This window comes from Lepidochelys kempii, chromosome 27, assembly GCF_965140265.1.
Source record: "Lepidochelys kempii isolate rLepKem1 chromosome 27, rLepKem1.hap2, whole genome shotgun sequence".
NCBI classification, from domain to species: Eukaryota; Metazoa; Chordata; order Testudines; family Cheloniidae; genus Lepidochelys; species Lepidochelys kempii.
The window spans coordinates 11531870-11589512 of NC_133282.1; the positions used below are offsets into that span (position 1 = coordinate 11531870).

Sequence of the window (57643 nt, forward strand, 5' to 3'; positions counted from 1 at the left end):
CTGGACGTTCTGCTCTCACTGCGCAGGTTTCTGCTGAACTGAATGTGCAAATAAAGAATGCGATCAGCAGCCTGATCTCTTGTTATTTATCTTCAGATTCAATACAGTTCCCATTGGTCTTCCCCGACATTGTGAGCATGCCACCGCTTTTGTAGTTAACCACCCATGACTGCACTGTGGGGAGAGCTGGCAGCTTGGCCATCTCTACACGGGTTGCTCTCGAGTTTTTTACAACCACGAGGGCTAGAAAGGTAATTCAGAAAGAAGAAATGAAAGCTCCCAGCCTATACCTGCAGTGTAGGGTGGCTCCCATGGCAGATTCCAGGCTGCAAAAATCAGAGATGACAAAAGGCTCTGGTTCTAGATCCACCCGGGTAGAACACGCCGGCCAGGATGTTGGACAGTCCAGGCACATCCTGGAAGATCAGGCGTGCTGTGCATACATGGAGGTAAAACACATCTAGAATGCTTGGCAGCATGGCAAGTGGGTCCTACCTGCATGCGGCTGGGCCATTCAGCAGCATGACAGGTGAGCTCTACCAGGAGCTGCTATTTGGCAATACACTGGGTACGTTCTGCCTTGACATACCTAGAACCTGTGGCTGCACCGCCGGTACATCTAGGTAGAACAACCCTGTTGAGCCGGTGAAAGTTTCAAATGCATCCATGCAGAATGTGCCTGGAACCTGCCCCCAAAGCCCAGTGAAGTCAATGGGAGCGTTTCCTTCAACGTTAGCGGGCCAGGCATCAGGCCCTCGGTGGACTACTGAGCACAGCAGGTCCAAACACCTGGTGTGATGCCCAGCGCACTGGGCGCGTGCTATGCCCCTGGGCTATTCACGGATAACCGTGGTATGGACATGTTAGTAAATACAGGCACGCTTGCAGTGAGATCGGCAGGAGTTGAGCCCTTGCTTCAAATGCCTCACGTAATGTCCGCCAGGGAGATGCCTCACCAGAAGCACTTTTTAAAAAAATCAACAAAATTCGAGAAGGGTTCCCCGCCTCACGTCCGCCCAGGGCTTTCCCCAAAGGGAATCCCCAGAAATTGGTAAACAAGATATTGCAAGGACAGGAGCTGGGCCATCCACACGACCCACCAACAAAAAAAAAAAAAAAAAAGTGCATTAAACCTAATTTGCAAAAGTCAATGAAGTTAGTAGCGGGCGAGAGAGATGGAGGCAAGAGAGATGGGGGCTGGGCAAGGTGGCGGCCATGGCCATGGGCAGGGAGGGGAAGGCTAGGTTCTGCAAGATGGTCTCTCCAGATAGCGCTGTTTACGGGGCTGCAGTAAGGGTGAATCTCTAAGCGGCAGGGGAGCGCGCCGGGCTGGTGGGCCAGAGAGATTAGGAAGGTGAGCATGACTCAGGAGTTTGAAGCGCCTCCGGCTCGATCGCAGGTCTCTTTACCATCTCCCCGGGTGGCAGGCTACCACAGCTGAGCCAGGGGCTCCAGGAGGAGAACCCAGCTGGCAGGCTTGGGAGGCTTCTCGGGATCCCACCGGGCACTGGTAGGTCAGTTCGCTCATTCGCTCGCCCTTGGGATGGAGCTGCACGGGGAGTGTGGCTGAGTGGGTGGAGTCTGGGGGGGGAGGGGGCGGAGAGGGGTGTTGGTGTCTTCACCTGGGGGAGCTTAGGGGGGAGAAGGGCCATGAGGGCAGCTCACTGGTATCTCTGGAGGGAGTTGGACTGGCAGACACTCTAATGCAATGGGGTTCGAGATCGGCTAAGGAGATGATCTGCTCGGAGGTCGGAAAGCTGTGTGGCTCCTTCCCCCCCCGCCCCGGGAATGCTGCGGGGTTTGGAGGCTGCTCGGAAGTCTGGCGAGTGTTAGCCCCCAATCCTAGCCAGAGGCCAAGCAGAACCATTCCCCCCTCTCAGATCCCTCCCCATATTTCCTGTTGGATACGGGACTCCCTGCCATTTCCTGTGCTCAGCTGGTGTGTCGTTTGGGCAGCTGCCTTGCGGTGATGGTGCTGGCTGCGACTTGGGTGACCAGATGTCCCGATTTTATAGGGACTGTCCCGATAGTCGGAGCTTTTTTTTATATAGAGGACTATTACTCCCCACCCCGGTCCCAATTTTTCACACGTGCTGACTGCTCACCCTCGCTGTGACTTTATGGACATGGGCACTGTGCCCGGGTCACTGAGACCAGAGTCTGCCCCTTGGCGTGTAAAGAAATTGGGGGGCTGGTCACAGAGGTTGGCGTGAAAGGGGCTGTGAAGAGCTCAGGCCAGCAGAGGAGGGAGGGTAGCCACAGAAGTGGAGTTGGCTGTTCACGGAGGCCCCGAGGACCTTCCTGGGGCTGACGGAGGGTCCTGCTGGAGTTGCAGGGCCAGGAGTGGGGTTCTGCAGGAGAAAGGGGAAGCTGAGCACGCCCAGCGGCTTGCTGTTGCCTCCATCCAAACCCAACCGACTGCTGAGCTCCTGTGGCCTGGCCTTCCCCCGTAGGCCTGGGGATCGGAGCGGCTGGTTGTCTCTCCAGGGCTGGCTGACACAGCTCGTGGCCCTGCCTTTGAAGCCCAGAGCTGGGGGGAAGCTGTGAATCACCCCAGCTCGGCTTAGCTTGCATGGAGACCTGGTTCTCTGGCAGGCACCCCAGTCCCGTGCCAGGGCTTGGGGGTAGGGGGAACTGGTCACCTTGGTGAGTTTTCTCCATGGGGATGTTGATTGTTTAACGGCTGTTGCTTGTGAGGTGCCCAGAAGGGCACAGGCTGAGAGGCAGGAGCCATCTCAGGGCTCTATACTGTGGCACTGGGGGGTATAGATTCTATACTGTGGGTCACAGGGCTCTATACTATGACACTGGGGGTATAGATTCTATACTGTGGGTCACAGGGCTCTATACTGTGACACTGGGGGTATAGATTCTATACTGTGGGTCTCAGGGCTCTATACTGTGGCACTGGGGGGTATAGATTCTATACTGTGGGTCACAGGGCTCTATACTGTGACACTGGGGGTATAGATTCTATACCGTGGGTCACAGGGCTCTATACTGTGACACTGGGGGTATAGATTCTATACCGTGGGTCTCAGGGCTCTATACTGTGACACTGGGGGTATAGATTCTATACCGTGGGTCTCAGGGCTCTATACTGTGACACTGGGGGTATAGATTCTATACCGTGGGTCACAGGGCTCTATACTGTGACACTGGGGGTATAGATTCTATACTGTGGGTCACAGGGCTCTATACTGTGGCACTGGGGGTATAGATTCTATACCGTGGGTCTCAGGGCTCTATACTGTGGCACTGGGGGTATAGATTCTATACCGTGGGTCACAGGGCTCTATACTGTGGCACTGGGGGTATAGATTCTATACCGTGGGTCTCAGGGCCATATTTGGGGCAGGGGGGTACAAATTCTGTACTGCGGATCACTGCTATACACAGTGGCCTCAGTGTCATTTGCTGGGTCAAGGGATGTCAATCGTTCCAGCACCTGAGCCCTGCTGAGGGGGAGAGATAGCCCCTCCCCCATCTCCCCCCTTCCCTACCCCCCCAGCCCTTTCCCACTGTCGGTTCTTTTTGTGCCATTTCACCCCTGCCCCCCTCTGGGCTCTGGCTGGGCCCGGCTCATGCTGCAGTTTAACTGGCGTGTCTCCCAGGGGAGGCACGGAGCTGCCCCTCTTTTGGGGATTCCTGGAGCTGGGCTACTAAGAGGGACGTTCTCTACTGACCCCCCAGCTCAGAATCAAGGAGGGGAAGGGAGGGGGTGGGGGTTGGCTGCACAGAGGGGCTCAGCCCATGGACTATCAGCATGGTGCAGAACACAGCAGCCAGGTGCTGATGCAATATCCGCCCCCTCCTCCCTCCTCCTCTAAGTGCCGGGAACGCCCTTTACTCCAAAGCATTTTGCAAACAGAGCTCACTTTGCCCACTGCTGAAATGCAGCCAGCTCTGGGGAGGGGCGTGGAGCTGTTCTATTGTGCACAGCCAGGCCACGCGAGAGCTTCTGGGCAAAGACAGAAGGCTCTGTGGGAGTCTGGAGCGGCACAGCCAGAAGTGGGGCAGTGGGCTAAAACCGCCCGCTCTCGCGAAAAGAAAACGCGTCGTGACATCATCAACGATCACGCAAGGCCAGATGGGGCGTTGGCTCAGTGCTGGCCAAGTGCCGTGGGCTGTGTGACTCCCTGCAGCCCCTGGGGATTTCCAAGCTTAGCCACAAAGTGCGCCCCAAGAGGGATGCTGCCTTGCCCTGCCGGCCCTGCAGCGCTCATGAGCTGACGGGCTCTCCGGGTGCAGACCGTGTGTCCCCGTGTGAGCTCACGTCTCATGGCCACGCACTGTGACCCAGGTCCTGGCTGCACACACATGACAGATCCCCAGCAGCACACGGAGCTGCTGAGCTTATGGTTCTCCCGGTATCAGTCATGCCACCAGGCAGGCAATACAGGGCTGGACCCCGAATGCTTCGCTACCCCATTCCCCCTCTAGCCCATCACCCACCTACCAGGCTGGCCACGTCTTCAGTGAATTCCCCGGGATATTCATCCTACGTTTTCTCTGCGTGTGCCCCATCCCCTACGAGGCTGCAGCGAGCTTGCTAGTTCTCTGCAGTATCCTGTGACAGGGACCCTCCAGCTCTCCCCCCCGCCCCCCCTGCTCTCATGGGCAACTCCTTCCTGGGGGGAGGGATAGCTCAGTGGTTTGAGCATTGGCCTGCTAAGCCCAGGGTTGTGAGTTCAGTCCTTGAGGGGGGCCATTTAAGGATCTGGGGCAAAAACTGGGGATTGGTCCTGCTTTGAGCAGAGGGTTGGACTAGATGACCTCCTGAGGTCTCTTCCAACCCCGATAGTCTATGATTCGTGGCCAGGGCAGGGAAGCCCAGTTATCTGACCCAGAACCTCCTACTGGCCATATGCTCGGGGTTTCCCAGAGCCAGGCACTGCCATACAGGGAATCGATGGGCCCTTGCAGTGCCGGGGAGGGGCAGGGGGCTCTGAAAATTCATCCCGGAGACCTCTCTGAGGCAGGCAGGAGCAACTAACGATCCTAATGGGCTAACGCCAGGCTAGCTGGAGTCCAGACCCTTAGCGCCCCAGAGGCCGCTCACAGGGCTGCAGGACCGGGCCCAGCCAGCTCTGAAAATGGCCTAAGTACATCTGGCAAAGGATGCCCCAAGTCCGAGGTCAAAAGGCGAGGCAAGATTCTGCCTTCAGGCAAGTGTGAGACAGTGGGTTAGCATGTGATTGTGTCGCCTTCTAGTGGCTGACCCTGCTACTGCACTAGCCTGCCACTTCTGGAAAATCTGCTTTTTGCTCAGGCGTCAGAGGGCTGTCCTGTACGCCTGGTGCTGGATGGTCCCAGGTTTGATTCTCACTGATGAGCAGGGTGTCTGTACAATGCGTGCCTGGCTGCAGCTTGTTTGCTAAACCAGGTGCGGCTGTGTTGAAACGGGGCTCCCAAGAAACTGGCTTCAAAGACAGGTCAGGCGGCCAGTTTGCACGGAGTCAAAGCTGCGTTCGAACCTAAATTCACAAAATGCATTGATCAGCAAGGAAACAGACACACCCTATGTAGTGCATAGAAAGAGACCCTCACTGTTTGCTTTAGCCTTGGTGCTTGCTGGCTGGCTAAAACCTGCTGCAAACCAGTTTAGCTGGGATTATGATGTGCTGAGGACCCCAGGTTAGATCAGGATTTGGGATATGAACTCTCCCAGTTTGCTTGGTTTTTTTTGGGGGGGGGAGGCCTGTGGGTGGGCTGCATCTGGGGTTCCAGTATGATCTGTTAGAAAAATGAGCTGGAGTCCTGATATTTGCGGCTGAATCTGGGTCTGAACTGGCCCCAGGCTGTGGCTCTCCTCCCCCTTCTATTACGGGGGTTCTTGTGGGGAATGAAAGAGTTGGCTTTGAATCCAGACTCCCCTGCAGTTCAGGGTTTGTGGGTCCACAGGCTGGTCTGGGTGGGTCTCGAAGGCTTCCTCAACACACAGAAGTTGCACCAGTTGAATTTAAACACTTTTAAAAACTGGCACACTCCTGTATTGGTTTACGTGTGGCTTATTTTGGTTTAGCTTGAACCTGTTCCTGATCAGCTTAAATAAAATCAAATAAGCCTGGTTTAAACCAAAGCTGGAGTGTCCACACAGCCTTTGGGTTTCGAACTTGGTTTCCCACCCCATCTTAAGTTAAACCAGAGCCACTCTGCATCTAACCAAGCCCTCGTTTGACCCTGGTTCGGAGGTCAATGCAGACACGGCCTAAACCTGTTGCCTGGGTGCACTCAGTGAAGGTGGGTTACACGCTGGGGAGCTGTGGGTTGGTACGCCGCTCTCACCCCCACTGGGGACTCGCTGAGTGACCCTGAGCAACCCTCTACACCTCATTTCCCCTGTTACTACCTTAAACGTCAGCGTAGCAAACTCCCGGCATTTGGGAGCGGGGCTGTGTCGCAGGAGTGAATGACTCCTGCGTGTGGCTCTGTGCTGAGGGGGAGGGGGGCATAGGGACATGACACCCCCAAATGCGCTCATCGCAAACCTCAAAATAAACAGTTTCCAGAAGCCCAGAAAGCTCAGATGGAAACGCAAACACCATCTGCACGTGGGTGGCAGTCAGCAGGGATGGACAGCTGGCACCAGGGATTGATACGTTTCCTACGGCACTCACCGCCAGCCCTGACAAAGGATTCAGAGCTTTATTACATGAGTCCCTTGAGGCTCCAGCTGAGACCAGGGCCCGACGTGCCAGGCGCTGCACAGGCCGACTGAGAGACAGAGCTTAGGCTCAGATCCTCAAAAGTATTGAGGTGCCGAACTCCCTTAGACATCACTGGGAATTAGGCACCTCAATAGCTTTGAAGATCTGGGCCTGACAGTCTAACGAGGCCAAGCAGATAATGGGTTATCACTGTACAGATGGGGAATGGAGGCCCAGGGAGATGAAGGGCCGGATTTCCGCTGGGTCGGGGGACACAGCACTTTTGGAAAACCTGGCCCTTGGAGTTTGGCCCGGTGTCACACTGGAAGCCATGGTAGTGCTGGGAACTGACCCCCACTCTCCTGAGTCCCAGCTCAGTGCCTGATCCCTCCTCCCAAAGCCAGCCGTGCACCTGCAGAATAGGCATGGATCCACTTCTGTGCCTATGCTCTGGGATGCTGCAGAGAGGGCCAGGAGCTCCTGGGGTAAGCCAGGTCTAAGGAGGAGCAGGGGCTGCCATAAATGATGCCTGCAATCCGGTATTCTGCAGGGGGGGCGTGGGGATCCCGGCATGAGCTACCACGCCAGGCCTACCTCACGCTATCCCTGCCTTTCCTGACATACATTTCTTCCCTTTGCCTTTTCAGCGATTTGGGCCCATCGGGTGATGCTGCCTCCGGGCTGATTGCTGGGACAGAGCAAGAGACGTGGGGAGAGGAGCAATGAGCAAAAAACCCATGGAGGATCCAGGCCAGGTAGTGGAAACTCAGAGCCAGACTAAATCACTGCCCCACTCAGTCCATCCGGCCCCTGCTGCTCCCTGCTTTCCTCAGGGCAATCCCTGCAGAGCTTCGCTACCATCCCCCACAGGGAATCCCTTCACGGACACCTGGCTTCACACTGGGTTACCATCCCCCACGGGGAATCCCTGTGCGGACACCCTGCTTTACACTGGGTTACCATCCCCCACAGGGAATCCCTGCACAGACACCCTGCTTCACACTGGGCTACCATCCCCCATGGGGAATCCCTGCACGGACACCCTGCTTTACACTGGGTTACCATCCCCCACGGGGAAACCCTGCACGGACACCCTGCTTCACACTGCGTTACCATCCCTGACGGGGAATCCCTGCACGGACACCCTGCTTCACACTGGGTTACCATCCCCCACAGGGAATCCCTGCACAGACACCCTGCTTCACACTGGGTTACCATCCCACACGGGGAATCCCTGCACGGACACCCTGCTTCACACTGGGTTACCATCCCCCACGGGGAATCCCTGCACGGACACCCTGCTTTACACTGGGCTACCATCCCCCACGGGGAATCCCTGCACGGACACCCTGCTTTACACTGGGTTACCATCCCCCATGGGGAATCCCTGCACGGACACCCTGCTTTACACTGGGCTACCATCCCCCACGGGGAATCCCTGTGCGGACACCCTGCTTCACACTGGGCTACCATCCCCCACGGGGAATCCCTGTGCGGACACCCTGCTTCACACTGGGTTACCATCCCCCACGGGGAATCCCTGCGCGGACACCCTGCTTCACACTGGGCTACCATCCCCCATGGGGAATCCCTGCACGGACACCCTGCTTCACACTGGGCTACCATCCCCCACGGGGAATCCCTGCACGGACACCCTGCTTCACACTGGGTTACCATCCCCCACGGGGAATCCCTGCACGGACACCCTGCTTCACACTGGGTTACCATCCCCCACGGGGAATCCCTGCACGGACACCCTGCTTTACACTGGGCTACCATCCCCCACGGGGAGTCCCTGCACGGACACCCTGCTTCACACTGCGCTACCATCCCCCACGGGGAATCCCTGCACGGACACCCTGCTTTACACTGGGTTACCATCCCCCATGGGGAATCCCTGTGCGGACACCCTGCTTCACACTGGGTTACCATCCCCCACGGGGAATCCCTGCACAGACACCCTGCTTCACACTGCGCTACCATCCCACACGGGGAATCCCTGCACGGACACCCTGCTTTAGACTGGGTTACCATCCCCCATGGGGAATCCCTGCACGGACACCCTGCTTTACACTGGGCTACCATCCCCCACGGGGAATCCCTGCACGGACACCCTGCTTCACACTGGGTTACCATCCCCCACGGGGAATCCCTGCACGGACACCCTGCTTCACACTGGGTTACCATCCCCCATGGGGAATCCCTGCACGGACACCCTGCTTCACACTGGGTTACCATCCCCCACGGGGAATCCCTGCATGGACACCCTGCTTCACACTGGGTTACCATCCCCCACAGGGAATCCCTGCACGGACCCCCTGCTTCACACTGGGTTACCATCCCCCACGGGGAATCCCTGCACAGAGACCCTGCTTCACACTGCGCTACCATCCCCCACGGGGAATGCCTGCATGGACATCCTGCTTCACACTGGGCTACAGTCCCTATGGGGAATCACATCAGAGCATCCCTCTGTATCCCAGAGTAGAGATGGTACTGGGCCCCACACTGTGTCTCAGAGCTGGTGCCCTGGGATACAGCTGCCCAGGCTGTGCTGCCCAACACAGGCAGGGTTAATGACCATGAAGGGTGTTCTCCTTCCCCCCGTTAGGAGGATTATGAAGCTGAAATGAGGAGCAGGCTGGATGAAGAGGGCTACAGGGACCCCAAACTGAAACAATCAGAGATGTCACTCGATGAACAAGGCAGTGAGTAACCCGAACGCTCATAGTTCATTAAGGGTTAACAGGGGGGTTAGGGTTCCCTTGCAATGGGACATTCTCTTCACCATTGACACCTGTTTGTAGCAATGCAGCTTGAGGTCGTGATGTAAGGTAGGGTTGTCAGAGCACATGCTTCAGGGCACCCCCTGCCTGCCTGGGGGTGAGATCAGGAAGGAATTCCCAGCCCTCCCATGTCACCCCATTAGCTCGGTGCACTATGAAGGGTTCTGATGTCCTCATGGCCACTGCTAGACCCGGGGTGCCTGGCTATGCAGGGCTGGTGGTCCTCTCTCTCCTCCCTTTGCCTGCCCTCCAACCAGCCTCCCTGCCTTGCGGTTTGCTACCCCTGCAGTCTCAAGTGGTCCCCCCATTGCAGTTTGCTGCTCCCCCTGTCTGACATAGTCCCTGATATAGATATATTGCAGAAAAAAGTGTTGCATTCACAAGGAATGTTGCACAAATCCACAAAGAAGAATTTGGCCAGCTCTAGCTGTGCGATAGATTTATTAAAGTCCTGTGGATAATAACTCCCTTGTACGAATATCTAGGAACCATATAGATGGGTGTAAAGAGAGGGGGGTTAGAAATAGCCAAGGCAGAGCGGAATGGGTGGGCAGAGTGCAGGGGAAGCGATCATAGGGGCGTGATCAATGCAGTTGATCAGGAGATGGTTACTACATCTGGGTGTGTGTGTACAAACAGAGAGGGAGAGGAAGGCAGGATAGCCTACTCTAGTGGACAGAGCCTAGATTAGGGCTCAGGAGACTTTCCCAGGCCCGTCACAGACTTCCTGTGCACCCTTGGCAAGCAACTTAACCTACACTGTTCCCCAGCTGAAAAGTGGGGATAATATTCCCCAATTTCACAGGAGAACTGGGAAGGTGGAATCCATCAGGATGCTCAGATCCTGGGTTGAGGCGGGTCCTACGCATCCCTAGAGAAAGTTATATATTTGGACTAGTTGCATGACATGGGAAAGCTGTAATTCCCATATTCTGTTTGCAGCTCTGACGCTCTTCCCAGGGTCAGTGGCTTTTACTCTGCAGAGCTGCCAGGCTCCTTCCTTTCAGCCTATGAACTTGGTAGCTGAATTGCTCCTGGAGCAGCAACAAGCTCTGTGCTAGGCAGGTCCTGGGATGTACCCTCTGGGCAGAAGTGATGCTGCCAGCAACTCCAGCTGCTTGCTCTGCCTCTTCGCTGTGTCGCTATTCCTCCCTTTGCTGTCATCGAGTCCAGTCTCCCAGGATAAGTCGAGCCAGGCTGGCTTAGTCCTTGGATGGGAGATCTGCAGGAAGTGGCTTGATGAGTCAGTGGGCAGGGCTGGAGCCAACGAGCGTGAGGTCAGCGTGTATAGTGCTGCTGGAGGGGCCATCTTTTATATGAGACGTAAAACTGGACCCCTGCCCCTTTGTGGTTCCCTGGCACCTTCCTTAAGGCATATTCTGCACTGATGCCCGCACTAAATGCTAGCCTGGGTGATTACATTGACTCACCAACATTTCCTGCAGCTGCTTGCTGTTGGGTACGGGGTTTGTCATCACTTCTGGTCCTCAACCGTTGTGCAGAGCTCATCAGTGGCTGTGTTCCACCCCAGAGGCGGTTGCACTCTTGTGGCAGGGGGAAAGATGCCTAGGAATGTCAGAAGGTTTATAATTAATTAACATCTGTAAAGCAGATTGTGGTCCTTCAATGAAAGGAGAAGGGCACAGTGTTACAGACAAGTGGCCATACTAATGGCCCACTAGCCCAGTATCCTGGATCTGACTGGCCAGTGCCAGATGCTTCAGAAGGAATGAACAGAACAGGGCAATTTTGAGTGATCCATCCCCTGTCGTCCAGCCCCAGCTTCTGACAGTTGGAGGCTTAGGGACACTTGGAGCATGGGTTGGGTCCCTGACTGTCTTGGCTAAGAGCCATTGATGGGCCTAGCCACTGTGAATTTATCTAGTTCATTTTTGAAACCCGTTATACTTTTGGCTTTCACAACATCCCCTGGCGAGGAGTTCCACAGGTTGACTGTGCGTTGTGTGAAGTACTTGCTTAATGTTTGTTTTAATCCTGCTGCCTGTGAATGTCATCAGGTGACCCCTTGTTCTTGTGGTAGGTGAAGGGGTAAATAACACTTCCCTATTCACTATTTCCACACCAGTCACAATTTTATAGCCCTCTATCACATCCCCCTCCCTTCACAGGCACCGACTTTCTTCTCTCCGGCTGGGTGCTCCACCCCCTTCTGCCCCGCCCCCACTTTAACCCTTCCCCCAAAGCCCCACCTTTGCTCCACCTCTTCCTGCCCCTGCCCCGCCCCTGCCTCACCTCTTCCTGCCCCCACCCCAGCATCTCCCACCCGCCACCAAACAGCGGATCGGCGGGCAGCTGCTGGGTGCTGAGCACCCACTTTTTTTTTTTGGAGCACCCCCGGAGCTGGTGCCTATGCCCCCCCCTTAGTCCTCTCTTTTCTGATCTGAACAGTCCCACGTTTTTTACTCTCTGCCCTTTTTCCAATTCTAATTCTAATTCGAGAATGATTAAATCCCCAGCACAACGCTTCTTAGGGTTGTAATGAGGCTGCAATGAAAGAAACCGTGGGTGCATGCAGTCCTTTTGAACAGATGATACAATTCCATTGCTCCGTCCAGGCCATTTCCAAAGGATTAATGCCCTGAGCCTTCTTCAGGTCAGCCAGCTCGAATCATCTCTCAGCAGCCCCTTTGGCCGATAAATATCTGTTATGACGTGCTGGGTGCAGGCCTCGTTTACTCACTCGGACAGGATTTACGAGCTTCAGAGGGCACTCCCGTCTTGGGAGGACAGTAATTCAGCTAGCCACAAGAAGGAAGGCGATCTAGTGGGCCGGGGCTGCAGTCTGAGCTCTGCTGGCCCTGTGATAACGTGGGCAGTTCAGAGCCTGAATGATTGCCACCTCTCCCGCTACTCTCTCCTGGGTGCCAGACAACGCTGGGGGTGTCACGGAGGAAGCCTAGCTGCCACTAGGTTTTGCATCTTCACCGCCAAGCACTCCTCCTCCCCACATACACTCAAAGGCAGGGCCCAGCAAGCTTTGCCTAGACAGGGCTTTGTGGCTGAACCAGCCCCACCGGTTAAGTCTCCACAGTGCCATCTGTTGGGGGCTCGCTGCAGCAGCTCTGGGCCCCATTGTGCTAGGCACTGTACATACGTGGAGTAAGAGTCAGCATTTATTGTCTATCAACAAGAGAAAGGGTGGGAAGGGACACAGGCACAGCAAGAGGAAGTGAACAGCCCAGGGTCTTGCATAATGACAGGTTTCAGAGTAACAGCTGTGTTAGTCTGTATTCGCAAAAAGAAAAGGAGTACAGCTTCATCGGCATGCATCCGATGAAGTGAGCTGTAGCTCACGAAAGCTCATGCTCAAATAAATTGGTTAGTCTCTAAGGTGCCACAAGTACTCCTTTTCTTTTTGCCCAGGGTCAGGTATAATTAACCCTCAAAGCTCTTCTGACAGAGGCCAGTTGTCATTCTGCAGGCTGCGGCAGAGAGGTGAAGTGATTTGCCCAAGGGCACCAAGCAAGTCAGTGGCAGAGACAAGCTTAGACCAGAGAGGAGCTTTTGGTTGCAGCTCCGAGCTCAGATCACTAGACCACGTTCGCAGGTGCTTGCCACTGTCCCTGATGATAAAGTTGCCCATCTGGAAGCAGTCACTCAGCCATGGGCAAAGGGATCCAGAGAACAGGGCCAGGGCCTGACCGTTTATAAGTAGGATATCTGCCATCAGTGCAGACACACCAGGGCTCTCCAGAGCTAAAAGCATGAGCTGCTACAGCTGTAACCAACTCACGCCCTGTGCGGACGAGACAGAGCGGGACCTGCAACCCAACCTCACCAGTGGGTCACACAAGCAGGGCCACTGTCTGAATCCCAGACCGTGAAACAAAAGGGAGCCAGATATCAAAGCCGTTGGTAAAAGTCTGGGCTGGGCCTGGAACATTTTCAGATCCTGCACTGATGGGAGGTGTCTCCTCCGACTCCCTCCACAGCAGCTGGGGGTGCACCAAGACGGCCTCGAAAGCTCCCTTGCGTGTGTGGGTGTGTGAGCAAGATGCCTGAATGGGTGTAGAATTGTGTATGGGACCGGTGTGTGGGGCACAGGCATGGTGGGCACCAACCAGTGTGTCCCGGGGACGCCGGGGTGTGTTTTTCAGCCACTCCTGGCTGGGTCAGCAGCGGTCTATGCCCTGAGTAGGGAAGGAGAATGGAGACGGTGCCCCTGGGCAAGGCAGGGTGATGTCAGAGACATGACGGCAGTCCTAGCAGAGGATCATGCCATCTAGGAGAGGGTTTGCCGGCAGATCCAGGTACTGATTAAGACTAGAGATGGCCTGGATTTGATCGACCCAGACCTGTGGGGAAGCCACTGATCTTGAGCCACATCCAGACTTTGCGACAGACCCGCTATCACCAACTCTAATGGAGCGAAAACCTCCCACTTGCTCTGCGGAAGTTCGGATCTGGAGCCGAACTCTGCGCTCTGGATTAAATAAAGCTCACACGGGCTGGTATCTTCCCAGAGCGGCAGAGGCTCATGGGCCTGAAAATGGTGCGGAACCCGTATGGGAGGAAAGAGGGAGATTAGCTAATGCAGTCGCTTATTCTGCATTTGTTAGGTCTTGAAAGGGCCATGCACAGTACCAACAGAATGCCCGCCCTGGCACCGTCCCCTTCCATTGCCACTCTGCACCTGGCTGCTGGCATCCTAGTGCCAGCCCCATCCCTCGCCGTTTTGCACCAGGGTGGCACTGTTCTAACACCATCCCCATCCATCGCCACTCGGTACCTTCGTGACCTCCTCGCCCATCCCCACTCTGCACCCTGGCCTGCAGGAGTTTGTGTCTCCTTTAGCACCCAGTTTTCCAAGTGCAACAGCTCGATCTCCCCTCCCAGCCCCTGAGCTGATCTCGCAAAGCATGAAAACGTCCCGAGGGACCTTTCGGTGGCTCCTGGAACCGCCTGGTGTGAGTTTGTCCCTGCCAGGCAATGACCCACGGAGGTATTGCTGCCAGTTTCCCTCTAATTGCCTGGTTATTGATGATAAATAAAGGGTTTGTTTTGACTAAAGACAGAAGCCACTTGTGGCTGACCTGTTACTGTCACCAGCCAGCGAGAGGCAGCTTCCAGGTTGATCGGTGTGTTAGATTTTGCAAGTGTGCGCCTCTTTAGGAGTGTATCTGTGTGTCCTCTGTGTGTTAGGAGCCGTGTGTTTCGGGTGGCGAACTACGTGTCTCCCTTTGTAGGAAGGATGTGAGAATGCCTGTACGCGTCCGTGGGAGCTGTGTGGGTGCGTGTCTCCGCGTTGAGAATATTTGTGCGGCTGCCAGCTGTGTGTCTCTGTTGGAGTTGTGTGATTGTGCGTGTGCCCATGTGGATGCCCATCCCAGTCTCTCGGTCTCAGTGAGGCGTGTGTGGGTGTGAGCTGTGTGTAAGGTGTGGGGATGTAAGCTGTGTGTGAGCTGTGTGTCTTGGCATGTGTGTCCCTGTGTGGGAGGTGTGTGTGGTTGTGAACTGTGTGTCCCTGTGTGGGTGTGAACTGTGTGTGGGCGTGAGCTGTGTTTGTCTCTCTGTGTGACGTGTGCGTGAGTGTGAACTGCACGTCTCTGTGTGGGTGTGAGGTGTGTGTCTGGTTGTGAACTGTGTATCTCTGTGTGGGTATGAGTTGGGTGTGGCTGTGAGCTGTGTGGGTGTGAGCTGTGTGAAGGTGTGAGCTGTGTGTGTGAGCTGTGTGTCTCTGTGTGGATGTGAGCTGTGTGAGGTGTGTGCGTGTGTGAGCTGTGTGTCTCTGTGGGTGTGAGCTGTGTGAGAGCTGTGTGAGCTGTGTGTGGGTGTGAGCTGTGTGAGGTGTGTGCGTGTGTGAGCTGTGTGTCTCTGTGGGTGTGAGCTGTGTGAAGGTGTGAGCTGTGTGTGTGAGCTGTGTGTCTCTGTGTGGATGTGAGCTGTGTGAGGTGTGTGTGGGTGTGAGCTGTGTGAGGTGTGTGTGGGTGTGAGCTGTGTGAGGTGTGTGAACTGTGTGAGCTGTGTGTCTCTGTGGGTGTGAGCTGTGTGAGGGTGTGAGCTGTGTGTCTCTGTGGGTGTGAGCTGTGTGAGGGTGTGAGCTGTGTGTCTCTGTGGGTGTGAGCTGTGTGAGGGTGTGAGCTGTGTGTCTCTGTGTGGATGTGAGCTGTGTGAGGTGTGTGTTGGTGTGAGCCGTGTGTCTCTGTGTGGATGTGACCTGTGTGTGTGGGTGTGAGCTGTGTGAGGTGTGTGTTGGTGTGAGCCGTGTGTCTCTGTGTGGATGTGACCTGTGTGTGTGGGTGTGAGCTGTGTGAGGTGTGTGTTGGTGTGAGCCGTGTGTCTCTGTGTGGATGTGACCTGTGTGTGTGGGTGTGAGCTGTGTGAGCTGTGTGCGTGTGTGAGCCGTGTGTCTCTGTGTGGATGTGACCTGTGTGTGTGGGTGTGAGCTGTGTGAGGTGTGTGTGAGCTGTGTGTCTCTCTCTGTGTGGATGTGACCTGTGTGTGTGAGCTGTGTGAGGTGTGTGTTGGTGTGAGCCGTGTGTGACTGCAGTGTATTTATAGGGAGCCTGCTAGCCCTGCCGAGCAATTGCATTATTGCCCAAGGGGGTCCTGAAGAGAGGGTGGGGGTGGCTGGTCAGGGCTCTGTCTCCCTAACCCCTTCCTTCCACCCACACAGCTGGTACAGTGGGCAGCCCCAGGCTGGAGTCTGTGACGTGCCAGCCACTGGCTGTGGCTCGTGGCATCCCGACGGGCAGCCAGCGGTGCCAGTGGAATCCCAGCCAGCCCCACTGGGCGAGTGCCGTGAATCCCCTCGCACGGGGGAGAGAGGGCTCCTCGCACGGAGGGTTTGTCCTGGGGGTTCATGTCGCACCCCCTGCTCTGGACTCGCCGCAGGAGGGGAGCAGGGTGGACTTGCAGCTGTCAGCAGCTTCCCTCTCGGTTCCCAGCCTGTACAGTCACCCCGCCGTGCGAGAACCTCTACCAACTCGGGGGCAGGGATATAAATGGGAGCCAGGGGGGAAGTGAGGGCAGGGTGTACAGCCATCTAGCAGGCCTCAGCAGCTCTCCTGCGGGGCTGACCTAGTGCGTGCGACCTGTGGGATCCGGGCCGAGACTCGAACTCAGGGCTTCCCACGGGGCGGGGGCCGACGGCAGCTTGGCTGAGGCGTGACCAGGATAGCCCGGGTGTCATTCCACAGAGCCCCCTATTGTCTGCTGGGGGAAGGGCTCCAAAGCCGGCCAGAGCAGGACCAGGGAGGGTAAACGGGAGATGTACGTCGACCTCGGTCCCGGCCCCACAGGTCCCTCGGGCACGAAGAGCTCCCATTGAGGGTTAAACTGCTCCAGGCCTGGGGGCCGGTCCCCTGCCCCAGGAGGGCGCCACGGGCCCCGTGTTTACTGTCAGCACAGCCCGAGTGCTTTTCAATTTACTCTGAACACAAGAGTCACTTGGGACAGGAATTCAGGGGTGGGGCCAGAGGGAGTCCCTGGGGCCAGAGGTTTATAGAACGGAAGCGCTGGGAACCTGTCCCTTCTCTCCGCCTGGATGGTGGCCGGGGGGGCGCTGAGATCTCAGGTAGGTGGGATCTACCGGACTCGCTGCCAGGCCTCCTCTCACCCGTACACACCTGGGGCGGCGACTCAGGGGGACGCGGGAACTGGCCCGGCACATCTCAGGGACGGGGAGAAGGTGTGGAAGGAGCGCCCAGGGTGCCCATGGGGTCTGGTCTAAGGGAGGGAACCAAGCCAGGGGAGATGTAGTTTGAGGAGATCTGTGCGGCTCTGGCATTGTCTCCCCCAAAAAGAACGGAGGGAGAGTCCCCTGGCTTGGAGCTCACCGGGGCGCTGGAGAACGCGCTGTGGTCCTGCTGGGGCACCTCCAACCTTCCCTCTCCCCAGCTGCGATGTTGGATCTCCCCAGCCGCAAGCTAGGGGCATCCCCCTCGGGGTGCAGGCGTGGGCTGGGGGAGCGCGTGTCCTGGGCGCTCCTCGGACGCGCCTCCGCACCAAAGCCCTCTCCCCTCAGCCCGCTCCCCAGCGCCCAGTCGCTGCTGGGACCGGGAGAGCACAGGGCGGCGTTCACACCTGCTCTGGTTCTGTCTGCCCGGCACGAGTGGGAAACCGGAGGCACCAGAGACAGGAGAACAGGCCCCCTGTGGTGGGGCGGGGGGACCAACGTGGGGTGACACCACCTCCCGCCTGACCCTCTGCTAGAAGAGCCCCAGAAAGCCCAGGTGTCTAAACACCCCTCCTCATGGAATGGGGGGCCCGTCGGCAAAGCCAGGAGCAGGCATGTGCCCTGTATGTATGGCTGGGACCTGGGTCTGGGCAGCCCCTGGGCTCTATCTGTATGTTGAATAGAGTCCCTCTGGTGGGTTGTCTCTGCCCTTCCCCCCCAAGCCCGCCCTGCCCCACACTGGGAGGGTGCTATCTCCACCCCTCCCCAGCATCTGGGCTGTGTCTCTGGGGCTGGGAGCAGGAGCTGTGGGAAGGTGGCTGTGGCTGGGATGGAGCCCTCCCCATGGCTCCAGTGCCAGACTAGCCCCCCCACGGGGGTCAAGGGGCTGGCTGGGTGAGTGGCTCCGGGGCCTGGCTAACAGTGAGGTTGTTCCATACTCAGGTTCCTCCTCATTGGATCAGACCCAGGAGGCATCAGGGAGCGCGGGGTTCGCCCACCCATCCACCTCCAGCCGGGGTACACATGAGGTGAGTGGCCTGCCATGCTGGGACCCTGTGCAGCGCTGCTCCTTCGGGGTGCAAGGCCATGGCCCAGTCTGGCCCCATGGGGAGAGGTTAGACCCTGCTCTGATCTGAACCCAATGGGAAGGATGCTCCGGGAGCCAGGGAGAAGGAGGGAGAGGAGAGGGTTAGATTGGTGTGGGAAGAGAGAGAGAGACCTTCCCAGAGAACCATCAGAGCAGGAGGAAGACTCTCCCTGGGGAACCGTCAGAGCAGGAGGGAGACTCTCCCTGGGGGAACAGGCGGAGCAGGAGGGAGACTCTCCCAAGGGAACAGGTGGAGCACGGGGAGACCCTTCCCAGGAACAGTCAGAGCAGGAGGGAGACCCTCCCAAGGGAATAGGCGGAGCAGGGAGGAGACCCTCCCCAGGAACAGTCAGAGCAGGGGGGAGACCCTCCCCGGGGAACAGGCGGAGCAGGAGGGAGACTCTCCCAAGGGAACTGGTGGAGCCGGGAGGAGACCCTCCCCAGGGAGCAGGGGAGAGACCCTCCGCAGGGAATTGTCCCAGCAGGAGGGAGACCCTCCCCGGGGAGCAGACGGAGCAGGAAGGCGTCCAAGGCAGTAAGTCTTGTTTGCTTTATAAACACACGGGGTGCAGTTCGGGGACAGCTGCTTTCCCAGCCATCACTCAGCCGCTTAATGACAGTTCAAAGCTCTTTTTTCCTGGGCAGCTGGGACAGTTCATTTCCAGTTACTGAGGCAATTTCAGACTGGTCTGAACTGCCCCTGTGTGCACGAAGCTGGAGGCAGCCGGTCTGGGGAGGGGACAGGCAGCACCCAGTTCCCCCAGTTTGACTGACTGCCCACGCTGGTTTTGCTCGGCAGGTGCTGGCGATGGGGGCTCATGCCCTGCCTGGAACGGGCACCGCTTTGCTTATGCGACGGCCAGCAGGGTAGAGCTCTTCCAGCACTTGGCGGGCAGGGGAGGGCAGGTGAACCGGGTTGGCGATGGGGAGATTTCACCCCTTTCTCTCCCCTTTTTCTCCTTCCATTTCTGGGCCTGTTCTGCCGAACCAAGAGGTTCTGATCAGACTTGGGAGGCTCATCACGGGGGTTTAGTACACTGAGCCACCCCTTCCAGAAGTGCGGACACCAGGCCAGGCCAGGCCAGGCCGTCCAGCAGCTGCATAAAAAAATCCCCTTTATATTCAGCATAGCCCAGCTTGAAATCACATCTAACCCCCTCCCCAGGGGGGAAAAAAGGGGAAAGAAACAGGAAGGGCCTTAGGGAGAGTAAGACGTAGAACAACGAAGATTCGGTGACGCCAGCCGGCTGCTGGGAGGCAGGGAGCATGCTGGGAATAGACCGGTAATACCACTCTGCGGCGACTCGCCTCTTGCTTTCCGAGGCGTCCGGTGGGGGACCACGTCCTCTGGGTCCCACCCGACAGCAGAGGGGTCGGAGCGCCTCCGAGTGGCTGCAGGAGTTCGCAGCCTGATTCTGTGCTGGTGCCGCTCCTCTGAAGTCAAAAGGGCGCCGCTCATTTAGCCAAGCTGAGGATCAGGTCCAGAGAATTTGCATCAGGCCTGGGGAGAAGGGGAAGATGGGGCAGAAAGGAGAGATGATACCACTGGGGTGGGGGAACACCCCCGCCCTGCTGCTGAGCCTTCCTCCTGCTTCAGTCATGTCTGTTCCTGTTGCTCTTGCCGAAATAAGCAGCAGATCTTTCTCCCCACCATGTGTCCAGGGCGGTGTTTCCCCACCTAGCTCCATCTCTGCCTTCCAACGAAGCTGGAAGGCAACACATTTTAAATTGATACAAGGCCATACTTGTTTACCCAAAGCCTAACTCTCCTGTGGAACTCACTGCCACCTGATGTCACTGAGGCCAAGAACTCCCCAGCAGTTCCAAAGGGATCAGCCATTTCTGTGGATAACATGAGCACGCACCCTTATGTTACACATGGACAGAGGGTGCTAACACTCCTGCTTCAGGCCAGAGCCAGCCGCTAAGGCCAGATTTTCCACAGAGCTCAGGGCCGGACTTCCCTAAGAGCTCCATTCCCGTATAGGCACCTAAATAAGAGCCAAAGTTTACAAAGTTCTCACCACCCAGCATGCACCTGTGCTCAGATGATTTGAAAATCTGGCCCAAACCACCTGGGGATTGGGAAGAACCCTGGGCAGGTTATCCCATGACAGTCAACTAGGGAGTTTCCTGCACCTTTGCCTGAAGCCACTAACATTGGCCACTGGCTCCTAGACAGATCCACCCTGGCTATCCCGCCGGATCTGTCAAAGCCACCAAAGCCTACGTAACATAATCATTAGCCAAACTTGTCTTGTCTCCCCATGGGCTCTTCATGGGTCCATCTCATTCAGAATTTCCACCCCAGCCTTATTGCATTGCTAGTTCCCGCCCTCCGGAGCCATCAATTAAATCACCCACTGTCACTTGCCTAAACCCAGCTGAGGGAAAGCTGGACCCTGGGTTATTTTTAATACCTGGTGAGTTGCTCTCTCCAAGTTTTGATCTTCTGAGGGCTCAAATCAGCCAGGGATTGAATTCTAAGGAGGGCTCTGTGCCTTCCACCTTTCTGGCTTGATACTGGGAGCAAAGGGGGCATAGGTAAGTCCAGGCTGGCACGTCCCGCAGCCTCCCGTGGCAAGTGAATCCATACACTGGAATAATGCGATGAGCCCAGAAGGCATCGGGTTCCTGGGGCTGATTTGCTGTGGACTCCGAGGCGAGGGGTGCCCTGGAGTTTAGGGAAGTTGATCACCTCCCAAGGCCTAGGTGGGCTCAGCTTGGGGTGGATGTGTAGCCCTGGGCACTTCCCAGCACTGCGGGGGGTGGGGGCAGGATTAGGGTCTTTGGAAACTTGTCCCCTCGTTTAGAGGACGTTTTACTGTCTGGTCCATTTCCATGCGGTGCTAACCCCTACACCCCTACAGCTAGACCTCGCTGCAGCTTAGAGGTTCATGGGGCCTCAAGTTCCTAGGGCAGGGGGAAGGGAGTTGGATCATTGCATCCCCTTGATGCACCTGCCTGAAGGCACCCAACTCCCCTTGGCCATCCATGGGAATTGGGCATCTGACTCTCCTTTGGAACAATCCCCTTTGTTCTGCTCCTGTTGCGGAGCGGGGCAGGGGTGGAGTGGCAGCCCGTGTGTGGGACCCCAAATCTGGCCTCTCATTTTGGCAGCTTTAGTGGGTGGAGATTGGGTTGTGGGCGGAGCCTGGAGGAAGTTTGCAATCCTCCCTCTCAGAGCTATTGTTTCAGGCTCTCTGCATACTCAGGCAGGCATCAATCACCACACCCACATGCATCACCACTGGATTATTGGGGATGCTGTGGCCACCTCTTTGGCTGCCCACCCCAGGAGAGAATCCCAGCCTGCTCTCCAAGGGCTCTGTCCCATCCGCTCTTCCCTTCCCAGGCATATGTGGAGTTACAAGAACTGGTCATGGATAGAAACAACGAGCTGCGCTGGATGGAGGCCGGCCACTGGATCAAGCTGGAGGAGGACTTTGAGGAGGCAGGGCACTGGGGGAGGCCGCACCTCTCATACCTGACATTCCGCAGCCTGCTGGAGGTGCGCAGGGCCTTCACGAAAGGTGAGGAGGGGGCAGCGGTGATCAGAAACAATGCTACAGAGGGTCAGGGGGGAAGGGGAGAAATGGACAGTGAGCCAGTCAGAGAAAGATAATAAAGAGCCAGGAACAAGGGAAGAAGAGAGTGAATGGAGCAGGGGTGACCTAGGAAGAGTGAGCCAGATCTTGGCCCTTCAGTTTAATATTATGGGTAGCATCCGGATGATATTTGTCAGTGGCGTAAGTGAGGAGCGTGACACCTATTGCACTGGAGAGGCACATGCTTACACCAGCAGCCAGTTTGGCCCTATTGATAGGAAATGCTGCACCCAATTGGCCATTGAGCCCAATATCCTGCCTCCACCAGGGGCTAGCGCCAACTGCTTCCAAGGGAAGTGCAAAGGCTCCAGTCACGGAATCTGGAATAAGCTGGGAAATTCCTTCCTGACCCTCGTTGGCCAGTAATTGGCTTGTGCCCTGAAGCAGGCGGGTGGACGGGGAGAATAGATACAACGGTTTGGTAGGTCGGAGAGGGGTGGGAACTGGAAGAGAAAGACAGACTATGGAGTGAAAGAAGAGAACAGAGCCAAGACCCAGAGGGCTTGATGCTGTCGCTCCCGGCACCTCTGCCCTCGCCTACTCCCAGGCAAAGCGCTGCTGGAGGCACCCCGGCCTCGCACCTCCTTTGCTCCCAGGGCAGAATCGGAGCCAGAGGGAACAGAGAGCTCGTGAGACGCGGAACAAAGCGGGAAGGGAAGGAGGAGTTCAGGGTGGATGGACAGAGAAGGGGGATCCCATGCCCTGGGTGAGCCAATGACTAATGGCTTGAGCAGGGAGGGAGGACTTCAGCCCTAGTGACCTCCGCCCGTCTCCCCCAGGCACTGTCCTTCTGGACCTGCCTGAGAAGTTCCTGGCAGGCATCACCAATCAGCTGATCGACCAAATGATCTATGAAGGGCAGCTCAAACCACAGGACAGAGAGACGATCCTGAGAACCCTGCTGCTACAGCACAGGTACCGGTCCTCTGCCACCCGCCCAGAGGGCAGCGAGGGGATGTGCTGTGGCCTTGACTTCTTTCTGGGGGAGCTGGGAAAGGGGGAGTCCGAGGAGAGGAGGGGCGCTAGGGGAATCCCAGCATCCTGGCTATTCCGATTGGGAGTGTTTCATCCTGCAGGCCCCTTTGCACAAGTGCCAGTCCCATTTACGCAGGTGCAAATGACGATGCAATGTGCAAGATTGTGGGAAGGTGGCGGGGGGAGGGAGGGAGTAGAGGAATTGGGAGAGCTTTGCCTGCTCACACCCCCCCCCCAGATACAACAGTCTTCTGCTTCCTTTGCTAAACCGCGCAGCATTACTGGGTGCAGTTAATCAGCCACCATGTCCCATCCCAGAGGTGGCCGCATTGCAGTAGCTGGTGAAGTGATTCCAAATCCCAAGAGGTGTTTGTAATATTGGAGGTTCCTTTGCAATGAAATGCTCAATCAATATTAATTTATTAATTAGGGATAATTAACAATTATTTGGTCAATGGGATGTGGGGTGTGGGGGGGGGCGGGTAGAACAAACCCGTCCATCTGCTTGGGCAGTGTCTCCCGCAGAGTGATATGGTCTGGGTTTTTTCCTCCCCCTTTCTGCAGCCACCCAGATGAGTCTGAATCCATGGGGACCCTTTTCCCAGGCCAACTGGAACGAGAGGGCACCAAGGACGAGGTCACCTCCCAGCCGCTCATGCAGGAATATCACCAGATCGAGATGCAGACGCTCACGAGCACAGAACAGGCAAGGAGATGGTGGGAACAGGCCCCCAGCTTGAGAACCTCAGGACAGCCATTTATGGGGGGGTGGGGAGCAGCAGGTGGCAGAGGGACCCACCAAGAGCTCGCATCTGCGGGGCCTCCTGCATCATGCCAGGTGGCAGCCGGTGGAGTCCCACCAGGCGGGACCTGGGTCTGTCGAGTGAATGAGCAGCAAGGGACACCAAGAAACTGAGGCTGAAATCCAAGCACAGTAGAAGCCCAGCATGTGCACACAGAGGCTGCAGCTTCTGGAGTGAGGGCATCTCAAGGGGGGTTGCTCTCAGCGCTGGGGCTGGTCCAGCTGGGGATGTGAGCCGTGGGCATGGCCACAGGTGGGCTTAGCAGCGCAATGGAGAGAAACGCGGCTGATGACACACCTGTGCCCTGGCCGGGGGGGGGGGGGAGGAGGGGAGGGTGGCCCCCCGCACGATGAGAATCTCTGAATTTGCGTCTCTGCAGGAAGGGCCCCGGGGGCATGCCCCCAGGAAGCAGCTCCTCGAGAAGATCCCGGAGGATGCCGAGGCCACGCTGGTCCTCGTAGGTGAGCGTGACCCTCTCCTGCGTCCCCTGGGGCTCCTGAGCCATGCCACATGCCTCCACCACGGGGAAGGGGCTGGGCAGGAGGCCAGATCCAGGTGGCTGCTCTGGAACCAGCTTTGCTTGGAGCTGGGCACCAGGATCCAGCTGAGCAAGACCAGTTGTGGGAGGGGAGATGCCACTTGGCGCACGGCAGAGGCTGGCCTGGGTGGGAGGGGAGGCCCCACGTTCTGGCTTTTGTTGTCTCGTGCACTTGGGCAGCTTTCTCTGTGCCCAGCTGAAACACTGTTTTGCTTGCGTGTCTGGCTTGATGTAACCTCGCTCACTTTGCTCCGTCTCTCTCTCCCTCTCTTTCCCCTCCTGCTCTCTTTCATCCTCTCCGTTTTGTTCCCTTTCCCTGCCCCCACCCTCCAGCCCTTTGCCGGTGCTTGGAACCCATCCCCCTCCGCCTGCCCTCTGTGCCGAGCCCCGCCAGTGACCCCCCTGCCATCCCGTCCTCTCTCTAGGCCGTGCCGCTTTCCTGGATCACCCCACCTTGGCCTTCGTGCGCCTGAGGGAAGCGGTGGAGCTGGACTTGGTCCTGCAGGTGTCCGTCCCCGTGAGGTTCCTCTTCATGGTGCTGGGACCCGACTCCCCGCACATCAGTTACCATGAGATCGGACGGGCCGTCTCCACCATGATGGCAGAAAGGGTACGGCGGCCTCCCGAAGACTGGGGATCTGTGCCCATGACACCCCCAGGCAGCGGCTCCTTCCCCGCCTACATACAGAATAGGATATCAGGGCCCTACATCCCACTCCCTGACAGCCACCTCTGGCCCTGTCTCAAACATGCATGTTAAAGGCCTCTGACCTTCCCGCTAAGGATAATACCTCCATCGTAGCCAGGGGGAGGCATTGCAGAGCTGGAGGGAAAAGACTTTGCCTCCTGCCCTTTCGGGGTTGGAGTGAGGAGCCCACGTTCTAAGGGCCTGATCCCAAGCTCATGGAAGTCAACGGGGGTCTTTCCATCTGCTCCAATAGACTCTGGGACAGCGCCACCGGGCAGTGCTGGGTGCCGTGACCCAGTTTGCTCACCGCGAGGCACTCCCTCGTGGCCGGCCGTGGGGTAGCAGCTCTCTCACTGGGCTAGCGCCCCCGGACGATGGGCACGCTGGCATTGTGGTCATCTCTCTGTCTGTAACTCAGCCCTCCGGCTGGGTCACTAGCTTCAGACTTGCCCTTCCGGGGGCGGGCCCAGCCAGCAAAACGAAAAGCCTCAGAAATGTCTTTAAACACAACCAAAAACCTTTCCCCCCTCTCTGGGCCTCTTCTCCAGCCTGTCCCCTGGTGTAGACAGTGCTCTGTCGTGGGCGGGCTCCTCCTGCGGACTCAGCTGCTGCCCCTCGCAGGGGCGGGTTAACCGACTGGAAAAGCTCTCCCGTTGGTGTAGCAGAGTTTTCCCTGAAGTGTTAGCTGCACCGGCCCAGCGTTTTCAGTGTAGACCTGCCCTGAGCTGCTGGAACAGGATATAGAGCAACAGGGAGCCCAGCTGGCCGGATGGTTTAGAAGGGCCTTAGCTCACTAGTGCCCCACTGTGATGGAGCGGTCCCAGGGGTCCCAGGGGTAAGCCATGGCAGTGCCCGTGCGGGGAGTCTTGCTGCCCTCCTGAGCCTCCCTCTCCCCTGGCAGGGGTTCCGTAGGGACGCCTACCTGGCGGAGGAGCGCCAGGACCTGATAAAGGGTGTGGAGGAGTTTCTGGATTGCAGCATTGTCCTCCCGCCCTGCGAGATCCAGAACGAGCAGCTCCTCAGGAGCCTGGTGCCCATGCAGAAGGAGCTGCTGCGGAAGAGGTACCTGCCAGACGAGAAGAAGCCGGAAATGAAGATCTTAAAGGGTATGTAGGGCCCAGTCTGGGGGCAGCATGTAGGTTCTGGAGAAGCTTCTTGTCCTAGCCCTAGAGGCCCCCAGCTTGGTAGACGGCCGGTAGATGGCTGGTGGACAGCCTTGAAAATCAAAGCAGCGGGACCCCTGAGTAGGACAATGGAGGTTCTTCTACCTCCTGCAGACCAAAGCCACCACCCCTGGTCCCTGCCCACAATGGTCCCTGCCCACCATGGGAAGGATCCTTTGGGAGGGCGATGCATGAATGGGGCAGCGCTGGGGGCGGGTAGAGGTTTATTGGGGAGCAGTGTGGAAGAAACCCAGGGCAGAGGGAGCATGGATGTTGAATTCCAATGCCCCCCGGGGCGGGGGTCAGGGTCAGGTTTGGTGGCTCATTGCGCGGGTTGGGGGAGAGCCTGACACTGAGTACATTGCGGGGAGCCCCACTCTCCACCGAGGGGAGGACAGCACCTGGAGGTCAGGGTTTGCAGGCTGGTGCTGCGTGGACATGGAGCTGAGCCCCGATTGCTCTGGAGACGGTGGCCCCTTGGGGCCAGGTGTGGGGAGAAAGCCCAGGAGAGAGTGAAGACAGAGGCTGAATTTCCCCCTCACTCCTGGCATTACCTCCCCAGCCTGGCCACGGGTGCCTTTGTCTCCCTGCAGATCTAGGCCGGGCAGACAAGGCCCTCGAGGAGGAGGATGACCCCCTGCGGCGGACTGGCCGGCCCTTTGGGGGCCTGGTGCGGGACATCAAGCGCCGCTACCCCAAATACCTCAGCGACATCAAGGACGCCCTCAGTGCCCAGTGCCTGGCTGCCGTCATCTTCATTTATTTCGCAGCCCTCTCCCCGGCCATCACCTTCGGGGGCCTGCTGGGTAAGTGGGACCCAGCTGCTGGCCCCCAGGGAACCAGGGTGACTCCCTGGGGCCCCTGCCCCTTAAGGCAGCCCCAGACCCGCTCTGGAGAGTGCCCTGGTGGGATCAGGAGGGTCCCTGGCCCACAGGGGTCCCCGCCCCTCTCTGCTGACTTGCACTGTTGTTTCTAGGGGAAAAGACAAGCAACATGATTGGGGTCTCGGAGCTGCTGGTCTCCACAGCCGCACAGGGCATCATCTTCTGCCTCCTCGGCGCTCAGCCCCTGCTGGTGGTCGGCTTTTCGGGTCCCCTGCTGGTCTTTGAAGAAGCCTTTTTTAAGGTAGGTGCCCTGGTTCCCTCCTCTAGCCCTGCATATGCCCATTGTTCCCCCCACCTGCCCCGCAGCTTGATCCCCTGTGTGGCTTTGCAGGGAAAGGTGTGGCAGGTCCAGCTCTCCCTCCCATAAGGCCCCCCCGGCTGCCTTACACAGCCCATCCCCTGGGGCAGAAACCTTCCCGGAGCCCAGGCCCCCAGCACCTGGGGAGCGGGAGACCCATGACTCCACCTCCCAGCTTCATACCCGCTCCCCCTGCCTGAGGATCACTCCAGCCTGATGGAGCACAAACCCATCCTTCCCAGTAGGAGGCGCTGCCCCCTCCTTCTCTGGGGCAGCCCCCACCCCCTGGGACCACCGGAGCCATGAGCCCATGGACAGAGCAAAGCCCAGCAGTGCCCAGGGCCATGCTGCCGGGCCACAGCATCCCCAGCCATTGGGAAGGAGGCCAAGCCGGGGTCGATGGAGCTGCGGGGTCCCAGGCTGGATGGCAGGAGGGCGTGGGGTAGTGGTGGGGAGAATGTTGTCACGGAGTCCCCGGGCGATGCTCTGGAACTGCTCCCCATGAAGCCAGTCAGGACTCTGGGGAAGTCTCCTTTCTGGGAGCAGCCTGTCTTCAGGACACACAGCTCACACAACTTCCACCTTCCTGGGTCTGACCTCGGAGCATTCAGCATCCTCTGCCCCTCCGTGCGCTTCACACAGCGAGTCCGCCCAGGCGGGGTCCTGGGGAAGCCAGAGGGTCCTGCCCCCCCAACTCCGCAGTCAGACGTGACTCTCAGCCAGCCAGTAAAACAGAACAGGTTTTTATTAGACGACAGGAACATGGTCTAAAACAGAGCTTGTAGGTGCAGAGAACAGGACCCCTCAGCCGGGTCCATTTTGGGGGGCAGTGAGCCAGACAACCACGTCTGCACTTCACTCCTTGTCCGCAGCCAGCCCCAAACTGAAACTCTCTCCAGCCCCTCCTCCTCTGGGCTTTTTCCCTTTCCTGGGCCAGGAGGTCACCTGATTCCTTTGTTCTCCAACCCTTTAGCTCTCACCTTGCAGGGGTGAAGGGCCCAGGCCATCAGTTGCCAGGAAACAGGGTGTCAGCCATTCTCTGTGTCCAGACCCCTGCACACACCTGTCCTCTAGGGCTCTGCAACGATCATACACCCTTACCCCACCCCCTAGATACTTAAGAACTGCAGAGGGGAAACTGAGGCACCCCCACACTATTCCGAGGAAACATTAAGAACAGTCCCGCTTTGTCACAGATGTGCAGGAAGGACTGGTCTGTCCAGGCTGAGCTGGGCTGCTAGGAGCAGGAGCTGGGGGAGCTGGGGTGAAGAGGTGGTGGGGGGAGGCAGGGGTTGGTTAGGAGGGGAGGCAGGATAGAGTCTCTTGGGGGGCAGAGTTGGGGTTGGGAAGAAGAGTGTGAAGGGTTTTAGGGGGAGCTTGGTGGGTCTGGGCCCTGTCTGGTCCAAGGTAGAAGTGGAGATGAGGCCAGCTGAGAGGCCACCGGAGGAGAAGGAAAAGGACCACAGGAGACTCAAGCCCTGCTTTGCTTCCCCCTCGCCCCCAGTTCTGTGAGAGCTACGGCATGGAGTACATCGTGGGCCGGGTCTGGATCGGCTTCTGGCTTATCATCCTGGTGCTGCTGGTGGTGGCCTTCGAGGGCAGCTTCCTGGTGCGCTACATCTCGCGCTACACCCAGGAGATCTTCTCCTTCCTCATCTCCCTCATCTTCATCTACGAGACCTTCGCCAAGCTCATTGCGGTAATGCCGGGGCGGGGAGGGCCACCCCGCGGCTCGGTTCAAAGAGGCTTTATTGCTGTCACAGCGCAGGTTGCCCAAGAGACAGACCCAGCTGGTATCTGACCTGCCCAGGGTGGGTCCCCTGAGCGGGTTGGGTCCCTTTATCCACTGTGTCCATCCCCGGCCTGGTGGCAGGTTGCTCCGTAGTGCTATTCTTGTAATGTTCTGCGCATGTGCATAGGTGAGTGGGTGATTGTGCACATATGAAGTATGGGGTGGGGGTGCATGGTTGTGTGATTTGGGGTGGAGTTTCACACATGTGTGGATATAATTCATAGCATCATAGGACTGGAAGGGACCCCAGGAGGTCATCTAGTCCACTCCCCTGCACTCAAGGCAGGACTAAGTATTATCTAGATCATCCCTGACAGGGGTTTGTCCAACCTGCTCTTAAATATCCCCAATGACGGAGATTCCACAACCTCCCTGGGCAATTTAACTACTCTGACAGTTAGGAATTTTTTCCTACTGTCCAACCTAAACCTCCCTTGCTGCAATTTAAGCCCATTGCTTCTTGTCCTATCCTGAGAGGTTAAGGAGAACCATTCTTCTCCCTCCTCCTTGTAACAATTGCGTTGGTGGACGGGATTACTTGTGATTGTTGGGTCTGTCAATGGGTGGGTAGGTGGAGTGCAGCAGAGTGATGACTCACCGGCACAGCACCTCCTGCTGGTTGTCTGGGAATTAGCTCTTTCCAGCCTCGGAGCGCCCTCTAATGGTCGGTGTCTCATCTGCCTCAGGTCCCCGTGTCCCTCCCGGAGCCATTGCCCCTTTCCTTGGGGTTGTGCCCCCAGCAGTACCCCCACACTCTGGGTCTCCTCTCCATAGGGCCCTCTATGCCCACCTTGCCTCAGTGGCTACTGCCAGTCGTCATCCAGCCCCCTCTCACTGGGGCAAACTGCAGTGTAACGGCCACTCATCACTGGCAAGGGGGTTGGACCATCTGCCTATGCCCGGGCTGCACCTCTGCAGCCCCAGTACCTGCCTTGGGCCTTTAACCAGGCCTCAGCCTGGGGGTTTACCAGGCTGGAGCGCCCCAGCTCCTCTTGCCCTTCCCCAGCCCTGCTCCGCTTCCGGTACCCTGTCCTCCCAGGCAGCCAGATCCTTCTCCCTCCAGGGCTGGAGAGAGACTGACTCAGATCCTGGCTCTCAGCCCTTTTAAAGGGCCCGCTGTGGCCGGCTTGGGCGTGGCCCCAGCTGTGGCTGCTTCCCCAATCAGACTAGGCTTTTCCCACCGGAGTGGGGAAACTGCCCCACTACACGGCAGGATGCCCATGTCTCTAGGGATGTGTAACGGACCCGGATGTGATCGTGTGGATACACATGGCTGCGGGTCCCTATGGCTGTGCGGGTACGTGTGTAGCGTGTTTGCAGATTGCATGCGTGAGTACGTAATGCGTTCACTTATAAGGCGTGGGCGTATGGGTGTGTAACAGAGCATCACGTGGACGGTGTCTGTGCGGCATATATGCATATGTTTGCCTGTCATTTCATGCAGCACGCGTGGGGGGGGGTGTCTAAATCAGGAAAGTAAGGGGCTTTTTTACACATGCCAGCTAGCATGGTAGCACCAAAACAGGTTACTGCCTTGTGTAGACGGTGCTAGTCGTGTTTAACCACGTCCGCTGGCCGCGATCAACCCTAGCCTCTCGGGCACGTCGTTAACCGGGACGGTCCTTGCCGGCTGCACGCGCGAAGTGACCGCTCGTGTTCCTGCTCTAGACAAGCCCCTTTGGAAACCCTGCACCTGAAGCTTTGCTGGCATCTTTGCCACATTTCACTGACCCGTTAAAAAAAATAATTTGGTCGCAGGAAGTGAGGTCACAGAGACACGGTTTCCATAGAAACTGAGAGCGAGCGAGTGAGTGCAAGAGTGAGCGAATGGGGGAGAGAGAAAGATACAGGAGGGAGAACAGGGAGAGAGATGGAGATGGAGCCCATCTGATAAGCTGCTTTTCCTCCTCCGCTGCCATTCTGTGCCTCAGTTTCACCCAGGGATGCTAATTCTAGGCTGCAACATGCAAATCCCAGCTCCAGTTTATGCACTGGGAGACCCCCCCCACGTGTCTCCGAAGCCCCCAGCCCACAGCAGCATGGCGCAGGCTTTGCTGGTTCTGCACTGCCGTCAGGCCTGAGATCGGGCTTCTCGGTCTGTTTGGGCAGAGCCGGGGATGGCTGGAAACCACGGCGGGCCGGGGAAGAGAGGAATCCAGCTGTGGCAGCTTGTCATTGTTGGGTGCCCCTGGCTGATTCCCAGAGAGGAGGCTCTTTTCAGATGTACGCGCACACATATCACACAGGGAAATCGCACAACTCACAGACAGATGGACACAGAGAGACACACACATCACCTGGACACACACAGACAAGTCACCCAGATACTCACCACGCTCAGACACTCAGACGGGCACAGTCACAGTCACGCAACACATGGACACACACGCACACGGAGCACATGGACACACAATGACACACACAAACCCACACACAGACTCACTCACGGCAGTCAGCTGCCCCATTGGTTTCCCACTCACTGGAGCTTTGTTTCAAATGAAACAAGGAGGATATTGATGCTAAAAATAACGCCCCTTTCCCATCCTTCCACGCTGCCAGCTGCTGCCGTTCCCTCGGCGTTCCCATGGCCCACACCCTGACAGGCCGGTCCCTCCTGCCAGAGCAGGGATAGTGCACCAGACACGCAGAGAGGTGTGCTCCTAAAACACAAGCTGCAGCACAATGCAGCTGTGCGTCAGAGTGCCCTACGGACGGGCGAGGGGGAAGATACAGAGGGACGCAGCTAGGCCACCCTCCTTACTGGGACAGGATTATCTCTGGCCCTGCATTCTCCAGGGCTGGCTTTAATCAGCCCATACAATGGGGCTCCCCCCCTTCCCAGAGGGGGGCAATGCCACAGACTTAGGGAGTTCACTGTCAGGGTTTCCTGGGTACATTGCTGGGTTTCACCCCATCCTTCGTAGTTACCCCACCTCCTCACCAGAGCCTCCCCTCCGTGCGGTCTGGCCCTGCAGGTGCATGGGGACAGTTATTCAGCCCCCTCTCTTGGTCACCACTTAGCTATGCCAGGTGTATGTAACAGTGGGCCCAGGGGAGTTAGGTGCCCAGCTCCAATTGAATTTCAATAGCATTTGGAGGAGGGGGGTTGTTTGAAAACCCCAGCCGGGCATTTGGTTTTTCCATTTGGTTGGTCCTGTCTGCGGCTGCCCGTGCTGCATTTGGGCGCGGACACGGATCGGATCACGAACACAGACAGCGGGCAGGTGGCCAGCCCACGAGGGGTATCAGGGGATGCCAGCAGCGGCACTGAACCCAGTACAGTGCAACTGGGCCCTGATCCACGCTCTGCTTCGTTGATCTCCTTTAACGCTGCGGGAGAAATGGGCTCCTGGAATAAAACCCCGTAAAGGGCTGGGGCAGGGGAGAGGTAGCCAGGGGTGGCAGGTGCGTGGGAGGCATGGGAATGGGACCCGAGTCTAAACCCTCTCTCTTCTCGCAGTCCCCTCCCCACCCCCATGCCATAGCAGCCTCCTGTCTCCTTGGAGGCTGCGGGGTCTCACCCCTGCCATGGGGGGCAGTGAAGACAGGTCAAGTGGGGAGAGTCCAATCTGTCTCTTGCCTTTCCTGTGGGATTTCACTTCCCCTTCTTTCCCCAGTCAAGCCCTTCCCACGCCCCCTGTCTGGGACAGCTCCCCTCCACTGAATCTCAATCCCACGGGGATCAATAGAAATTGTAGCCTGTGAGCCATCCCCCAGGGATGCCCAGAAACTGTGTGTGTGGGGGGGGTGCTGACAGTGTCTGCTCTAGGCAGGAAAGAGGGGCTGGGGTTTTTGTCCCAAAGGGATCATGCTCTAAGATTAACCCAACCCCGCCACTGGGTGGCCCTGTGAGGAGGGTGGCACAAAGCCCCGGAAGGGGAGGGTACCGCTGCCCCTATGAATGGGCTGAAGCAGGAGCAGGGCTCGGGGTGGGTGGGGCTCTAGAGAAATGGACTCAGGACCATCCTGCGATTGCCACCTGCCCTCTGTACTGCCTCCCTGACCTGCTGGCTTCCTCCCCAGATCTTCCAGAAGCACCCCCTGCAGAAGAGTTACGGGTCCAGAGACCCGCAACCCAACACAGCCCTGCTCTCCCTGGTCCTCATGGCCGGCACCTTCTTCATCGCCTTCTTCCTGCGCAAGTTCAAGAACAGCGCTTTCCTGCCCGGCAAGGTGGGTCTCAGCGCCAGGCCCGGCCTCCTGCTGTGGCTCCTTCGTACAGCCCCTGGGGGACCCACATTGCTGGGGCCCCACTCGCCCCGTTGTCCGACCGTGGGGCTGGAACCTGGGACTCCCAGCACTAAAAGTCACTGTGACTTGGGCTGAAGGCCAAGGCCTCAGCTGGGACTTTTTAACCTGAGCAGCGGGTTACCTCCTCTGCACTTCTAGGGTAGGGTTTGCGGAGCGGCTCCATCACCAGAGCGGGAGGATCCCCCCTCACCCCAGGGTCCGTGCAGTGCCCAGCCCAGCTGCTTGGGAGGGGGCAGGATTTGGGACTAAACTTGTTGGTTTGGGTTTAAAGTGGCTGGGGGATGGGCGTTGGCGAAGTCAGGTCTCTCCCTAGGGCAGCCATGCCAGCTTGCCACCTGCGGGCCTCCCCAGCCGTGCGTTTCCTCCACCCGCGAGTCGCAGCCCAGGCCCCGTTCGGTCCTCAGCCTCTCTGCTCAGCCTGCCAGCCAGGGGTATGTCCTGGGATCGGGGCCCGGCCCTGAGACCCGCCAAACCCCTTTCACCCAGGCCTCCAGAGAGGCAAAGATGCTTAAAAGGTCACAGAGGCCCTGGGTCAGGTCTGCAGATGGAGGCGTCCACTGCCCTTGGGGGCGAATGGCTCCTCCTCCGCCCACGGGGTCTGCTCCTCGCCTCCTGTCGCAGTACAGCATGGGCTGGTTCTTCACCTCGATGGACAAAGGAGCTGGGTGGGAGCCTTGTACCCGAGAGCAGCCAGCCTCTGCCTCTCCCTCCCAGAGCAGCCAGTTCCCCTCTCTCTTCTGGGGCTTCTGCACTCATTTGTAGTTGGCCAGCATCCTCCACCCCAGACATCTCCACGGTCCTCACGCTCCTGGATGCTACGCAGACAAGCCACTTCCTCCTGTAGCTCTCTGACCTCCTTTCTGAGGGACTCCACCCACAGACCCCTCTCACACCCAGTACTTCCCTCCTGCCTGGCTTTCACCAGCAGGGACATGCAGGCCGCTTTCCCAGCAAGTCATGGCCAAGGCTTGGGGGGAGCTGCCGGGGTCCCCCACCAGACAGGTGCAGGCAAAGGAAGAGTTATTAGATCTGAACTGCTGACCTCGAGGTGAAAGGCTCATTATTCCATTCCCTCTTGCTGCCAGTTCACCAACTTGGGCTGAACCTACAGGCAAAAGCCCCTCGAGTCCCCTTCCTAAACCCACTGTGAGCCAGCCAGTCTGCTTGACCTGCTCCCAGATTAGACGCAAGGAGGTGAGAAGCCCTGTGTACCATCTCCTAGGCCCCACCGGGTGAGCCAGTCCCCCCACACCTGGGGCCAGATTGGAACCAGTGCCCCCTCCAGGTGAAATGGCCTGTATCCCAGACCCTGCCCCCAGCATTAACACAGTGGCTGTTTGATTCACACAGCTGTTTTTCCCTAGCTCCGGCGCGTGATTGGTGACTTTGGGGTCCCCATTTCCATCTTCATCATGGCGCTGGCTGACTTCTTCATGAAGGACAACACATACACCCAGGTGAGTGAGTGGAGAAGGGGAAGAGTGCATTGATGCATGTGGCCCCAGCTTTTTGCAGGGGCCAGACTCGGCATGAGCGGTCGGTATTGGCCTGAGAATGCTCACGATCTCATGTCTGTGTGTGTCGCTCCTTCCATCCACTTTGCAGACTTCACTGACGGTGGACAGGGTGCGGGCTAGTGGTTTGACTAGGAGACTGGCCCTCAGGACTCCTGGTTTCTAAGCCTGTATCTGAGAAAGGAACGTGATTAAGGTGGGGCTATGCTGGGATACTCCCGTTGTGTAGACCCAGCCTACAGGAACAAAAGGTTTTTCTCCAGTGCTGAAGGAACAAGACCTCCCTGAACAATGATAGGTAGATCAACAGAAGCGGTTTTCTGTCAACCTTGCTGTGTCCACATAGGTCAACATAGCTACGGTGCCCAGTGGGGTAGATTTTTCAAACCCCTGACTGACAGATCTATGTTGACCTACATGTTTAGTGTAGACCAGGCCCTCACGGCTACAGCAGGGGATGTGGCATCAGGACTCCTGGGTTCTATTCCTTGCTCTGGGCATGGAGTGTTGTCGAATGATTAGAGCTGGAGACGGGGCATCAGGACTCCTGGGTTCTATTCCTATGTCTGCAGCCAACTGGCCATGTGATCATCCGTGAGTCATTTCACCTCTTGGTACCAACCTCCAAGGGCAGAGATAATGAGGTTGCATTAATTAACTGCTCTGCAGAGTGCTCAGATGAAAGGCATTAGAGAAGGGCCAGTCTCCATTTTGGAGCGCTCCATGCTGGTGACCTCTCAGGGCCCCACGCCCATGCTCATCCTCTGCTGCAGACTCCCGGGTGCTCTGTCCCTTCTGCCACTGCCTGGCTCTGGATTTGGGCATTTGGATCATTCATCTCTCTCGGTCTCTCTTCCAGAAACTTAGCGTTCCTAAAGGCCTCCAGGTCTCCAATACAACTGCCCGGGGATGGTTCATCCATCCGCTGGGGAAAAACAAAGACTTCCCAATCTGGATGATGTTTGGTGCTGCCCTTCCTGCCATCTTGGTCTTTATCCTCATTTTCCTGGAGTCGCAGATCACAACGTAAGGCCGTGGTTCTCAACCAGGGCTCTGGGGCCCCCGGGGGGCTGCGAGCAGGTTTCAGGGGGTCCGCCGGGCAGAGCCAGCATTAGACTTCTTGGGGCCAAAGGCAGAAAGGCAAAGCCCAACCACATGGGGCTGAAGCCCGGTGCCCCAAGACCCGCCACCCAGGGCTGAAGCCGAAACCTGAGCAACTTAGCTTTGCGGGGTCTCCTGCGGTGTGGGGCCCTGGGCAACTGCCCTGCTTGCAGCTGACCTAATGCTGGCTCTGGCTTTTATATGCAGAAAGCCAGTTGTTGTGGCATAGGTGGGCCATGGAGTTTTTATAGCATGTTGGGGGGGCCTCTGAAAGAAAAAGGGTGAGAACCCCTGACTTAAGGGACTGGAGGGTGGGGGAGAGGGAGACCTGGAGATTGGGGCTGCGAAAAGGAGTGGTGGAGAGATGGAGACACAGCAGAGCAAGCGAGAAGAAGAGGAGGAAGGGATAGAAAAGAGGAAGAAAAGGAGGGATGGAGAGGCAGAAGAAGAAAGAGAAGAGCTCCGACCTTACTGCTGAAGAGATCCTGGGGGCTCCATCCCTCTGCAGATCTGAGGATTGGAAGGGCTGTCCTCTCTTCTGCTGCTTCAGGGGGGTGAGAGCAGGGAGGCTGATGGGGTGAGGAGGGATGGATGGGAACAATCCTTGGATTACAGCGGATGCTATTTCACCCTCTCCCCCAGGCTGATTGTGAGCAAGCCCGAGAGGAAGCTGGTGAAGGGTTCAGGTTTCCATCTGGACCTGCTGCTGATTGTCGGCATGGGAGGCATAGCTGCGCTCTTTGGCATGCCCTGGCTCAGTGCCACCACGGTGAGGACCATCACTCACGCCAACGCCCTGACAGTGATGGCCAAGGCCACCACCCCTGGGGAGAAGGTCCACGTCCAGGAGGTCAAGGAGCAGAGGATCAGTGGGCTCCTGGTGTCCATCCTTGTAGGTGAGTCTTTCTAAACGGGCTTTCAGGAGGGCACCATCCCAGCAGCCTGGATGGCTCAAGTGGGCTGGGAATAGGATGATGGAGCACGGCCCCTCTAGGTGGCTAGTTCAGATTCAGTCCCTGTGGGCAGTGAGCATGGCTGTGTTTGCATAGATGGTCGTGGCCCAGTTCCTAGCAGGACCAGCATCTGTGGTGCAAAAACTACAGCCATGGATGGCTTCCCTCTCAAGCAAGCAGCCAAGGACAGATTGGCTGCGGTGAGAACTTGCCAGGGCGGGGATGAAAATGGTGCTGAGGGGACAAAGGAGACGTGCTTTCCTGCAGCCTCTTCTGTGGCTAACAAGGCGTCTCTTGGGACCTTTCCCTGCGCACGTGAGAAATGGGACAATGCAGAGGAACGCTGGCCCGGTGCTGGCACGGAGGTCCGGGCTGGGCTCTTGGCAGCTCTCCAGCTGGCCCGTGAAGGGAAGGCTCACCCTCCAGCCAAGCTGGCGTTTCTAGGCCACTCCATTCTCACAGGGACGCCTCTCTCCCCGGCAGGTCTCTCGATCCTCATGGAGCCCATCCTGAAGCTGATCCCGCTGGCTGTGCTCTTCGGGATCTTTCTCTACATGGGGGTCACCTCCTTGAATGGGATCCAGCTTTATGACCGCATCCTCCTCCTGCTGAAGCCACCCAAGTACCACCCCGACGAGCCCTACGTCAAACGGGTGAGGGCGCTGCTCCTCTCTGCTTCGTTGTGGGGGGTTTTCCTTGGCCGGGTGGGGTGGCAACAGGCTCTCCCAGCTGAGGAAGGGCAAAGGGGACAGGTCCTCCCACGCTCTCCGCTATCGGGTGTGTTGCAGACAAGACGGGTGTCGGTACCGCACAGCTCTGGCCTGGTTGGTCCAGAGCTCACATTTGGTTGCAGCTCCTCAGACTTACGTGGTTACAGGGGAAATTTCCCAGGAGGCCCCAGGACTTGGGGGACCCTAATGGCCCCTCTGAGCCACAGCAAACTGTGTACAGATCCCGTCTGAGTCCTGAACTGGCAGGGGCCACAGGGCCCGACGGAACCTAGCTCCCCACACAGGGTCTGGCGGCTGGAGAAGTCTTGCAGGGGGCATGATCTAAGCCAGCCCCTCATGTGCTACTCACAGTGCTGGGGGAGCAGGGGCAGTGCATTGGCCAGCCCAGCCCCGAGGCCGCTGGGATCACAGCACTCAGCACCAGTCTTATCAGAAAGGAGGAAAGATCATCCCGCTCCCACTTGGGGCCTGGAGGGGCAGGGCCAGGGCAGACTCAGCATGGACCACCCACTGCCCAGATCACCTGCACGGAAACCCTTCCTCTCTCCTGTCCCCAGAGACCCTCACCTCCCCAGTCCCAGGCTGCAGATGCCCCCTGCTTCCCCAGCTCTGGGGAGCAGCGGGGAGACACCCTCATTCCTCTCCCTGGCACGGATCTGAAGTGTGGGGCATACAGAGAGGGGAGGTGCTTGCTCTTGGTGCTAGACTCTCCTGCTGGTTCGTGGGATCCTGTGCATCAAGTGGGTTGCAGCTCTGCCCAAGCGGGGTACGGGGGGGTGCTGTCTCAGGGGTGGGGGCCACCGGGGCAGCTCTGAATCTCCCCGGCTTTTGCCTTAAAGGTGAAGACCTGGCGGATGCACATCTTCACGTTCACCCAGATCATGTGCCTGGCCACCCTGTGGGTGGTGAAGTCCACCCCGGCCTCCTTGGCGTTGCCGTTCCTCCTCATCCTGACGGTGCCCCTGCGCCGCTTCCTGCTCCCCAAGATCTTCAAGGACATCGAACTCAAGTGTGTAGGTATCCATTGCCCCGCACCCCAAGCCTTTGCTCCAAGAGGTGGGAGGGGAGGACATGGAGGAGGTGGGGAGCAGCTCCCTGATAGAGAATCATCAGAGAGGAGGGCGCTTCCCAATTCCTTTCTGGACAGCATTTGATCTTCCATCCCCATCCTCCAGCACCCAAGATGTGAGTCCCATTGCCGTGCCCTGAGAAGAGAGCCACACGACTGGGCAGGGCAGGCCCTCAGGGCTTCCTGGTTCTCTCTGCTCCTACCCCCCATCCCACGAGAGCCCTAATGGTATCCCCGCTTCCTTCCAGCTGGACGCAGACGATGCCGACGTGACCTTTGATGAGACAGAAGGCCGTGATGTGTACCATGAAGTGCAGATGCCGATCTGAGCCCCTGCTTTCTTGTGTCCTCCATATAAGGAACAGAGGGTTCCTTTCCCAGGCTTTTCAGAGAGCCCAGAGTCTGGGTTCAAAGAAATGTGTGTGTGTGTGTGTGTGTGTGACACACAGACACACACACACGCCAAGGAATCTATGTAGCTACACACCACACACTCACACACACGCATTACATGCGCTTCCGATTCTGTAGCACCACAAAGCAACTTTTCAAGACTTCAAAACCTGACCTGGAGGACAAATAGTGCTTCCAAGCTGCATCCAGACTGCTAGAGATGGGCACCCAAGACGTGGACTCCGTTCAGCGCTGGTTCAGCAGCTAAGTGACCCGGGAATATATTTCTCTTTTTTTGTTTTCTTTTTATGGCTTGATCTGTTGTACCCACCCACTGGGATAAAGGGCCAGCTCTCCGGGGAAGAGGGAATCTTGGCTCTCATCTGCTTGCCCGGCCGTGTATGTACCGCTACACAGACGGGCATGTGGTCTGGTGCTCCCTTTTGCCTCAGCCCCTGGGTAGTAATGATTCCTGCCAGATTTCATTTTTCTACAGACCGTTAAAGAGTTAATCCCACTGGCAGGTCTCTTTGCAGACCCTGGCCCTGGTGTATGTAGCCCAGGGCATACAAAGCAAAACAGTAAGCACTCAGCCAGAGTCCGAGGAGATGGCTTGGAAGGGCTGCTTCTCCTCCCAGATGAAGAAGGCGGCTCCAAAAGAGAGCAAGGAAGAAGGCAAGTGAGGAAAAGCCAAGGTGGAGAGGCAGCCTTTAGAATCACCTTGTGGCCACGGAACCAAGGGAGCACCAAGTGCCCGTCAATCCGGGGTGGCCTCGGGCTAACAGAATCCAGGTTGCCACGGTGGAGGGATGGGGCTAGCCGAGGGATCCATCCTGCAGCCTTCTGCACAGGGAGGGCAGGGTGAGAGGGGAAGTCAGGCAGGTTTTGCCCAGGAGCCTGAGGCTGGGGTGAATTCTCCCCGACCTCCCCTCCCACCAGCTTCCGAGCCCTTTCCCGGACAAACTTTGGTGCTAACCAGTCTGAGGACTCTGCTCAGACAGGACCCTAAGCTGTACATGTTGCTCCTTTATACTTATTTCCAGGGCCTCTGGGGCACTTGCTTGGGAACTGAACCGGGCTCCCCTGGTTCGGGGCTCACGTTGCAGCCAGGCCTGAAAAAAAATGTTACCGGAGGGGGACAAAGCGTTCGCTGATGGCCCTGGGATCTCCTGTGTGCAGGCAAAGTGTGGCTGTGGCTGGCACCGTGTCCAGCTCAGGACGAGAGGATGGGGGTTAGAATTCTGCGCTCTCATCACGGATGACATGTAATTAGCGCCTATAACAAGTTACTTTAACAAACCCCTTTGCAGTCAATAAAGGGCTGGGTAGAAACCAGGTGGCCAACCCCAGATGCTCCAACATCCTCACCCCCAGTCCCCAAAGATCTCCCAGGGAAGGGAAGGGAGCACTAGCTCCAGGCAGATGCTGTATCCTCAGCCTGGCCATGTTACTAAGCTGTGTTCGAATCCCGCTCGGGCAGGATTTCCCCCAGAATGTGGCTCCCTCTGACTAACACAATACAGCATCGCTGACCTTGGGCCAAGTGCTGAGTGGTGTAAGCAGGTGCAGCTGCCGCTGAGCCCCGCTAGGGTCGTGTTCGCTTACACCAGCGCTGGATTGGATCCCTTATATAACCTGACACGGGTGCTGCTTTTCCTTACTGCAGCAATTTCATCTGGACAGTGGCGTGGGTGGGACGTCCCAAGAAGGGCTCAGAGTCTCCAACAAGCACAATGAGAGTGGAGGGTGCTCAGCACCTTACGGGATCCAGCCCGTGTTCAGATCCTTTTCCAGCTGTGCAGAGGATTGCACCTGCTCTGCCCTTTCTCAGCATCCCTCCTCGAGTCAAGCCCTCCAACGATCTAAGAGCCCATGCAATTCTGCATCTATGTAACTCTGCCAATCAGACCAGATTAAGGCAGATCTGAATCAGGCCCTCAGTCTGTGAAACATCATGAGCTTCACAACCTTTGTTTGTATGATTTAGTTAGTGTAGAATAAAGACTTCAGGCCAAATCTTCAGCAGATCTAAATAATCAGCGCTTCACTGACTTCAAGGAACCCAGCTGGTTTTCTTTTGTTTGTATTAACTTATCATCTGTCCCGGGGAATTCAATATGTAAATAGGAAGAGGATAAATTTATATATTTGGCATTAAGAAAATAATGATAAAACGGATCTTAAAAAAAAAGTTTTATAATGCTTTTGTAGTTAGAGTCTATGTAAAAAGCAAAAGAAAAAAGAAAAAAAAAGAGCGGGTGAAATTACCTGTATATTTTACACTAGTGATAAAGGATGTTTGTAATTTATTTTTAAAAAAATGTATTTAAAAATATTCTGATTGTGCTTCTGCCTTGTAAAAGAGTGCTAGGGGATGAGGAAGGGTATATGTGCATGCAGAAAGTTGGGGGGACCATTTGATAGTCTAGGAAGGCTTTTTTAAAGGATATTTGTAGAGACAGATTTAGGGACCACCATGTCCACTTTAGTGTTTTTAAACTAATATTAATATACTTTTTTTTTTAAAAATCCATTTTGTTTTCATTGAAACATTCCCCTGCTGTGGCTGCCACCCAGCCAGATTCTGATCTGTTAGACCAATACAAATCTGGAGCAACTCCTTTGACATCAGTAGAGATGATCTGGATTCTTACCAGGGCAAGTGAGATTAGAAGCTGACCCCCCAGCCCAGCTGCTAGGGCATGAGAACCAGGAAGTGAAATTGACTAGAAGAAATAAGGTTAAACGAACTAGTTGGTTGTTTCCCTCGCCGCATTGTCTCTAAAATGAGTGAAATGCGAAAACAAACAAACAAAGAGCATAAATAGAGATAAGTGGTAGAAATTCTTTCAGGTAGAATCATCTCAGGGGTTATTGGGAACGTAAAGAAGAAATTTGTGCTTTAGAAATTATGAGCCTGCCTCAAAGCCCACTGAAGCCAATAGGAGTCTCTCCATTGACTCTGATGGGTGTTGGATCGCATCCTCTATGATTTGTTGGGTTTTTTTTAAACCAGATGGTGCCTCCTTTATAGGGCCGGACCATGCAAAGTGCTGAGCAGCTCCTGATAGCACCTTGCAGACTCCAGCTGATAGTTCTCAGTCCTGACACTCCTCTCCCTTACTCTGGTTTAAAGCAGGAGTAACTCCCCCTGAAGTCAGCAGAGCTGCGTAAGCATAAAACTGGGTAAGGAGATGGAGACTCAGGCTCCTTGTGTTTAGGTGGCCTCTGGGGGGACTGTCTTCTTTGGAGGAGAAGCCTCTCCATGCACTGGAAGAATGAATGGGGGCAAGTAAGGGTGTGAGGTGAATGAGGCAGCACCACCTACCTCGTTTATTAAATGCTGGATTCACTAAGGATTCTGGATCTTTGGCAAGTTTTTTAAAAGATAGACTTGAACATGAATTGAATCGTGTTTAAAAAAAAAAAAGAAAGAAAGAGAGAATGGACTGATTCTGCTCTGTGTAACTCCAGCTTTACCCCATGTAATGCCACTGAAATCAAGAGTCACACTGGCTTGGAACCGGAGTCAGGCCCAAAGATCCCAGAGCTGAGCAATAAATGATGTGAATGGAACTCACTAAAGGGCTTAGAGTGTGTACATGTTACAGTCTTTTCCACATGGGGAAGGGGGTTTTGCAGGATTTGTTGCTGCCTGGGGCTGGTAGCAAGAGATACTAAACGTAAGTCCAATTTTCAAACTGGATACGCTCAGCTAAGGCACTCAGTTCTACATTTGGCCTCTTGAACAGGCAGTTAGTTGCCTAAACACCCCTGTAAGGTGCCAAGTGAGCCCAGTTGGCTCAGATGTCTAAGTGACAGTGTGCAAGCCAGATCTGGAACTGAGCACTGTGTGTGTGAGAGAGAGAGAGGAAACGGTGATCATGTGTGGGAATGTATTTGTGTGTGCGAAAGGGATTGTGTGTCTGTGCACATGACAGAATTCTGTCTACTTAACTATTGATTAGACCATGAGCAGAGGCTTTTCCCCTTGTGAGAAAAAAAGATAGAAAGGGACCGTAGGACAAAGCTGACTTTAGTGTGAGAATCCGGCCTGCACTGTACCTCACTCGGACCATTGTTGTCTGGCCCGTGTGGCCCAAACCAAACCTACCTTGAGATATATTGTGTTAGGATTATTCTGTAGCCTTGTCACCTGTATGTCAGAACTAAACAGAATGTTGTGTGCTTTGGTTTTTCATGAAATTAAAAATAATGCACCTCTGTATGATGCTTTGAAAAAAATAAAAAATACATTTGAATGAAAAAAAACACCTGGAGAAATTATTTTTTTGCATTTACCAGCAGATTCTCTTATTTATAATAAGAATTAAGAGAATTGCAATAGCTCCGAGAAACCCCAGCCATGGATCAGGCCCCTGTAATGCCAGGTGTTGTACAAAACACAGAACAAAAACAGTTCATTCTCAAGGAGCTTATTCTGTGCAAATAAAACAGTTTAATACATGCAAAAAGATCATCACCTGCTTTAATTCCTAACTTCCAGGGGCCCTGGCAGCTCTCTGTCTCTAGGGCTGCAGACCCTCCATCGTAGGATTTTCTCCACCACAATGTTATTTACGTGATAGTAGCACGTGCAGCCTCCAAATGAGATCAAGGCCCTGGTGTGCTGGGCACTGTTCACAGACTTAGGTTACGTCTACATTACAGACTTCTGCCAGTGTACCTCAGTGCAGAGGGATGATCCCTAACCAACAGAGCAGTGTTGGCTAGACCCTCTAGTGTAGACGCAGCAGTACCGGCAAAGCTGGTATTTTATTAGTTTAGCTTGTTTTGCTTATGGGGGTGGGCTTAACTAGACCTGTACAGATTGGGTGACCAGATATCAAGTGTGAAAAATCAGGACGGGTGGGGGTGGGGGGATAGTAGGCATCTATATAAGAAAAAACCCCAAATATTGGGACTGTCCCTATAAAATCGGGACATCTGGTCACCCTACGTACAGAGCACAGTTCTACTGATATAGCTGTCGTGACATTAGGAGTCATTGGTCAGTACGGTATGCTGGTATTCCTGTCATGGTAAAGGGCTCCTAGTATAAAGGTGGTGTTAGTGAGAGATAGTCCCTGTCCTGAAATGCTTAGCTCAGATCCTCAAAGGTATTTAGATGCCTAACTTCCATGGGACTTTGAGCCCATGGGCTTGTATAACAGGGTGTCTTGCCCCTAGAGGCTGAAAGGCCTGGGGCCAGCCAACCCTGATTACTAAGGAGTCATACCTTCGAGCGTGACACATACCAGGGCACAATCCAGACTAACGAGTAGCTGGGTCACCCCTGCCCTGTAACCCCTTTACAGTACCTTCCTGCAGAACCTCTAACTGGGACTGCTCACACACAGCCTCCAGCATGCAAGAGCCACACGTTGGCTCTTACCAGCCTGGGTTATGCTGCAGAGTAACCCCAGCATGCCCCCAGTCCCAGAACTTCCCCCAGCAATGTACATCTGTGCTGCCCAGCCCTCTCCTGGACAGTACAAAGATATTACGTCCATTATTCCTTTAAGGGAATAATATGCCAGTTTATTATTTTAAATACAGTACCCAGACACTCCATTTTAGACACACTGGATTAGATAAAACAGTCAAACAAATTTATTAACTGCAAAGAGATCTGAAGTGAGTATAAGGAATGAGGCATAAAAGTCAGAACAATAAAGATAAAACATTTACTAGTATCTACTTAAGAAACTATCTTAGTTGCAAAGAAAATTCTCTCCCACATGCTCCAGCAGATTACTGACCGAATTTTCAAGATCAGGACCCTGCCCCCAGCGTTCAACAGCTGTTTTCTTTGTCTTCTCATGGGCAGAGAATGTGATAGGCAGGAAGAGAGGGAAGGGCATTGTGGGGTGTTTGTCCCTCCTTTTTCAGTTTCAGGCCCCCTCTTGAAAAACATTTCCAGCTGAGACCCATAAGACAACGTCTACATGGAAGGATGTTCCCTGCTGGGTTTTTTTCACTGGTTTGAATTTCCTGTGTTTTCCCTCCCTGTTTAAGGACTCTGTTTACTGCTTAAATGCAAATTAAGGCAAGCACACATTCCTTCCTTTGTCTAGCACAGACCCCCACTTCTGCCTGGGCAGGGCAGTGGGGTGTGTTAATATCCTACAGTGGGACTTTATATCTTCCCACACAGGTGCTGACTTTACAATGTGCTGGACGGTGCTCGTCTTCTGGCTCTGCCCCAGACCCTCCCCCCTCCTTCCCCGAAGACCCTACACCCACCCCGCCTCTTCCTGCCCCTGCTCCACCCACACCCCACCTCTTCCTGCCCCTCTCCCAAGCATGGTGCATCCTTGATCCCCCATGCCCCGCAGCCTCCTGCACACCGTGAAGCAGCTGATTGTGGCAGGCAGGAGGCACAGGGAGAGGGGGGAGGCGCTGATCGGCGGGGCTCACCGGCGGGCAGGAGGTGCTGGGGTGAGGGAAAAGGTTCTGATAGGGGGACCATTTTTTCCCTGTGGGTGCTCCAGCCCCGGAGCACTCACGGAGTTGGCGCCTATGTCTTCCCATACACTGTTGCCACACATTTCACTGACCAGGACAATACAGACCAGTCAGTTATGAGTTTTCAAATGATAGCTTACAAGGCTTATTCTGTACAAAGATTATTAAAATAGCTTGTCAAGTGTGAACACAGGGGTATGTTCTGTCATACAGTGATCTGGAAGCAGCTGGACGCTGCAAGGGAAGGGAAAATGCTGATCTACTCCCAGGCCACGAGAGACGGAGCAAAGTGGGTTTATTTAAAATTGCAACCAGCCATTGTGGCTCAAATAATCATTTGTTTCTAATAAACAAACATTAAGATTATGTGGGTCCAAGAAACAGTTGGTCGTCTCCTGAGGGAATGCAGAGTGTACCCATTCAAAGGGGCTGTTTATATGTAAAATGTAGAGGCCTTCACCTTGTAAAACGTTTGCTGTAAGGCCTAGTAAGAGCGGCCGGAAATGGAGCAACACTGCAAGTCTTTAAGAATAATGGGAAAGGTGAAAGATTGTAATTCTTGAATTATGGGGGCCTGTGCTTGGTGGTCAGAGCCGCATCAAGGGAGCCTGCTTCGCCGTGAAACACAAGAAGAGGGGAGGGATGCTCAGGGCTCAGATTGCTAGGGGTGAGCATGCTGTAGCAGAGAGTCCTGGGAGTTCGGATAGAGACTCCAGCCGAGCAGGACCGAGGCCTGCCAAAGCAGGAAAGGCCTCAGGCAGGAAGGAGGGAGAGAAACCTTTGCTTCATGTGGCCTTTTGGCTGGGGTTTGTTCTGGGATTGTGAGCTTTGTCTGGAGTTTATTTTATTTTTATTAGACCCAGTTCCCAAGGAAGGGTATTTCTGACTACCCAAAAAAAAAAAAAATGCTGGATGAAGTTTATTTGAACAGTCCAAGAGGGGAAACTGAGGCAGGCTGCCTGTAGTGACTCCAGGCCGTGAGGGGAGCACAGATGGCGGCCGACCCGGTTACAGCTTGTCAACACACCAAACATGAACAGCTTTAACTATTCCAGTTTCGTTTAAGCCACACAACACTCCTCATGTGGCCGAAGTTATCGTGGTATAAAGGTGCTTACATCGGGATCGCTATTCCCCTTCCCATACAGGAATGGGAATGAGCTACACTGGTATAGGACTCCTTTATACCAAATTAGCTCCATCCACACCAGGGGTTACACCAGTTTAACTACAGTGGTTAAAAAAAAGCCATCATGTGCCTCACAGAGATAGTTATACCAGGACAAACTCTGTGTGTGACCAGACAAAGAGCAGGAGAGGCGGAGTTTGTTACCCCAAATCTTTCAAACAAGGAGCTTAGGCACAGACAAATTAAGGATAAAATGGTCAAAAATGCCTAAGGCCCCATCTACACTCCAGTGTGCAACCCCCCCACAGCCAACCCAGCAGAAACCCGGGGGCAGACACAGTTATGCTGCAGAAGAATGCTTCTGGCAACATAGCTTAACATCGCGGGGGTGTTACTCTGCCAGCAGAAAAACTCCTTCTGTCCGCATACAAGTGTGTCTGCATCAGGCGGCTCTGCCAAGACAGCTAAACCGGCAAAGCATCTGTAGCGTAGACAAGGGCTAAGTGATTTTCCCATTGCCATAAGTGACTTAGGAGACTAAATCAAGCCCTAAATGCCAAGGTCGTTTTGGGAACACGTGACCTTTGGTGACTTGTCCAAAGTCAGACAGGACTGGGTTGCCAAACTCAGGTCTGCCTTTATCCCAGCCCAGCCGCTTAACGCTCCTCACCTCCTGTGGGGCTCCCCCTGGCTAGAGGGAAGGACGCCCACCCATGGCTATTTACACATCCAGCAGTGCCCCCGGGCCGAGGTGGCCTGAGGCCTAGAGCCCGGGGGGGGGGGCGGGGAGGGGATACAGCAGAGAGATGCGGAGAGTCGGGGGAAGTCGGGTCCACTGTTGGTGCAAGGGAGGGAAGGAGTCTAGCTACATGAGGGGGGACCTGAGAAGATCAAAGGCTCCACTGGTGCAGGGGTGGGGGGAGTCTAAGGAAGGGAGGTTTCAGAGCAGGAAAAAAACCCAAAACAAATCAAGGAGTTGAGGGACGGTTGCATGTTTTAGAGGGGGGAGGGAAGAGGGGAGAGACCCTGGAGTTTTAATAGGCCTGGCTTCATCCTGAAAAGTGCTGAGCTCCCCCTAACTTCAACAGGAGACACAGCAGCTCAGCACCTCTCCGGATCGGACCCTTTTGTGCTGCTCTGTGTTTCCTACTGCACCCCTCACCGTGGCCTCTAAGTCATTGTGGCAGGCGTCAAGGGCCGGCGGGAGGGTGGCGGGTCCTGGCTGGGGTTTGGCAACTCCCCGTGGGTGGTGGAGGCGGAGGCCGGCTTTCATACAGCCGACAGATGCGCTCGGAGCTGTCCCCCACCCTCTCCACAGCTCCAACTATTTCCTTCAACCTTGACCTAGAAAGAGCGAGCGAGCGTGTGCCTCTCTCCCCTGCACTGGGAGCTCATGCAGCCCCCGTGCACGGCCCTGGGCCTCTCTACTGCACAGGCTTTGCTTAATTATGTCCAGCGCCCAGGGGCTCAACGCTGGACTCCCGCCAAAGCCCAAGGAGGTCAGCCTGCATCTGGGGCTGCCTCCAGCTCCAGCTGCTGCGTTCCATCCCCTTTGGGGCCAGGGGCTCTGCCTGCGGGATCCCCCATGCCTCAGCCTCTCTGCCAAACCCCTGCACCGGCCTGCAGGCCCCGCCACCTGGGCTATGCAGGGGCGGCCCTCTGGAGTCCGGATTAATCAGCAGAGAAGAGCAGATGCAGAGTCAAGCGGGCAGCTGGTCAGCACAGACCCTGCCTTTGTTACCATGAAGTCACCCTCAGTGCTTGGGGTCCAGCCGCACGAGCCTCTTGGCAGGAGCAGGATCTTGCGGTCTCTGTGCCTCAGTTCCCCCTGTGTCGAACAGGGATAATGCTACTGCCTTTGTCTGTCTTGACTATTTAGACTGTAAGATCTTCAAGGCAGGGGTGACTGCTAGGTGCCCGTACAGCGCCGAGCACCACGGAGCTCCTGATTTTGACTGGGACCTCTAGACGCTATTGTAATGATCATCATGAAGTAGAACTTTTCCATCTCTACACCCTGCAACTGTCCAATTGTCTTTTCAGAGAGGGTTTTGGGTTTTTTTTTAAATTATCTCCTTTCTTGTCCCGGAGCTGACATGGCCCTACACCCTTCACTTTAACGATAACAATTCTGGAAGGGGTATTGAACCTTGGGCATCAGGGCTAAAGCCGATCTCTAACTAGTAGAGATCAGGATGAAATCTAAGGTGCGGGGGCGGACTCTCCCACACGCTGGGTTCTGGCACCTTCCTCTGAAGCAGCCGCTGCTGGCCACTCTCAGAGCCTGGATATTGGAAGGCTAAATGGACCTCGGGTCGGACCCGGTCTGTGACCAGAGAGCCAGGCTGCCCAGTGTGCTGTTCCCCATCGAGACCACTCTGTATCAATTCAGACACTTGTCAGTGTCTCCCTCCCCCCTTCCTCCCACCCAGAAATCCCTGCTTCTCTCTCTCCTCCTAAGAGTCAGACTCGCCAGCTGCCTTTCCCAGGAAGTGATGTCTCTAAGATCCTTGCCAGCAGCAGAAGCCAATCCACCCTTCAGAGGCCAGCTCATGCCAAGCTGTAGGTCACCGAGGTTCCTGGGGGTTTCCTGATCCTCCAGAGGGCACCTTGACAGAGAAGATCTGGGACATGAGGCTGCGGGGGGAGGTTTGCCTGCAGCAAGCATCAGATATGGGGCTAGCCCACTGGGGACCCTAACAGGAATATTCCCCCACCCCACCACAACACAACACATACTAATAATTAATAGGGGGCCCCCTTGAGCTGCTCGGAGCCCTAAGCAATTGCTTAATCTGCTCATGCCTAGTGCTGGCTCTGCCAGCCAGACCAGAATGCCCCTGCCTCCTGGCTCTGTGCTCCACCTCCTGTCTGCTGCCAGGTCCCGCCCCAGCCCTCCCATTGGGGCCCAGTGGGAGGGTGGGTGGCACGCATGTGCGGCAGAGGCCGGGGAGAAGTTGGCATAGAGCCCTGCAGGCCAGCTGACGGAGAAGAGCAGCCAGGCAGGGAGTAGGAGGATCTCTCTAGTGCTGTCAGTAAGGGAACCAGAGTAGGGAGGGAAGCAACTGGGGCAAGAAAGGGGGAGGCGGACGCTGCTTCTCTGTGCAGAACAGGGAGGAGTACAGCGGTCAACAGTGCCAGAAGAGCGAAGTCATGCAACTGCCACTGCCATGAGCAAGACAGGAAACTTCCAGCCCTTTGATGGGGGGCGTCTGAAACCGCCTGCTGGTTCTTTACCTTCACCCATTAACATTTCATATCTTTGCTCAGTGCCATCGATGCCCGGGGCGCCTGAAAAGACTTTAGATCAAGCCCTGGCCCCAGCGCTGATCCCGTTATCCAATCCACTACCATGGACCCTAGCCCCTAGTCCAGGCTAGCAGGAGCAGATCAGGTTGCAGGGATGGGGCTGTGAGTGGGACAAGAGGCAATGCCTACGAGAGGCAAGTTGGGACAATCCTCTAGAGAAAGGGAGGGGGGTGGTGGAGAGATGACTGGCAAGGAGGGGAAGGTAGGAAGGAGCCCAGCAAGAGGAGTGGGGAGAATGGTTGCTTGGCAGATAAATAATTAATCATAACAGCCAGAACTCCTTTACCCTGGGCCAGGAAAAGTCTCCTCCCCGTGTCGCAGATCCCACAGCGAGCACCATGTCTTGCCTCACCACTTTGTCACTCGAGCAGGGTGAATTATTAGCAGGAAATCATTTATTCTCTTCAACCCCTTCTACGCAATTCACATTTTTAGATTGTAAGCTTTTCAGGCGGGGACTTCATTTAGACAGAGCCTTGCACAATAGGGTTTGGATCTGCCTGGTGCTACTTGGCATTCCCCTGAGATTAAATCTTCCTGTTAATCCATTAGGTGTATTTAGCTTTTTTCTTGTTACCAGACTATCCACAAACAGGGCAGGATTTTTACTACTTTGTTATTCAACACTGTTGGACAAATCACTTGGCATCATGACTGGTGTTTTTCAGCCAATGATCTGCTGGTCTCTTTAGTTTATCATTGATCCAACTTCTCTTATAGAAAAGAGCTTTACTAATGATGCAACCAAAAGGGCTCTACGAAATTTGCATCACAATCGTATAGGGCCCAATTCTTCATTGCCCAGCACCGTGGGCAGTTATTAGTTCTGGTGTCAAGTAGGTGTAAAAAAGGACAGTGAGGTTTTTAGACTAGTGAAACTGACCACATCTGATGCAGGGGAGCAGAGAATCCGGCCCTGTATGCATTTTTGTTCTGTATTTGTACAGCGACTAGCACAGTGGGGTTCTGGTCCGTGACTAGGGCTTCTAGAGCCTACAGTAATACAAATAAATAATGTCCTCGCTTCTTTTTAACCTCTGGCAGAAGGGATATTATTCTCTGTTAAATTCAGGAATTTAGAAAGCTTACAATCAAATTCCAGAAGAGATGAGATAAAGGCTTGGTTAACACTTAAGTTTTACCAGTATAACTATTATAGTTCGGGCATTTTTAAAAAAAAAAAAACAGAACAGTTATTTCAGCCCCCCGCCTGGAAGCCGTGATACTGATATAAAAGGTGACTTGTACTGGTGAAGTTATTCCCTGTGGGAAAGGGCAATACCAGTATAAAGCACCTTTAAGCCAATACAACTGCTGTGTCAACTATTGCAATCCCATGGCATATCTTTGGGGATCGCTGTATGACATTTAGGAATGGTTTCGGTCTGACTAAAACAACAAGGAGTCCTTGTAGCACCTTAGAGACTAACAAATTTATTTGGGCATAAGCTTTCGTGGGCTAAAACCCACTTCATCAGATGCATGGAGTGAAAAATACAGTGACTGTGTTCTACTCCACAGGGGAGGGCTTTCACAGCTCTTCCAGGAACTAAATACAAGGGGCGGGGTGATTACGATCAGGATCCCAACAAGGGCAGTCAGGACCAAGGGTCAGAGGAGGGTCAAACCCAAGGCTAGCAGTAGCAGAGAAGTTCATAGTCAGGTTCCAGGCTGGGGTTGGTACCAACGGCCAGAGTCCAAGTCAGATTTCAGGGTCCGGGTCAGGATGCAAAGTCCAGAACAAGCTGAGGTCCAAGCCAGGAGTTCAGGAGCAGTCATGGCCACTACAAGAGATCCACACTATTGCCTGGACACTTCCTGGCATGACCCTTGGGTTTATATAGGTCAGGGAGCCAATCAGGAACCATGTGGCTGCTGCCTGTCAGACCCTTTGGGGCAGGACTTCCCATGGTCAGTATCCACAGCAGGCCACAGGCTCTAGATCTGTGGGGCCTTACAGTAAGTTTGGGGAGTGTAAACAGCTCTGGAGAAGCACCACTCCTAAACTGGCCTACACTAGGTTTTCCAGAGACTCCAACAAAGAAAGGGCTTTGAGTCTAAAAAGCTGGCTTGAGCAGGGGGCTTCCCTTTTGATGCAGCAGACGGGCAGGACTCTCTGTCCCAGGAGGGGCCCCAACCCCTGCAGAAGAGTTTGAAAGCCTTTGGCTTGCTAGACTGATGCCAACCTGGCTAAGGCTGCAGCATGCCTCTAGGAACTTGTTTTGTGCATGTTTTCTCTGTGTGCTTTTTTGTCCTTCCAATAAATGTACTCGGCTGTAGAAGAGCCGTGGGGTTCCTGGTGAAAGCACGGGCATTGTCCTCAAAAGGTACAACTTTCTAGTACAGACAAGCCCGCGGACTTTTCTCTTTTTTACACTCAAATTGTTCCCCCCCCGCCTCGCCTTTAGTCTATTTGTAATGGGCTCTGTCTGCCATACTCCCCCTTGTAATTTCCAGCAGGACAAAGCGAGTGCGAAATGTTACCAGATCAGACCCTATGACCCAGGAGGTCCCTTCCAGTCCTACGTTCCATTTGACACTTACTTTGCCCTGCTGGACGTGACCACACAACGGTGCTGAGCAACGATGAATCGGGCCCCTAGTATCTCGCCATAAAAAGAAAAAAAAATAATTAGCCAATGAATGATTTGCAAATGAGCAGCTCCGAGGTCTTCTGAGGTGTGATTGGCCTGCTAGGTCACATGCTTTATGAATGATCATTTAGTAGCGCAGCGGGAGGCCCCAACCAAATTCAGAGCCCACTGTGCTAGATGCCGCACATCCCTGTGGTAAGAGACAGCCCGTTGCCCCGAAGGGCTTACAATCGAATTAGACGGAGACAGCCAGTGGAAGTATTAGCCTCTCCATTTTATAGAACTGAGTCCCAGAAAGATGATGTGCTGCAAATTCTGAGTCACAGTCCAGTGTCCTAACCACAAGCCCCTCCTTCTTTAGAAGCAGGAAGTCTTGCAGGAATTAGCCGTGAGGGGTTGTAATTACCCGACAAAGCAATTGTGTGAACAGAGAGAGCGTTTTGAAGTAGCCGCCGGTGTTCATCATCGTCATTTACACTCGGATTTACAGTGCCTTTGCCAGCTTCCTGGCATCCCTAACACCAGAGCAGTGAGTTCAGCTGCCATCCTGCCCCTTGCCATGCGTTTCCAAAAGCCATTTCACACGCCCGCCCCCGTGACAATGTTCTCTTTTCCAGCATTTGCTCTCCCTTGTACCAAGCAATTCATGATGCAGGCCCTGTCCTTTCGTCTGATGCCCACTGGTTCCGTAGTGAGCCAGAGTGCTTGCTTCATTTGTTGTAGAATCAAGCCGCTCTCTGAATGGCTTGGAAAATCAGTTCATTCCCCTGCTTCACTCAGTCAGAAAGCAGCTTGTTCACAAACGGGCAGCGGATTTGAGACATGTGGTATGTTTTTATAAATCCACTCGCTTCAGATTTTTTTAAATTTCATCTGTAAATTGGGGCCTCGCCACCCAGCAATCTGTCCAGCTTTAGGGGGTTCCCTCGAGTATAAAGGGAAGCGGTAAAGTCACTGCGATGTAATGTCACAGGATAAACCGCTGTGTGACCTTTGCTGCTGTGACTATAGGCCTCCATTCCAAGCATATGCTGCTCCATCTTGCACCAAACGCTCTCATATTAAATAGCAGGGTGACTGCAGCCTGCCCTGGTTTATGCTTTGGATTTGAGGAGCTACTGATGTACCCACAGCTGGGCAAACTGTAGGCATCTCTCTGCTCTAGCAGTGTTATGGCATCGAACCAAACGGAAAGCAAACAATGCAAAATGTAACAACTACGCAGGGCCCAGATTTGTGGTGCTCGCAGCGGAATTTAAAGGACAAAGGGAAATCAGGCCATAAAACATATACAGTATTGATTTTGTACTCACTGGCATGACCTCTGCTGATACTCAATCACTATGGATCACTTGGTGATGACCTGTTCTGTTCATTCCCTCTGAAGCCCCCGGCATTGGCCACTGTTGGAAGACAGGACACTGGGCTAGATGGACCTTTGGGCTGACTCAGTGTGGCTGGTCTAATGTTCAATGAAAAACAGAGCTGAAATCCAAGGAGTTGGGGGTTGCCATAAAACAATGCTGAAGTTGGCCCCGATGTGACGTTTAACGAGCTGTTTCCCCAAAGACTGAAATAGGGCGACGTTAGGTGAGTAGTGTTTTGAACCCAGAGGCCTCCAACATGCAAACACATACTCATAGGAGTAAATTTACACACATGAACAGTGCCAGTGAACCCCGTGGAACAGCTCACATAAATAAAGTTAGCCATGTGCATACATGGTTGCAGAACTGGTGCCTTGGATGGTAGTTCTGGCCAAATTTTGGCCCTGATCCTACAAATGGACCCAAATGGGCGGTGCCTGGGGCCTACAGGCAGCCCCCGAGAAGTCAACAGAACGCCACATGGGTGCTGGGGTCCAATAGCATGGATCTGATTGCAGGAGCAGTCCTTTGTTTACAATGTGGGGGAACAGTACAATACATGGGTAATATAATATATGAGTAATGTAAGAACCCTACATTACTTTATCATCCGATGAAGTAAGCTGTAGCTCACAAAAGCTTATGTTCAAATAAATTTGTTAGTCTCTAAGGTGCCACAAGTCCTCCTGTTCTTTTTATAGGAACCCTTAGAATTGGATATATTAGAATTGGGAAAGGTGCGGTGAAGGGTAACAAAAATGATTGGGGTATGAAAATGGCTTCCGTGTGAGGAGAGATTAATAAGACTGGGACTTTTCAGCTTGGAAAAGAGATGGCTAAGGAGGGATATGATAGAGGTCTATAAAATATTGACTGGTGTGGCGAAAGTGAATAGGGAAGTGTTATTTACTCCTTCACATAGCACAAGAACTTAGGTGTCACCCCATAAAATGAATAGGCAGGAGGTTTAAAACAAGCAAAAGGAAGTATTTCTTCACACAACACAAAGTGAACCTGTGGAACTCATTGCCTGGGGATGTTGTGAAGGGCAAAACTGTAACAGGGTTCAAAAAAGAACTGGATAAGGTCATGGAGGATAGGTCCGTCATGGCTATTAGCCAGGGTGGGCTGGCATGCAACCCCATGGTCTGAGTGTCCCTAACCTCTGATTGCCAGCAGCTGGGAGTGGACCACAGGGGTGGATCACTCAATGTTTGTCTGTTCTGTTCTTTCCCTCTTAAGCACCTGGCATTGGCCACTGTCAGAAGACAGGACACTGGGCTAGCGGGATCATTGGTCTGACCCAGCGTGGCAGTTCTCATGTTCTAATATTGAGTGTATACAAACGGAAAAGGAGTACTTGTGGCCCCTTAGAGACTAACCAATTTATTTGAGCATAAAATTTTGTGAGCTACAGCTCACTTCATCGGATGCATACTGTGGAAAGTGTAGAAGATCTTTTTATACACACAAAGCATGAAAAAATACCTCCCCCAACCCCACTCTCCTGCTGGTAATAGCTTATCTAAAGTGATCACTCTCCTTACAATGTGTATGATAATCAAGTTGGGCCATTTCCAGCACAAATCCAGGTTTTCTCTCCGGGAGGCTGTGCACCAAATAAACACATAGTCAGAGACAACACCTGCTTCGAAGAGCTCCCGTCTCAATAGACAAGACAGGCTAGGAGCGGAAGGGGAAAGAGAGGCAAAAGGACATAACATGCCCAAGGCCGCATAGTAGGGAAAGTGGCAGTTCTAAATAGAAGCCAGGTAGCCTCCTAGTTCACTGCACTACCCACTAGGCCATGCTGCCCTCACATTTAATTAAGAAAAGCAGTCGCGTTTCACAGAGAACAGTTACCCTAATACCCACACTAATCAAATGGGCTAGGAACACTAGGCCTATATCATCAAAAGAGACCCATGGCGATGAGCTTCCGAAACTTTCTTACCATGTTACAGATTTTAAGCAAACACATAAGTGTTTGCATGATTTTCTCTTGGTGCATCTTTTTGTTCTATGTTTGTACAGTGCCTAGCACAGTGGGGTCCTGGGCCACAATACACAATCTCTGCTCATGTAATTTCAGCTCTTTGTTTCCCCGGTAACTGCAGTACTTATATAGGACTTTGCATTCTCAAAGCACTGTACAAATATTAAATAATTCCCCAATCTATACTCTGAGGTCCTTTTCTCCCTGTAGTAAGAATCGCTTTCCCACTACGCAAAGACTAAGTTTTGGTAGTTTAGTTCCCTGCTGTCCACAGGCAACAACAAAGAAGATAATAGCACTGTGGAGTTTCTTGGTTCTGAGTTGGATTCCCTCACCCTGGCCCATTCTGTTGCAGTAGAGTTATGGACACCAAAAGTAAAAATCCTGATCCTGTAGTGAGCTCTGCATGGTGGAGCCCTATGATGCTTAAAGTTCTGTACAGGATCAAGGCCCTGGATCTGGCTGATTTAACTACAGGCCTGGTAGTCTACGATGGAAAATGGTGCTGTTTTTGCCTTACCTTTAATCAGACTCGACATTTATCACCTGCCAGTATAATGGCTGAAATGAGTGTGAAAATGCTTTTAAAACTGGTAGTTTTTTTAAAATACTCAAGAAATAAAATGAATCTTACATTCATGTAGCACCTTTCTTTGCACATCTAGCTCTATATCGGTAGAGAGAGCACTACTAAAATGCAGCCACCTCTGGGGTGGAGTGCACCTAGTCAACTTCATTGCAACATGCAGCAAAATTGTGGAAGGGGAAATTTTGGCCAAAGGATATTGTGGGGAATCCTCTGTTTTAACTAAAGTTTCACAGCATTTTTAGGGCCAAATTTTCAGTGGTCTGCCATCCCTTTGCTAGCACACATCACGCACTCACATTTTCACGCCTACAATGAACTGTGGTGTCAGATATCAGAAATTTTCCAGTGAAATGTCAGTTTGTGGGAACCGAAGCTGTCTCTGGGCCAGGGTTGATTTTGATGAATTTCACAATTCCAAACATTTTTGAATAAAGTTTAGACACTGACAAAACGTTCTGTTTCGACAGCGTCTAAATGTAAAGGCTCCATTTTGTTTCAAAATGATTTTTCAGTTAGAAATGTTAGTAATCCTAAAAAAGTTTTAAAAGACTAAAAAAGGTTTAAAGTGATTTTTTTTAGATTATTGGTTTATGAAAATTGGAGATTTAGACTCTTCTTCCCAATTTGTGAATGGAATTTTTTTTAAAGCTTCTAAACCAATCATGAATGGGAAGATCATCTCCAGCCCAGCTCTAGCCTCAATTAAGATGTGCGTCTGCCATTCTTCATCTAACGGCACACACACACACACACACAAGCAGGTTCATATGTGTGTGTACACAAGTTGCATCCACCAAGAAAGGGGCCTTCACCTCATTTAAAATTTTGGCCCATCCTATGCAGAACAGACAAGACCGACGGTTTTAAGGTTTCACCCAAAATGATCACTTTAAAAGGCAGCTAGCCTCTGGGTGAAACACAGCAGCTGTTTCACACACCTCGGTGACAAAACATGACAGTTTTAGAGCAGGAAGTGAACCATGCCGAAAACCAATGGCAGTATTTTACACCAAGGAATTGTAGAATTTTGGTTTTTCCCCACCAGTTAACAAGGATAAGATTTTTATTCTAAATTCCTTAGTGTAGACAAGGCCTAAATATACTATTATATTTTGGTTCCTTTCCCAGACCTGAAGAGATCTGTGTAGCTCAAAAGCTTGTATCTTCCGCCAACAGAAGTTGATCTAATAAAAGATATGACCTCACCTACCTTCTCTCTGGTTTACACCAATGTACTTTAACTCTTCCCTAGCTACCACCTCACCACC

At 54.6% G+C, this 57643-nt stretch overlaps 1 protein-coding gene and 1 long non-coding RNA gene across 5 annotated transcripts; both read left to right on the forward strand.

The window, feature by feature from the left end:
- Positions 1–1313: 1313 nt before the first annotated feature.
- On the forward strand, positions 1314–42912 carry SLC4A1 (solute carrier family 4 member 1 (Diego blood group)). Of its 4 annotated transcripts, none has more exons than XR_012156420.1 (21): positions 1314–1514; positions 7298–7405; positions 9262–9358; positions 18018–18103; positions 21518–21695; positions 22550–22685; positions 23310–23451; positions 23928–24009; positions 24512–24696; positions 25676–25880; positions 26531–26743; positions 26914–27062; positions 28624–28818; positions 32935–33084; positions 34527–34619; positions 35536–35702; positions 36420–36673; positions 37214–37383; positions 38301–38474; positions 38779–40188; positions 40590–42912. XR_012156420.1 is itself a non-coding variant. In XM_073326241.1 (20 exons), the coding sequence occupies exons 2-20, from the start codon at positions 7373–7375 to the stop codon at positions 38857–38859; spliced, it is 2790 nt and encodes a 929-aa protein (XP_073182342.1). In that variant the 5' UTR covers positions 1315–1510; positions 7298–7372; the 3' UTR covers positions 38860–42912. The 4 variants fall into 4 exon arrangements, 1 of the variants encoding a protein (XP_073182342.1); XR_012156419.1 differs by having other exon boundaries at positions 1315–1510; XM_073326241.1 differs by having other exon boundaries at positions 1315–1510; positions 38779–42912.
- Positions 15478–16004, forward strand: LOC140904043 (uncharacterized). Its single transcript, XR_012156422.1, has 2 exons — positions 15478–15852; positions 15915–16004. It is a non-coding gene; the product is annotated as an uncharacterized lncRNA (long non-coding RNA).
- Positions 42913–57643: the final 14731 nt, after the last annotated feature.

What these genes read in the sequence shown, in the direction of transcription:
- SLC4A1 (XM_073326241.1), top strand. Translation starts at nt 7,373, where the DNA reads ATGAGCAAAAAACCCATGGAGGATCCAGGCCAG. An exon ending in GGCCACGCTGGTCCTCGTAG is followed by an intron (nt 24,010 to 24,511) that starts GTGAGCGTGACC and finishes TCCTCTCTCTAG; the next exon opens with GCCGTGCCGCTTTCCTGGAT. An exon ending in CCTGGTGTCCATCCTTGTAG is followed by an intron (nt 36,674 to 37,213) that starts GTGAGTCTTTCT and finishes TCTCCCCGGCAG; the next exon opens with GTCTCTCGATCCTCATGGAG.